The sequence below is a fragment of the Urtica dioica genome, chromosome 4 (genome assembly GCF_054948205.1).
Source record: "Urtica dioica subsp. dioica isolate 48M chromosome 4, U.dioica_male_clone48M_v1_H2, whole genome shotgun sequence".
NCBI classification, from domain to species: Eukaryota; Viridiplantae; Streptophyta; class Magnoliopsida; order Rosales; family Urticaceae; genus Urtica; species Urtica dioica.
The window spans coordinates 11,613,107-11,682,908 of record NC_142759.1 but is presented as its reverse complement, the minus strand read 5'-3'; the positions used below and the strand labels follow the sequence as shown (position 1 = coordinate 11,682,908).

The following is a 69,802-nucleotide window of genomic DNA, read 5'->3' as shown; positions in this document are numbered from 1 at the left end:
CTTTTAAGGGGGTGGAGATTGTAAAGGAAAACTTTTGAATCTCGCCGTTTGCAAAATTTACGAGCTTCCGTGTGTTACAAGTAAGTTCTTGAATGAATTATGGACGTATAAGTTTATCGAGTTAATTTAAATTATTTTAAGGTAATGAAAAATCTCGGAATAAATAAAAGATTTATCGAGTTCGTCTCGAGTAATAAATTATTTTCCGAGGAAATATTCCGGAATTTAATTTAAGAAATAAATTCTCAAGGACGAGAATTATTTCCGAGAAACCTTAAATATATTTAAATTAATCGAGAACGAATGAGAATTCTCTCGGGTTTTTTTTTTAAAAGGACAAGATTGAGAAATTTTATTTTGAAAGGACTAATGTGCAACAAATTGAAGGACGAAATTGAAAGAAAAAGTTGAAGAAGGGCTGTCTGGTGAGTGACGTGTCAAAAATGTGGTGGGCCACTTATTTTCCGTATGGCTAAGTGAGGAGCTGCCATGTGGCAATTTTCTTCCTCATCCTCTTGAATTCGGACACCTCACCATTTCTCTCTTCATTTCCTTCTTCCTGATCTTTCTACTTTCTTCTTCTTCATTTTGCACGATATTTCTTCTCTCTTCTTCTCCTCACCGCGCGCTCAACCTGCAAAGGATAACGAAAAAAAAAAAAAAATTGGACAGCAGCAACTGAGAGCTCTTCCTCCGGCCGCTCAACCCTCCAGCCCCACCCTTCCATCCCCTCTTCTTTTTCCTTGCGTGCGCTCGTAGAGTGCCTCATCACTGAGCCGTGCGCGCGCCATCCAGCCGATACCGAGCGACCGCCGCTGAGCCGCCGTGAAGCTTGAGCCGCCGCGAGCTAGAGTAGACGCCGGTGAAGAAAAAGGTGAACACCAAAGAGTGTAATTCCTCCAGAAACAAGGTTTTAGTTTCTCGACGCTTCAGGATGTGTAGAGTCTCGGGAAGCATGAAAAGCAAGGAAACTCAGGATGCTAGTTCTTTCGACGTTTCGACAAGAGTCAAGTGCCTCGAAGAACGTGTGAAGCAAGACATATTCGGGAATCGTCGAGCTTTCTGTCAAATAATTCCGGGTAAGTGTGGAGACATAAGTCAACTACTTACCAAGGGAATAACCCTGTTTGTTTGTGCATTTGTTTGCTAGTAAACAAGAGTGGGTGAAAGCCCTAAAATGAATGAACTTAAAAGTTAAGGCTTCGGCCACTCTTGCTTGAAAACTTAATTCGGGTACGCCCGTTGGGTTCAAACGCTAACTTGAACCAGCCACGTTTGCTATGTGTATAGTTAGACCTCTCTTCTAATTCTAGGAAGTAGGTTAGAATCGAGATGACGGAAGAGCAATAGACTCTCGAATTCAATCGGGAGTAGAGGGTTCGGAAGTCACATTTCGAACTTTCAGCTTAAAACACTTAACGAGCTTCAAAGAGAAACAGTAAGTTTTTCGGGGTTTATCCCGTTAAGCTCTTCCGTATATAAGTATAACGTGTACGCTGCTAGCCGCAGAGTACCCAAACTTTAATTAAACTCATGTCGGTGGTACCCACAAGTCAATGACTTGTGTTTGTGGCAGACCTAGGTGGTCTGTATGGCGCTGAGTACTCAAAACTGGGGAGAACCCAACGGTAACGGGCAGTCGCCATGAGCGAACCCGATGGTAAAGGGCAGTCGCCTCGAGCGAACCCAACGATAACGGGCAGTCGCCACGAGCGAACCCGATGGAAATGGGCAGTCGCCTAGAGTGAACCCATTCAGCAATGAGCAGTCGCCTCGAGTGAACTCATTGTCGTGCCAATGGGGCACACATGCGCCGACGTCAGATGAAGATGGTACCACTAGTGGATCCCAGACAATCTTAAAACACCCAAGCCGCCGTAAGACTCATGTCGGTGGTACCCACAAGTCAATGACTTGTGTTTGTGGCAGACCTAGGTGGTCTGTATGGCGCTGAGTACTCAAAACTGGGGAGAACCCAACGGTAACGGGCAGTCGCCATGAGCGAACCCGATGGTAAAGGGCAGTCGCCTCGAGCGAACCCAACGATAACGGGCAGTCGCCACGAGCGAACCCGATGGAAATGGGCAGTCGCCTAGAGTGAACCCATTCAGCAATGAGCAGTCGCCTCGAGTGAACTCATTGTCGTGCCAAGGGGGCACACATGCGCCGACGTCAGATGAAGATGGTACCACTAGTGGATCCCAGACAATCTTAAAACACCCAAGCCGCCGTAAGACTGCTGCTCGAGGTCTGAGGCTGGCTTATTGTCGTTGTGGAGATCGTAGCAGAAGAGGATGTACGATCTTGCAGAACGACAAGTGAATAGTTAGAGTGTGATATCACGCGTCAGTCATGCTCTAATGTTATGTTCTAGTTATATCTAGCAATCATTCTGCATTCTTGTGTATTTGTTTGCACGTCACATGGCATTAGTCGTTTTACTTTATAGATAGACTCCCACTTACTGAGTCAATCGACTCATAGTTTTATGACCCTTGGTAATGTAGATAAGGGAAAAGCTGGTAAGCGGGAAACGAGATTGAAGACCGAGACCGAGCGCGTATTGCCTTGACCTATGGGCTATGGGGTTTCTTGATTCGGGGGTTAGTGTCTTTTGTTAAAACGTTCCGGAACATATTTGTATAGGAGTCGCTATAAGACTCTAAGTTATAATAGCGAAAAATTTCCCCGAATTTTCGCAAACTATTTTATTATGTTTAATTTATGTGTTTATATTATGAGTTATGTACAGATTTGAGTTGATCAGTCGCGGTTCGTGGGCGAGCTATCGCTCGCGGGTCGTGACAGATTTTGTGGTATCAGAGCCCCAGGTTTAGCCGTTTCTGTAGACTTGGAATACGTGTTCTCGGTATAGGTCGCGAGTATGCCATGTGATAGTGTTGTGCTTAAAGTCGACCTGTCTAGAGATAGGTTCGACATGATGCAAGATGTGTTGCTAGGAGTTAGATCTCTCCTCCCCGATGAGATTCATATGTACCTCGATAGGGTTACGTGAATTCCTTCGACCGCAAGTACGTTCAGTGTCGTGAAAGGCACCATCACTTAGGGGCCGGTGAATCGGTCTGACTTGTGAGTGGATGAGTGTCATCTCGACGTTTCACTACTCAAGTACGAATATCACGATAACCCCTCCTTATTGGCCGACGATGACTCGTTTCACCTCTGACGGCATTATCAGCCGAGATTGTGAAATGTTCCGGAAGGTGATACTACACACGTTCGGGACCAGGAGAGAGGGACGAGTGAGAGGAGCAAGCTTACGGATTCTACCAGCTCAGGATTGAATCGGTTGTCCGATATGGAGACCGACTTGTCCAAGAAATTATGGACCGCTGTCTGATGTGCTCGAGGATAGACTCCAGCGAGGTATCGAGTATTGAGAGCTGTGTGTAGAGCTCCAATATCTGACGTTGGAATCTGATTGCCCCTCATTCATTGTCTTGCGAATGCAGACTGAGTTCCTCGTCGTGACGCGATGTGGTATATGAGTACCTTACCCCCGATGATTGCTTTTTCGGTGGTCGTTCCGCATGATGACGAGAAGGTTGACTGTGACGAGGAAGATTCCGAGAAGGATTCCGCTGAGCATTCGGACGACCCAGCTGCGTAGACGTTTGCTTGTCAATCACGAGAGTGGTTGCTTTGTGTGCGTAACGAGAGAACTAGCATTTTGCGCTTAAGTCTCGTTTGACTAGCTCTTGAGAGGCTAGTCCAGGTTGGTTATGCATTCTCGATGATGTGACTTGGATTTTATCCATGCCCTCTTCCATGAGTAGAATTGAGCGGGCATGGAGCCTAGACGAGACCCGTCTAATGCCGAGAATGTTACAGCGGTGGATCTCACGGAGATCAGACACGCGCTGGAGAGACAAGCTGTTGACGCGACCTAAAGAGATGAGATGAATCAGAGGCTCGCGCAGTAGCTAGATGAGCAGAACCACACGATCGCAGAACTCTTAACGACGCTGAACGCGCCGCCTCAACAGCACCCAGCGCCTCCAGTTCCAGGAGAACGACTAGAAAATCCACTGCAAGTGCCTATGGATCCTCCTGAGGAGTTCAACATCCAGATTCCTGACATCGTTCCTCCTATGAGCGAGCCGGTATACGAGTGGTTCTGTGAGCAGAGCCTCCGACATTGACGGCCATGTTGATCTAGATGCAGCTGAGAACTGGGTCAAGAAGATGCATCAAATCTTCAACTACATGCAGCTATCTGTTACTGAGAGAGTGGCTTGCGCTGTGAATGAACTGGAGGATGAGGCTAGGGGCTGGTGGGAAGTGATGACGTCATCTGAGGATGTCCACTCGATGACGTGGTTCCATTTCCTCAAACTGTTCCGTGGGAAGTATCTGAGTGAAGCTAACTTGTCGGACAAGTTCGTTATCGTGTTTATTGACAACATCCTGGTTTACTCGAAAATCAAGGCAGAACACCAGAAACCAGCAGGAATGCTGCAACCACTTGAGATTCCACAGTGGAAGTGGGAGCATATAACGATGGATTTCGTGTCAGTTCTGCCAAAAACCACAGCTGGTCACGACTCAATCGGGGTCATTGTCGACATATTGACCATATCAGCTCATTTCCTGCCCAACAAAACCACGCACACCGTGGATAAGCTCGCTGAACTCTACATAAAGGAGATTGTACGTCTTCATGGGGTTCCTAGCTCAATTGTTTCTGACCGTGATGCTCACTTCACATCCAGGTTCTGGAAGAGATTACAAGAGAACCTGGGAACTCGCCTGAAGTTTAGTACTGCTTTTCACCCGCAAACCGATGGTCGAAGCGAACGAACGATCCAAGTATTGGCGGATATGCTCTGAGCTTGTGTTTTAGACTTCCAGGGCTCGAGAAGTCGTTATCTTCCGCTAGCTAAATTTCTCATACAACAGCAGCTACCAAGCGACGATTGGCATGGTGCCGTATGAAGCTTTGTATGGACGGAAGTGTCGCTCTCCAATCCATTGGGATGAAGATGGTGAGAGCAAGTTTATCTGATATGCTTGAACAAACCATAGAAGTGGTTCAGAAGATCCAAGCTCGAATAAAAACGTCCTAGAGTCGTCAGAAAAACTACGCTGACAGGCGTAGGAGGCCTCTGGAGTTCGAAGCAGGAGAAAAAGTTTTTCTGAAGATCTCACCAATGCAAGGAGTTATGAGACCTTTGAGATCCTTAAGCATGTAGGCAAGACCGCTTATCGCTTGGCGTTACTGTCATCTATGTCCAACCTTCATGATGTGTTTCACGTGTCCATGTTATGGAAGTACGTGTCTGACCCTTCGCATGTTCTACAAGAGCAAGAGGTTGAGATCTCTCCTGAAATCTGATATGAAGAGCCAGCCGTTGCGATTCTTGATCGCAAAGATAAAGTCTTAAGGAACAAGACCATTCATTTGGTCAAGGTTTTGTGGAAGAGACATGTTGTAGAAGAAGCTACATGGGAGCTCGAGAGTGAGAAGCAAAAGAAGTACCCTGCTCTGTTTTAAGTTTCGAGGACGAAACTCTTTTAAGGGGGTGGAGATTGTAAAGGAAAACTTTTGAATCTCGCCGTTTGCAAAATTTACGAGCTTCCGTGTGTTACAAGTAAGTTCTTGAATGAATTATGGACGTATAAGTTTATCGAGTTAATTTAAATTATTTTAAGGTAATGAAAAATCTCGGAATAAATAAAAGAATTATCGAGTTCGTCTCGAGTAATAAATTATTTTCCGAGGAAATATTCCGGAATTTAATTTAAGAAATAAATTCTCAAGGACGAGAATTATTTCCGAGAAACCTTAAATATATTTAAATTAATCGAGAACGAATGAGAATTCTCTCGGGTTTTTTTTTTAAAAGGACAAGATTGAGAAATTTTATTTTGAAAGGACTAATGTGCAACAAATTGAAGGACGAGATTGAAAGAAAAAGTTGAAGAAGGGCTGTCTGGTGAGTGACGTGTCAAAAATGTGGTGGGCCACTTATTTTCCGTATGGCTAAGTGAGGAGCTGCCATGTGGCAATTTTCTTCCTCATCCTCTTGAATTCGGACACCTCACCATTTCTCTCTTCCTTTCCTTCTTCCTGATCTTTCTACTTTCTTCTTCTTCATTTTGCACGATATTTCTTCTCTCTTCTTCTCCTCACCGCGCGCTCAACCTGCAAAGGATAACGAAAAAAAAAAAAAAAATTGGACAGCAGCAACTGAGAGCTCTTCCTCCGGCCGCTCAACCCTCCAGCCCCATCCTTCCATCCCCTCTTCTTTTTTCCTTGCGTGCGCTCGTCGAGTGCCTCATCACTGAGCCGTGCGCGCGCCATCCAGCCGAGACCGAGCGACCGCCGCTGAGCCGCCGTGAAGCTTGAGCCGCCGCGAGCTAGAGTAGACGCCGGTGAAGAAAAAGGTGAACACCAAAGAGTGTAATTCCTCCAGAAACAAGGTTTTAGTTTCTCGACGCTTCAGGATGTGTAGAGTCTCGGGAAGCATGAAAAGCAAGGAAACTCAGGATGCTAGTTCTTTCGACGTTTCGACAAGAGTCAAGTGCCTCGAAGAACGTGTGAAGCAAGACATATTCGGGAATCGTCGAGCTTTCTGTCAAATAATTCCGGGTAAGTGTGGAAACATAAGTCAACTACTTACCAAGGGAATTACCCTGTTTGTTTGTGCATTTGTTTGCTAGTAAACAAGAGTGGGTGAAAGCCCTAAAATGAATGAACTTAAAAGTTAAGGCTTCGGCCACTCTTGCTTGAAAACTTAATTCGGGTACGCCCGTTAGGTTCAAACGCTAACTTGAACCAGCCACGTTTGCTATGTGTATAGTTAGACCTCTCTTCTAATTCTAGGAAGTAGGTTAGAATCGAGATGACGGAAGAGCAATAGACTCTCGAATTCAATCGGGAGTAGAGGGTTCGGAAGTCACATTTCGAACTTTCAGCTTAAAACACTTAACGAGCTTCAAAGAGAAACAGTAAGTTTTTCGAGGTTTATCCCGTTAAGCTCTTCCGTATATAAGTATAACGTGTACGCTGCTAGCCGCAGAGTACCCAAACTTTAATTAAACTCATGTCGGTGGTACCCACAAGTCAATGACTTGTGTTTGTGGCAGACCTAGGTGGTCTGTATGGCGCTGAGTACTCAAAACTGGGGAGAACCCAACGGTAACGGGCAGTCGCCATGAGCGAACCCGATGGTAAAGGGCAGTCGCCTCGAGCGAACCCAACGATAACGGGCAGTCGCCACGAGCGAACCCGATGGAAATGGGCAGTCGCCTAGAGTGAACCCATTCAGCAATGAGCAGTCGCCTCGAGTGAACTCATTGTCGTGCCAAGGGGGCACACATGCGCCGACGTCAGATGAAGATGGTACCACTAGTGGATCCCAGACAATCTTAAAACACCCAAGCCGCCGTAAGACTGCTGCTCGAGGTCTGAGGCTGGCTTATTGTCGTTGTGGAGATCGTAGCAGAAGAGGATGTACGATCTTGCAGAACGACAAGTGAATAGTTAGAGTGTGATATCACGCGTCAGTCATGCTCTAATGTTATGTTCTAGTTATATCTAGCAATCATTCTGCATTCTTGTGTATTTGTTTGCACGTCACATGGCATTAGTCGTTTTACTTTATAGATAGACTCCCACTTACTGAGTCAATCGACTCATAGTTTTATGACCCTTGGTAATGTAGATAAGGGAAAAGCTGGTAAGCGGGAAACGAGATTGAAGACCGAGACCGAGCGCGTATTGCCTTGACCTATGGGCTATGGGGTTTCTTGATTCGGGGGTTAGTGTCTTTTGTTAAAACGTTCCGGAACATATTTGTATAGGAGTCGCTATAAGACTCTAAGTTATAATAGCGAAAAATTTCCCCGAATTTTCGCAAACTATTTTATTATGTTTAATTTATGTGTTTATATTATGAGTTATGTACAGATTTGAGTTGATCAGTCGCGGTTCGTGGGCGAGCTATCGCTCGCGGGTCGTGACAGATTTTGTGGTATCAGAGCCCCAGGTTTAGCCGTTTCTGTAGACTTGGAATACGTGTTCTCGGTATAGGTCGCGAGTATGCCATGTGATAGTGTTGTGCTTAAAGTCGACCTGTCTAGAGATAGGTTCGACATGATGCAAGATGTGTTGCTAGGAGTTAGATCTCTCCTCCCCGATGAGATTCATATGTACCTCGATAGGGTTACGTGAATTCCTTCGACCGCAAGTACGTTCAGTGTCGTGAAAGGCACCATCACTTAGGGGCCGGTGAATCGGTCTGACTTGTGAGTGGATGAGTGTCATCTCGACGTTTCACTACTCAAGTACGAATATCACGATAACCCCTCCTTATTGGCCGACGATGACTCGTTTCACCTCTGACGGCATTATCAGCCGAGATTGTGAAATGTTCCGGAAGGTGATACTACACACGTTCGGGACCAGGAGAGAGGGACGAGTGAGAGGAGCAAGCTTACGGATTCTACCAGCTCAGGATTGAATCGGTTGTCCGATATGGAGACCGACTTGTCCAAGAAATTATGGACCGCTGTCTGATGTGCTCGAGGATAGACTCCAGCGAGGTATCGAGTATTGAGAGCTGTGTGTAGAGCTCCAATATCTGACGTTGGAATCTGATTGCCCCTCATTCATTGTCTTGCGAATGCAGACTGAGTTCCTCGTCGTGACGCGATGTGGTATATGAGTACCTTACCCCCGATGATTGCTTTTTCGGTGGTCGTTCCGCATGATGACGAGAAGGTTGACTGTGACGAGGAAGATTCCGAGAAGGATTCCGCTGAGCATTCGGACGACCCAGCTGCGTAGACGTTTGCTTGTCAATCACGAGAGTGGTTGCTTTGTGTGCGTAACGAGAGAACTAGCATTTTGCGCTTAAGTCTCGTTTGACTAGCTCTTGAGAGGCTAGTCCAGGTTGGTTATGCATTCTCGATTATGTGACTTGGATTTTATCCATGCCCTCTTCCATGAGTAGAATTGAGCGGGCATGGAGCCTAGACGAGACCCGTCTAATGCCGAGAATGTTACAGCGGTGGATCTCACGGAGATCAGACACGCGCTGGAGAGACAAGCTGTTGACGCGACCTAAAGAGATGAGATGAATCAGAGGCTCGCGCAGTAGCTAGATGAGCAGAACCACACGATCGCAGAACTCTTAACGACGCTGAACGCGCCGCCTCAACAGCACCCAGCGCCTCCAGTTCCAGGAGAACGACTAGAAAATCCACTGCAAGTGCCTATGGATCCTCCTGAGGAGTTCAACATCCAGATTCCTGACATCGTTCCTCCTATGAGCGAGCCGGTATACGAGTGGTTCTGTGAGCAGAGCCTCCGACATTGACGGCCATGTTGATCTAGATGCAGCTGAGAACTGGGTCAAGAAGATGCATCAAATCTTCAACTACATGCAGCTATCTGTTACTGAGAGAGTGGCTTGCGCTGTGAATGAACTGGAGGATGAGGCTAGGGGCTGGTGGGAAGTGATGACGTCATCTGAGGATGTCCACTCGATGACGTGGTTCCATTTCCTCAAACTGTTCCGTGGGAAGTATCTGAGTGAAGCTAACTTGTCGGACAAGTTCGTTATCGTGTTTATTGACAACATCCTGGTTTACTCGAAAATCAAGGCAGAACACCAGAAACCAGCAGGAATGCTGCAACCACTTGAGATTCCACAGTGGAAGTGGGAGCATATAACGATGGATTTCGTGTCAGTTCTGCCAAAAACCACAGCTGGTCACGACTCAATCTGGGTCATTGTCGACATATTGACCATATCAGCTCATTTCCTGCCCAACAAAACCACGCACACCGTGGATAAGCTCGCTGAACTCTACATAAAGGAGATTGTACGTCTTCATGGGGTTCCTAGCTCAATTGTTTCTGACCGTGATGCTCACTTCACATCCAGGTTCTGGAAGAGATTACAAGAGAACCTGGGAACTCGCCTGAAGTTTAGTACTGCTTTTCACCCGCAAACCGATGGTCGAAGCGAACGAACGATCCAAGTATTGGCGGATATGCTCTGAGCTTGTGTTTTAGACTTCCAGGGCTCGAGAAGTCGTTATCTTCCGCTAGCTAAATTTCTCATACAACAGCAGCTACCAAGCGACGATTGGCATGGTGCCGTATGAAGCTTTGTATGGACGGAAGTGTCGCTCTCCAATCCATTGGGATGAAGATGGTGAGAGCAAGTTTATCTGATATGCTTGAACAAACCATAGAAGTGGTTCAGAAGATCCAAGCTCGAATAAAAACGTCCTAGAGTCGTCAGAAAAACTACGCTGACAGGCGTAGGAGGCCTCTAGAGTTCGAAGCAGGAGAAAAAGTTTTTCTGAAGATCTCACCAATGCAAGGAGTTATGAGACCTTTGAGATCCTTAAGCATGTAGGCAAGACCGCTTATCGCTTGGCGTTACTGTCATCTATGTCCAACCTTCATGATGTGTTTCACGTGTCCATGTTATGGAAGTACGTGTCTGACCCTTCGCATGTTCTACAAGAGCAAGAGGTTGAGATCTCTCCTGAAATCTGATATGAAGAGCCAGCCGTTGCGATTCTTGATCGCAAAGATAAAGTCTTAAGGAACAAGACCATTCATTTGGTCAAGGTTTTGTGGAAGAGACATGTTGTAGAAGAAGCTACATGGGAGCTCGAGAGTGAGAAGCAAAAGAAGTACCCTGCTCTGTTTTAAGTTTCGAGGACGAAACTCTTTTAAGGGGGTGGAGATTGTAAAGGAAAACTTTTGAATCTCGCCGTTTGCAAAATTTACGAGCTTCCGTGTGTTACAAGTAAGTTCTTGAATGAATTATGGACGTATAAGTTTATCGAGTTAATTTAAATTATTTTAAGGTAATGAAAAATCTCGGAATAAATAAAAGATTTATCGAGTTCGTCTCGAGTAATAAATTATTTTCCGAGGAAATATTCCGGAATTTAATTTAAGAAATAAATTCTCAAGGACGAGAATTATTTCCGAGAAACCTTAAATATATTTAAATTAATCGAGAACGAATGAGAATTCTCTCGGGTTTTTTTTTTAAAAGGACAAGATTGAGAAATTTTATTTTGAAAGGACTAATGTGCAACAAATTGAAGGACGAGATTGAAAGAAAAAGTTGAAGAAGGGCTGTCTGGTGAGTGACGTGTCAAAAATGTGGTGGGCCACTTATTTTCCGTATGGCTAAGTGAGGAGCTGCCATGTGGCAATTTTCTTCCTCATCCTCTTGAATTCGGACACCTCACCATTTCTCTCTTCATTTCCTTCTTCCTGATCTTTCTACTTTCTTCTTCTTCATTTTGCACGATATTTCTTCTCTCTTCTTCTCCTCACCGCGCGCTCAACCTGCAAAGGATAACGAAAAAAAAAAAAAAATTGGACAGCAGCAACTGAGAGCTCTTCCTCCGGCCGCTCAACCCTCCAGCCCCACCCTTCCATCCCCTCTTCTTTTTCCTTGCGTGCGCTCGTCGAGTGCCTCATCACTGAGCCGTGCGCGCGCCATCCAGCCGAGACCGAGCGACCGCCGCTGAGCCGCCGTGAAGCTTGAGCCGCCGCGAGCTAGAGTAGACGCCGGTGAAGAAAAAGGTGAACACCAAAGAGTGTAATTCCTCCAGAAACAAGGTTTTAGTTTCTCGACGCTTCAGGATGTGTAGAGTCTCGGGAAGCATGAAAAGCAAGGAAACTCAGGATGCTAGTTCTTTCGACGTTTCGACAAGAGTCAAGTGCCTCGAAGAACGTGTGAAGCAAGACATATTCGGGAATCGTCGAGCTTTCTGTCAAATAATTCCGGGTAAGTGTGGAGACATAAGTCAACTACTTACCAAGGGAATAACCCTGTTTGTTTGTGCATTTGTTTGCTAGTAAACAAGAGTGGGTGAAAGCCCTAAAATGAATGAACTTAAAAGTTAAGGCTTCGGCCACTCTTGCTTGAAAACTTAATTCGGGTACGCCCGTTAGGTTCAAACGCTAACTTGAACCAGCCACGTTTGCTATGTGTATAGTTAGACCTCTCTTCTAATTCTAGGAAGTAGGTTAGAATCGAGATGACGGAAGAGCAATAGACTCTCGAATTCAATCGGGAGTAGAGGGTTCGGAAGTCACATTTCGAACTTTCAGCTTAAAACACTTAACGAGCTTCAAAGAGAAACAGTAAGTTTTTTGGGGTTTATCCCGTTAAGCTCTTCCGTATATAAGTATAACGTGTACGCTGCTAGCCGCAGAGTACCCAAACTTTAATTAAACTCATGTCGGTGGTACCCACAAGTCAATGACTTGTGTTTGTGGCAGACCTAGGTGGTCTGTATGGCGCTGAGTACTCAAAACTGGGGAGAACCCAACGGTAACGGGCAGTCGCCATGAGCGAACCCGATGGTAAAGGGCAGTCGCCTCGAGCGAACCCAACGATAACGGGCAGTCGCCACGAGCGAACCCGATGGAAATGGGCAGTCGCCTAGAGTGAACCCATTCAGCAATGAGCAGTCGCCTCGAGTGAACTCATTGTCGTGCCAAGGGGGCACACATGCGCCGACGTCAGATGAAGATGGTACCACTAGTGGATCCCAGACAATCTTAAAACACCCAAGCCGCCGTAAGACTCATGTCGGTGGTACCCACAAGTCAATGACTTGTGTTTGTGGCAGACCTAGGTGGTCTGTATGGCGCTGAGTACTCAAAACTGGGGAGAACCCAACGGTAACGGGCAGTCGCCATGAGCGAACCCGATGGTAAAGGGCAGTCGCCTCGAGCGAACCCAACGATAACGGGCAGTCGCCACGAGCGAACCCGATGGAAATGGGCAGTCGCCTAGAGTGAACCCATTCAGCAATGAGCAGTCGCCTCGAGTGAACTCATTGTCGTGCCAAGGGGGCACACATGCGCCGACGTCAGATGAAGATGGTACCACTAGTGGATCCCAGACAATCTTAAAACACCCAAGCCGCCGTAAGACTGCTGCTCGAGGTCTGAGGCTGGCTTATTGTCGTTGTGGAGATCGTAGCAGAAGAGGATGTACGATCTTGCAGAACGACAAGTGAATAGTTAGAGTGTGATATCACGCGTCAGTCATGCTCTAATGTTATGTTCTAGTTATATCTAGCAATCATTCTGCATTCTTGTGTATTTGTTTGCACGTCACATGGCATTAGTCGTTTTACTTTATAGATAGACTCCCACTTACTGAGTCAATCGACTCATAGTTTTATGACCCTTGGTAATGTAGATAAGGGAAAAGCTGGTAAGCGGGAAACGAGATTGAAGACCGAGACCGAGCGCGTATTGCCTTGACCTATGGGCTATGGGGTTTCTTGATTCGGGGGTTAGTGTCTTCTGTTAAAACGTTCCGGAACATATTTGTATAGGAGTCGCTATAAGACTCTAAGTTATAATAGCGAAAAATTTCCCCGAATTTTCGCAAACTATTTTATTATGTTTAATTTATGTGTTTATATTATGAGTTATGTACAGATTTGAGTTGATCAGTCGCGGTTCGTGGGCGAGCTATCCCTCGCGGGTCGTGACACTAATTCAGTCTTCTAAATGGTCGATTCATATTTATTAGTACTTTTATCGATTTTATTAGGATTCGAGGAGCGCGGATAAGGACGATGTTCTTCCCGACGGGTTTAAAGTAAAAAAAGGAGACGCGGTGAACTACTTGGCTTATGGCATGGGAAGAATGACCGACATTTGGGGAGACGATGCCCTGGATTTTCGTCCCGAAAGATGGCTCAAGGACGGGATTTTTCAACCCCAATCTCCGTTCAAATTCGTAGCCTTTCATGTCGGTAGTTTTATTCTAATTTTTCTTACCTTCTCTAGCAAGGCAACCTCTTTTTTTTTTAATATATATTTGACACTTGGTCGGGATGATCAATATTCAGGCTGGTCCTCGGATGTGTCTTGGGAAGGACTTTGCGTACCGGCAGATGAAGATTTTGTCGATCGTGCTGCTTTATTTCTTCCGTTTTAGACTGGCCGACGAGTCAAAGCCCGTGAAATATAAAATCATGTTCACTCTTCACATTGAGGGTTCTCTGTCTCTGCGGGCTGTTCCAAGGAGTGGCGTAAGAGAGAATCAATATGAAAAGAAAATTACTTGGTGATTATAATGTGTATATGCATTCAGACAAAAGTCTTTTCTTCTCAATATGTTGTCCCTTTCTTTTCTTTTTTTTAGGACAATATGTTGTCCCTTCCTTACACACTTATATTACACCAACTTATGTAACGAATCCATGGTTGGATATTGAGCAGAATATTTTCTCTCTTTTATTAACTTCAACTGGACATATCATAGAGGTTGATCAAACTCCTGTGTATTGAATGTGGACTTGACCATAGAATCACTCATAAATTGTAGTTGGACGAGCGTATAAGAATTTTTTAGGAGAGTCAAATATGATAAAATCATATAACTTTTAGATAAAAAAAAATTATTAAAAAAAAAAAAAAAAACCTCTGACAAATGGTGTGAAAGATTATTATTCATCATATTATATTCCAAATATTAAGGATTATGACTAGATGTGTTTTCCTAAACTCCAACCCATTTCCTATATTTAGTGTTAATTCAACACAACTTTTGTGTTGATTTAGCACCAAATTTTTTTCCAACTCCAACCACAACACCAAATTTCACACTAAAAATACTATTCACCATTATTATATTATTAAAATAAAACAATCTCTTTATTAATAAATATTTCAATAAACAAGTATAATAGTGATATTTTTTAATTAAGTGATTAAAATAATTTAGTACTTACCAATATTTAACAAAAATTAAGATAAATAAAAAAAGATAAATAAAAATAACATTACTAAAAATATTACATTTAAATAATTCAACATAAAAACATACATTTGAAAGATAGATTATTTTAATGTGTTTTTTTTTAGTCAATTTATGAGTTTTGGTGTTTTATAAATATTTGTAGGGTTATTTATATATATAAAATTGGTGTTTAAATGGGTTAATAAAAGATTTTAAAAAAAAAGAAAAAAAAAAAAAAAGAGATGCCGGCATTTATACCGTGGCATATAACGTGCGATTGGAGCAATATGGACGTTATATATAGTGTTATAACGTGCCATTGGAGTAGCCCACTATCATATATAATAAAAAAAGTCAAACCTCGAGATATGTAAGAAGTAAGATATGTCCAATACATAAACACGTCTCTAACTAACTGCTCAGATCTTTCCATTTCCGAACCCCCCAAAAAGAAAAAGAAAAGAAAAAAAAAATGGTCGTTCAAACTTTGCTATACACAGTCTTCAAATTAACATGCACATCATTCCTAGCGATCATCTTGGTAACCTTAACTTACTTGGCCGTTAAGATCTACACAGGAAAGTCAATCACCGACCCTTCATACCCTCCCGTCAAAGGCACGGTCTTCGGCCTCTTGTTCCACTACGGCCGTGTCTACGATCGCCAGGCCGACCTCGCCGCCGAGTCTCCGACGTTCCGGCTTCTGACGCCGGCGGCGAGCGAGGTGTTCACCGTCGACGCGCGCAACGTGGAACACGTGTTGAAAGGAAGCTTCGAGAGTTTCTCAAAGGGGGACAGAATCAAGGAGATGATCAGAGATCTGCTGGGACAAGGGATCTTGCTCGCCGACGGCCACAAGTGGAAGAGCCAGAGAAAGCTCGCTAGCTTCGAATTCTCAACTGGGTTTCTCAGGGACTTTAGCTGCGTCGTTTTTAGGGAAAACGCTGTTAAGCTCGCTAGGGTCGTTCGTGGACTCGCTCTTCAATACAAGGCTTTCGATGTCCAAGTGAGTTCAATTTTGCATTTTGTATTCATAAATATGAAATTTGTTATCTTCATCTTTCAAAATATTCCCAATTTAGACTTTCATTCCCCTCGTCGTTTTGTATGTTGTTTTATTTGGTGGCTGAAGGAATTGAAGATTTGGTGGGGGTAAATTTGAAAAACAAATTCAGGATGGGTAAATTTGAAAACAACATATATATGTATATATATATATATATATATATATATAAAAATTAAACTTTTAGGGTAAAAAGGTACAACTTTTAAAAGCTCAGGGGCATCAACTCACTACTTGTGTTGGAGTACGTCACTCATCACTACTCCTTCTCCTTTTCGTAATCAGCATTCTCAAACCAAATAATTAATATTAAATCAAAGAGCATTATGTTGAAAACTTAAGAAGTTCAATCACTAGCTCTGGCCCAGCACCTGTACTTGTATATTATCATTAACTAGCTATATAGTTACAAATTAAATGGAATATACAATTTATTATGTTATCTTTAATTACCTAATGATGAGCAAGCCATGACTGTGGTGTGTGGTTAATCTTCATTTTAAACATGTACATAATAAATGAATCTACCTTACCTGTGTGTGTGTGTGTGTGTAAATGATGATTTTCCTTTCATAACTGTAGGATTTGCTGATGAGGTGCACATTAGATTCCATATCCAAAGTTGGGTTCGGAGTAGAACTGAATTGCTTGGAAGGATCAAACAAGGAAGGGCTCGAATTTATGAAGGCCTTCGACGACTCCCACTTTTTAATTGCCTGGCGATACCTTGATCCGTTTTGGAAGCTGAAAAAGTTTCTCAACATCGGATCCGAAGCCATTTTGAAGAAAAAAATAGCACTCATCGATGAGTTCGTGGGGAAAATTATCCGGAAAAGAAGAAAAGTGTTGGATGATGGGCAACATTGGGTGAGTTCAACAAACCTTCATTTCTTTCTTGCACTCCAAGTATCCCAATAACGGTCTTCTTCTTCTACTACTACTACTTTGACATAGAATGACAAAGAAGATATACTTTCAAGGTTTCTTGTGGAGAGCAAGAAAAATCCGGAGGAAATGAACGACATATATCTGAGAGACATAATTTTAAACTTCGCTATCGCCGGCAAGGACTCGAGTGCGAACACATTGTCGTGGTTTCTCTACATGTTGTGCAAGAATCCCGTCGTACAAGAAAAAGTTGTGCAAGAAATACGTGAAGTTATCGGAGACAGAGACGAGGAAACCAACATCGAATCATTCGTGGAAGACATAACCGAGAAAGTACTCGGCCAAATGCAGTATCTTCATGCAGCGTTATCAGAGACTCTCAGGCTATACCCTGCGCTTCCTGTGGTAAATAATATTTTACAAACTTCAAGTTAATTTAATGCTTAGTCTAATCGAGTCTTGTAAAAAGTCGAGCTCTTACTTACTTTTCAAATTATTAACTTTAGGGTTCGAGGACCGCGGATAAGGACGATGTTCTTCCAGACGGGTTTAAAGTAAAAAAAGGAGACGCGGTGAACTATTTAGCCTATGCCATGGGAAGAAGAATCGACATTTGGGGAGACGATGCCGAGGATTTCCGCCCCGAAAGATGGCTCAAGGACGGGATTTTCCAACCCCAATCGCCGTTCAAATTCATAGCCTTTCATGTATGGTTTATTCGTTCTATATTAGCTTTTATAAAATAAAAATAAAAATAGAAATTCTCTAGCAAGAAACAACTTTTTTATTATTAGTTGACATGGGTTGAAATTAATTTTCCAGGCCGGTCCTCGGATTTGCCTTGGGAAGGACTTTGCGTACCGACAAATGAAGATTTTATCGATCACACTGCTTCGTTTCTTTCGCTTCAGATTAGCCGATGAATCGAAGCCCGTGAAATACAGAATCATGCTCACTCTTCACATTGAGGGTTCTCTGTCTCTCTGCGCTGTTCCAAGGAGCGGAACTAGAGTCTCATGAAAATTACTCTTATGAGAGTCTCGTATAGCTAGTGTGCTGTTTCACATGTGAAGTTGGGTGTTTTAATAAGCTCAAATTTTCCTATCATCTCTCTCTTACCAGTCACACAGACATTTTTTCAATATGAGAACTTCAGTTAGCAATTTTCTTTTGTAGTTCCATGTCCAATGAACTTTATTTTGAGCATCCATTTCTTTTTTGTATCATCTATATTTTAATATATTAATCATCATTGATTATACACACAATAATTTGTCATCATCGGAGGTGGATAGAACAGTCAACCGGTTAAACCATTTTAACAACTTGTTTCCTAATAGTTAGTTAACACTATTCAATCTTTTGAAGATTTCGTATGATCATTTGTATAATCTTCATACTTCTATATCTTCTCTCGTTCATAAACACTAAAATTTCCAGAATTACAAACTCAACCATATTTGATACCGACTTGGGCACAGACCTCTACTTTACTCTCATTAATTATAATTGGCCTTTTTGACAATTTCAACCACTTTTTGGCTATATCTCCGCCTCTTCATTGTACAAAACCTAGTAAATTATCTTAAAAGGCCAATTGATTAAATAATGTTTTCTTTTTTCTTTCTTTCCTGGATATAGACAACCGCTTATTTATTTATTTTTTAAAAAACCTCCATTGAGCAATAATCTATTCTATACATAGAAATTAACCTCTCCTTAGCCTTAGACCAGCTCAACTCTTTTACTTTTTTTTCTTTTCCGTGATTAGCAGACATGATTTTCATTTACACAATCTTCACCGTTCTCTCAGCCTCCGTAATCTTCCTCCTCCTGATCATTTCACTCCTGATGCTCAAAGTCTACGCCGGAAAGTCGGTCAACGACCCGAAATACCCGCCGGTGAAAGGCACGGTCTTCGAGCAGCTCTTCCACTTCAGCACGCTCTACGACTACCTCACCAACATCGCCGTCGACCACCCGACTTTCCGGCTCTTAGCGCCGGACCTGAGCGAGGTGTACACGGTGGACGAGAGGAACATCGAGCACGTTCTGAAGACCAGTTTCGACAGCTACTCCAAAGGAAAGTACAACCAAGACATCATCACCGATCTGTTCGGCGACGGGATATTCGCCGTCGACGGAGATAAGTGGAGGCAACAGAGAAAGCTCGCCGGCTTCGAGTTCTCCACCAGAGTTCTCAGAGACTTTAGTTGCTCCGTCTTCAGAACAAACGCTGCCAAATTAGTCCGAGTCGTTTCCGGGTTTTCCAACTCCGGTCGAGCTTTTGATATGCAAGTAAGTCCTCGTCATGTTTGATTACTATTGTTTTCTTGGTTTTTTTTATTTATTTATTTTTTAAATAAGAAAATGGAAATAATTATTTAGGAAAGTAGTTGATTGATTGGTAAAATAGTCAAATATTAAGTTTTTTTTTATTATTGAGTTGAGAGAGAGAAAGATAAAATGATACTACGAGTATTATACTAGGTCTAGCCGTCTAGGTGATATAGTAAGAGAAAATTAAAACCAACCATATTAATTAGTCATATTTCGGAGTTAGTAAGAACTTAGGTTATAATTTAATGACAGGTCAATATCAAGTTTGATTGGCCTCTTTACTAAGTTTGTGAGGAACAAACAAGGTAGTTATATAAGCCACATATTTCAAACAAAAAATTATATATGCGTCAGTGTAGCTGTCACATACAAATTTATTTATTTAATCTTGTTTTTACATTTACACATAAACTAATCCGTGTTCAGATTATACCTGGTCTTATTCTTACATATGATAACTCTTGAAAACGAAAGAAGGAGAAAATTATTGCTCGAAGAACTGATTGCTATAAGTAAGTTTTTGTATATAACTATTTAGAAGGATCAGTTTGCAATTAACTATAAGTACTTTAGTCACGTCGCTGTTTACATAATTACATGTGGGCACTATAAGAGTTATTATGTAATACATAGCTTATATTTTCAATTTTATCCAAGTCATCTTTTCAATTTTTTTAGAAAAAACAAATACATTTTTTTCAATCTTGTTTAGAAGATAGGATTTTTTAGGCAATTAAGCCCGCATCATTTCCATGTGATGTAGCTAATATTACCAAATCTAACATTGTATATGTTCTCGAGTCTAATGATGAAACAGTAAGATTTAATTTCGGAATAAAAAATATACTTTGACTAGTATTTCCTTTCATAATATGTAGGATTTGTTGATGAGATGTACTTTGGATTCCATATTCAAAGTTGGGTTTGGTGTAGAGTTGAATTGCTTGGACGGAACAAGCGAAGAAGGAACCAAATTCATGAAGGCCTTCGACGAGTCAAACGCTCTGACATATTGGCGCTTTGCTGACCCGACGTGGAAACTGAAAAGGCTCTTCAACATCGGTTGCGAAGCCAAACTGAAGAACAACATTCAAACGGTTCACGAGTTCGTGAACCAGCTCATTAGAAAGAAGAGGAAATCTTTCTCCGGTGAACAACGAGCAAACGAAAAGGAAGACATACTTTCTCGGTTCCTAAAGGAGAGCGAGAAAGATCCGGAGCGAATGAACGACAAATATTTGAGAGACATAATCCTGAATTTCATGTTCGCAGGAAAAGACTCGAGCGCAAACACGCTCTCGTGGTTCTTCTACATGCTTTGCAAGAACCCTCTCGTACAGGAAAAAGTCGTGCGAGAAATGAGAGACGTCGTTGAAGTTGGTCATGAAACCAATGGAATCGACGCGGATGGTTTTGTGGAATGCATAAATGACGTGTCACTCGAAAAAATGCACTATCTTCACGCGACATTGACCGAGACCTTGAGACTATACCCTGCTGTCCCTTTGGTAATTTAAGCTCCACTTAACCATTACATCGGTGGCCTAGAATTTGTTAGGTAGTTGCATTTTGCCCTTCAAATACTTTTTTTGGCATTCAGCCCCCCTGTTCTTTTTATTTTTGACATTTCATGCCTTTGGAAAGAAAAAAAAATCGTTCATATTTTCGATGGAAAAAATGCACATTTCGAACTCAACTAATCATTTTAGTAAACAAAAAAGTACCGAGTAAAAATCTAGTTAAAAAAAATACTTTTAGTAGTTATGATATGAAATAATTATTGATATTGCTAAAATACACATTTTAAATAGTAATAAGCATAAAACAAGTTTTTCTTTTTTTTAATGTCTTAAAAAAAAATTTGTAGAGGAGCTTGAAAACCCAAAATAAAAGTCTACGGTGGTGAACAACAAAGAGGCGTTTAAGAACCAAAGTGCGATAAATCGAGAAGCAGAAGTGCATAAAAGCTTTTAAGCTCATGAAATTAAATTTATTGCAAATAATCTCACTATACTTGATCATATAATTTGTGTTGCTTTTTTTGTTTTTTTTTTTGGTAAGGATGGAAGGTCTGCAGAGATTGATGACATTCTTCCCGATGGGTTTAGGGTAAGAAAAGGCGATGGTGTGTACTACATGGCCTATGCCATGGGCAGAATGACCTCTATTTGGGGTGAAGATGCATTGGATTTCCGCCCCGAGCGATGGCTTCACAATGGAATCTTCAAACCCGAGTCTCCATTCAAATTCGTCGCGTTTCATGTAAGCGTTCGTGCTGATATAGAACACTTCGAATTAAAAACAAAAAATATATTTTACAGGCTCTGAACTAATGAGTAACATATGATATTATAAATCTTGTCAAAAAAAAAAAAAATTGTATTTTTTATGTGTGATTCTTTGCATTTCCCATTAAGATGATGACAACTTTTTTTTATCTCATCATAGCTACACTATAAAAATAATTGGAAAAAAAAAAAGGTGACTTGTTATCTTGTAAACATTATTGCTAACCTAGTGAGAATTATTTTATTTTTTTCACAGGCGGGACCGCGGATCTGCCTAGGGAAGGACTTTGCTTATCGGCAGATGAAGATAGTTTCGATTGCGCTCCTTCGCTTCTTTCGCTTCAAACTAGCCGATGAATCTCAAAATGTGACATACAGAACAATGTTCACTCTTCACATTGATGGCCAGCTCTCTCTCTGTGCACTTCCAAGAACAGCCACATAAACAATATTTTTGTCAAAAAAAAAAAAAAAAAAAAAAAAACATAATATCTCCGTTTGTAATAATACTCTTTCAAACGAAAATCAACTGAATTTTGATGGCCTGTTTGGTAATAGTTTACTTAATACTGTGATAAACAGAGTCGTTTGAATAATGCGTCTTGAACTAGACATGTGGTCTTTGTCAAGGATCAATCTGTGAAATAGTTTAAGGTACAGAATTCTCGTACCTTGAAATAGTCATAAATGCATAATCACGCAAATACTTTTTAAACGTGATTCTCAATAAATAAATATGATTTGAGTGTTTTGGTAGATAATTTATGGGGTAGGGAAAGTATTGAAAAATACGAAAACAAAACTATAACCACATGAAAGTGCATGAATATTAAGATATTATACTTGGGACCCAAATTTTAATATAATTTGACATTCAAGCAGCATCACATTTACAGAATTCTTGTAGCATAAAATAATCATAAATGCATAATCACGCAAATATTTTTTAAACGTGATTCTCAAGAAATAAATATGATTTGAGTTTTTCGGTAGATAATTTATGGGGTAGGGAAAGTATTGAAAATATGCGAAAACAAAACTATAACCACGTGAAAGTGCATGATTATTAAGATATTATACTTGGGACCCAAATTTTAATATAATTTGACATTCAAGCAGCATCACATTTACAGAATTCTTGTAGCATAAAATAATCATAAATGCATAATCACGCAAATATTTTTTAAACGTGATTCTCAAGAAATAAATATGATTTGAGTTTTTCAGTAGATAATTTATGGGGTAGGGAAAGTATTGAAAATATGCGAAAACAAAACTATAACCACATGAAAGTACATGAATACAAAGTGTTGCTATTTGAATTAGTTGTTTTTTTTATATTGGCAAAATTGTTTCATGATGTTCTCTGAGGTGTTATAACATCATGCTGGGATATGCACTGTTTGGCAAAGATAATGTCTTTCGATTTTGTGGATATTATGCGCAAATCTTTATTTGTTGATTCGCTTCCGATTTTCTCTCCACCGAATCAGAATTTGACGATCATATTGGAAAATCCTAGCAAGGCGTCAATTGCTAGGTTTCAATATCTATAAAAGAAAAAAGCATACATTTTAGGAGTCGGATCTGCATTGGGAAAGAGTTCAATTGTCGACAGATGAAGATAGTCGTTTTAATCACGCTTCTTTCGCTTCAAACTAGCTGATGTATCTAACAATGTGACGTACAGAATATGTTCACTCTTCACATTGATGGCTCTCTCTCTCTCTCTCTCTCTCTCTCTCTCTCTCTCTCTCTCTCTCTCTCTCTTCTCTCTCTCTCTCTCAAGGACAGCCACATAAACATAATTTGTTTTGCCAAAAATTAAAAAAAAAAATTAAAAAAAAAACATAATATCTCCCTTTGTAATAGTACTCTTTTCAACAAGTGAAGTTTGATGGGCCGTTTGGTTATAATTTACTTAAGGGAAAATAACACATTTATACCTTGTGTTTTAGTGAAATGTCGAGTTTAACCCTCGGTTTTCAAAAATGTCGAGTTCATACCCTCTGTTTAACTAAAATGACGAAATTATACCATCTGTTTAACTAAAATGACGAAATTATACCCTGAAATGAATAACAACCTCACAAATCTCCCTTTTATTGATATTAACTCTTATATAAGAAAAACCGAATCAAATCTAAATCAGTACCCTAACTTTCAAATTCTCAATTTTGAAATAAAAATAGCCTTAAATTGAAATTAAATAATAAAACTCATACCTCATAAGAAATGACTTCATTCCGTGTTCAAATTGTAACTCTAAATCCTGGATTCTCTGTTCGAATATGCGATTTTGATGACTATCAACTATCGATGTTTACCACTTTGCTTCTTTCTGTATTTTTCACGATTAAGAGACTGTTGTTTATTTTTTAGTTTTTAAATAAATTACATATATGGCGCGAATGAATAAAGATAATTGGTGTTTATATATAAATATTATAGTCAACGTCAATGAAAAGTCAATAAAAAGAATATTCGTGACACTGTTGTCTATTTCAGGGTATAATTTCGTCATTTTAGTTCAACAGATGGTATAATCTCGTCATTTTAGTTAAACAGAGGGTATGAACTCGACATTTTTGAAAACCGAGGGTTAAACTCGATATTTCACTAAAACACAGGGTATAAATGTGTTATTTTCCCTTTACTTAATACTGTGATAAACAGAGTCGTGCAGTGGCGGATCCAGACTCGGAAGGCGGGGGGGGCGGCGGGGGGGTCCAGGCCTCTTGGGCCTTCAACGTGGGTCCGCCACTGGAGTCGTGTGTATAATGTGTCTTAGACTAGACAAATGGATATGGTCTCTTTTTTTTATCGGAATGGATATGGTCTTGGTTTAGGATCAATCTGTGAATTTATTTATATATATATATATATATATATATATATATATATATAATTATTTACAGAATTCTTGCAACTCAAAATAATCATAATGCATTATCACTTGTAATTTTTACTTAAAAGTGATTCTCAAGAAATAAATATGATCGAGTTTGCTGGTAGATAACTTTTGGGGTTGCCGTTGGGAAAGTATGGAAGGATAAATAAAGCATTTCTGATAAATATAACTATGAAGTGCAAGAATACTAAAGATATTATACTTGGGAGTTGGGACCCAACTTTTAATAAAATTTGACGTTCAACCAGTATCAGATTTGATTCGATGATCATTCAGAACTATTTTCATGCATTGACTTCGTCAGAGAGGCTCAAGGGCAAAGGTGTAATTTTCCGTACCGGATAGATCGAGGTGGCCCAGAAGGAAAGAGATTATGTCGAAATAAAAGCAAAACAGGTTCCTGAACAAAAAAACAAAAAGCAAAACATGTTCAAGACAGTAGTCACTTTCTCCGATCTCTTCGTACTCTCGGATTCGATGAAGCCCATGGAGTTTCTGACGAACCCATTTTTCTTGACATGTATGTCCTTGATTCTGTCTCTTCTAAGCTTCCGAATCTTGGCCAAGAGACTGAACAGAAACAAGCCGCAAAAGAAGTACGCACCTATTGCTGGGACAGTGTTTCATCAGCTAATGAACTTCGAGAGACTACACGACTACATGACCGATCTCGCCACCAAAAACAAGACTTACAGAATTCTCAACTTCTTCAGGAGCGAGATTTACACTTCTGACCCTGCCAATGTTGAGTACATACTCAAAACAAACTTCAACAATTATGGCAAGGTATAAATATATACCATTTATACCTTTTGTTCTGAGTATGTATTCAACATTGGCAAGGTATGAACAAACTGCCAATGTTGAGTACATACTCAGAACATAATCCCTTTTTTGTAGAACGGCCACACTATAGTTACAAAAATTTTGAAGTTTTAGTTTTTTTTTTTTTTTTTTGTTCTTGTTTAGGGTTCATACAACTACGACATTCTAAAGGATCTTCTAGGAGATGGGATTTTCGCCGTGGACGGAGAGAAATGGCGTCAACAGAGGAAAATTTCCAGCCACGAATTCTCAACAAAGATGTTGAGGGACTTCAGCTCTGTGATCTTCCGCAAAAATTCTGCGAAAGTCGCTGATATATTATCCAAAACCGCAAAAAGCAATCAGGCAATCGAAATTCAAGTAGGTTTATTTTTAGTTGCAATTGGCATTCAAGGTTTCCACAGGTCTTGATACCATCCTGAGTCCTGACCCATGGCCATCGATTCTTGAAGGATCTGTTCATGAAAGCGTCACTGGATTCAGTATTTCAAGTCGCTTTCGGCGCTGAATTAGACACCATGTGTGGCTCAAGCCAAGAAGGGAAAGAATTCAGCGACGCTTTCGACGATGCGAGCTCGATGACAGTCTGGCGCTATGTCGACGTCTTCTGGAAGGTCAAGAAGTTCTTGAATATCGGCACTGAGGCCAATATGAAGAGGACAACCAAAATCGTACACGATTTCGCCTTTAAGCTCATCCATAAAAAGATCGAGCAAATGAAGAGCTCGGAGAAGGAAAAATCCCCAGTAAGCGAAGAATACATCAGCGAGACTTTATAGTGTAACTTCGCTGATGTCTTTTTTTTTTGTGCAGATGGAGAGAGAAGACATTCTATCGAGGTTTCTGCAAGTAAATGAAAACGACCCGACTTACCTCTGCGACGTGATTCTCAACATTGTCATCGCAGCCAAGGACACAACAGCCACCACGCTTGCCTGGTTCGTCTACATGCTCTGCAAGAATCCCGATGCACAAAACAAAGTTGCAAAAGAACTAAAGGAAGTGACAGGATCGGAAGAGATCACAAACTTCACGGACTTTGCCGGAAGTTTGAGTGAGGAAAAGCTCGAGAACTTGCACTACCTCCACGCATCAATCACCGAAACCCTCAGGCTTTGCCCCGCAGTTCCAGTGGTAATAACCGAAACCTGGATCGAATATTAAGCTTTGCATTTACTTACATAGCATTCAGCTTTGGGGTAATCTTGAATTCTTTTTTTGACGCAGGATGCGAAATTTTGCTTCTCTGATGATACTTTGCCGGATGGGAATTCTGTGGCGAAAGGAGATATGATTGCATATCAACCGTACGCAATGGGTCGGATGAAATTCTTGTGGGGCGATGATGCTGAAGAGTTCAGACCCGAGCGGTGGCTGAGCGAGGACGGTGTTTTCAAGCCAGAGAGTCCTTTCAAGTTCACGGCCTTTCAGGTGTTGTTCTGTACTCAACCGGGGAAGTTTCTACGTTTTGTGTTTACTCAACTCCGTTGAGGGTGTCACAAACAGGTTTTATGTTGAAGAATGTGTAAACAATTTTTATTTTTATTGATTCTCAGGCTGGACCGCGGATTTGTCTCGGGAGGGAGTTTGCTTACCGGCAAATGAAGATCTTCGCAGCTGTTTTGCTGAGCTTCTTCGAGTTCAAAATGACCGACGACAACAAGGTTGTTCGATACAGGACAATGCTCAATCTTCGCATCGATGGAGGCCTCGATGTTCGTGTATTCGAAAGGAATTGAAAATTAGCTTAATATGTTGTTGTATTGTATTGTATTGCAGAATAAAAATTAATAAAAGCCTCATTTCCTTGCAAGAATCACAGTGATTGAATTTAACAAAATTTTGTGATGACGAATCATATTTCTCATGTCTCTACTTTTATCATGATAAATTACACCGACGGTGCAGTTACAGAAGTTGGGAGATGTAATCCCGGCCTTGAAGTCCATCCCTTGCGTTTCCTATAGTCTTCCACAGCCTTTAACCTCACTCGCTCCTGCGAAGCACTGTATTTTCTGGTCTTCGAAGCCTACACACAGACACGCAAATGGTCATTTAAACAATAACAAACCGAGCAAAAGTCAAAATTCACATTTCGACCTCTTTGCTCACCTTTGGAACTTGGACCAATTTCGGCGGAGCTTGGACTATCTCCCCAAACTCGACCTTGTCACGGGGGAAATCTAGCGTGCTCTCAGTCTTGCCTTTCTTTAGTTTGTTCTTTTTCGCTTCCAAGTATCTGCACCCAACATAAATTCACATGGTTTATTATCCGCATTTAATAGTGTTATTCATTGAATTTCCAATCTCTAATTTTTTTACTAACAAAGCCGAATCAAGGTCCTTATTATCCGCCGGAAAAAAAAACTACAAAAAAAAGGCTTACTTTTTCTTTTTCTCGCGTTTTTTGGAGCCATAGGCCGTGTCTTTCAAGGACTCTGCAAAGCGAAGGTCTTCCACTTGACCTCTCTTTCTCTTCTTCCTCTTCTTCTTGTGTTCATTCTCACTGCTCTTCGCATTGTTGTCTGCGTCGTCTCCAAATTGAGACATCTCCCAATTCAAATCTTCAACCCCAGAAGCCTGTCTCGTCGAATCTTTAACCGCGGGATTATCAATGGCAGCTTCGTCCTTGGGACGGGATTTCTATCAGGAAACAAGTCATTACTTGATTCATATGACTAAGTTCGTCATTATAAACAGCGATAAACAAAGTTTTGAACTAAACAATTAAAGATAGAAAGGGAAGAAAAAAAAAACTCAATAATGCATTCAGAATTACTTTGATAGCTGTTCATAGTATAAACATGGTTTTGTTGTAAAGCTCCCCAAAATAAAACGCACACGAAAACCTAATCCTACATCGAAAATCGAACTAGACAATTCAGTGATGAGAAAGCTCACCGGCTCGGAAGCATCATCGGCTCCGACATTCGTTTTCTTCTTGACGTCCTTTGAATCCTTTGCATGGTCTGAGATACAAATAAAAAAAATCAAATAAAATTCGGAAGTGAATATATAGTCGCAGATATACATATAGGTATAGTGAGAAATCGACCTTGAGAAGGAATCGGAGAAGTGAGAGAGATGAGCTTGCGAAGAGAAGAAGGCAAAGCGTCGACCTTTGAAGGGTCCGGCGGCGGGGGAAGCCGGTTCAACCTCCCGCCGTGAGCTTCTTTGTAGTTTTTCTGTCTCCTTCGCAACCCCTTTCCTCCCATTTTCTCTCTCTCTCTCTCTCTAAACCCTACTGATTGGGTATTTCTCGTTAAACTACGTGTCGTATTCTTCAGTCTATTTTTGTTATTTTACTATCAGTCCATTTGCTTTGCAACAATTTATCTTTTTTAACTGAGATTTGTTTTTTATATATTAAAAAAAAAAGTAACATATTGAAAATTCAATTTGTATAGATGGATTTGATAGAGGAGATGACAAACTACCTGTACTTTTGTTCGTCTATATTTAGTTTTTTAGATTTTTATAAAATTAGGAGAGGCGGATAGAGAATTAATTTTTTCTACAAAAATATCATTTTGTGACTATTTTATTATTTTGTGACGGATCTATCACCAAATTTTAAAGGGCATTACGAAATTTTTCGTTGATTTTGATAAGTAACATTAATTTAATGAGATTTGTATCAAAATTCCTTAATTCTTTCGGTTAAAATATTGAATATTATTATTCAGTTTCACATTTACTATTTATCATGTTATATTAGGACCGAATTACACGTGTAGCAATTCGATAGTGCAAACTTGAGATTTTGTTAATATTAACTGAAACAATTTTTCAATTTGCTAATGTAATTCTGAGTTTTGGATTTCTATCGATTCACTAATCAATTAATTTGTACAACCCATGAACCACCGTCATCGACAAATTGCGTAGATTTTAGTATCGGTCAAAATCTGTCTCAATCAGTCATATCGGTCTAGCCACGAAAACCAAATCGTGCAAATTTAGTATTGTCGATCCCTGCCCAAATTTTGTCGGCATCGGTCATGTTGGTCCCAATGCGTTTCTCGTATCGGAGTCGGCGGTAAAAAAAAATATTCGGAGATTAAAGAAGGTGGTTGTGAGGAGTACGAGCTTCATCGTCGACGTGTATTTTAGTCCCTTAAAAAAAAGAATGAGTACTAAAGTACATCATTTTTTTTTTTTTTTTTTTGCATTTATGCTATTTGATATGAAAAATCATATGTTAAAAAACCCATTAATTTTTTTTCATTTTTCAGACAAAAGTACTCGTCACCTCATAAAACTCAATTTTTTATTTACTCTGCAAAATCCATGCTTATTTTGCAGCCGATGATTATAAATGGTCGCTGATAATCAACTTTTCCATTGAAAGTGTACCGTGATACTTCTATATAATGAAGAAAGACGATAAATTATCTATATGAGAAAAAAAAATAGATTAATTTAATTTTAAACAAGGATGGTGCATATCATTTAATAAAAATGCAATTCTTATGTACATATCTTTTTAAATCTACACTAAAGTTAAAGCTTAAGTTGAACCCTATTAGTTATCTTTTTAAATTTACATTAAAATTAAAGCTCAAACAATTGACCCCTCCTGAATTGGTGGTTGGCTCTTCTATATGCCTTGTACTCATTAATTTTGCAATTCATCCAAAAGAACTCCATACAAACATGTTGCAAGAGTCTCAACTAAAGGTAGGCGATCACTAAAGGTAAGCTTACTATCGACTTCTTTCTTTTTGTCCAAATGACAATTTTTATTGAATTTATAACTAATTACGTCACTTAAAACGTTATAATTTTATTATAGCCAACGTTGTAGAAAATTTAACAAAATAGCTAAATTGGTTATGTGGCATATTTTTGTCCAAAGGATGTTTTTATTTTTATATTCTTTATAAAACGAGTTAAGTTCATAATTGTTAATATCTGTTAATTATTGTTAATATCTGTTAATAACTAACTGGGCTTACATGTTTTCGACTTTTTGCATTGTTAATAGTTGTTAATTGATATTAACTTCAAATTTTCTAATTTGTGGTTTAGGGTAGTGTTGAAAGAGAGAAAAATGGGTTATGCGATTTTGGTGAAAAAAAATCTTTATGAACATCACATGTATAGGGTTTTTTTTTTTTTGGTAAGTTTTTATTTCGTTTATTTTCTTTCTTTTTAATAAAAAAAATTGAAAATATACAAAACAACTAGGTGGCAACAGTTTTGAGGGTAGTAACGTAATAGGCATACATTTAAGTTAGAGATTTATAAGTAACTAAGCCACTTTAAACATGTGATTTTGGATCTAGTCTATGTTTGACAATTTTTAGGGATATAGCCAAATGGCTTATGTGGCAATGATTAAGGTCTGATTTACCCTTATTTATTAACAAATTCGTCACTTTCTCTTTCTTATTTTTTTTCAAATAATTTTTTTTGCATCAAAAATTCGTATCTTTCTCATACGATCTCGAAATTGAGTGATTTCAAATCCTACAAATTCGTGGCGTCGAGATCTTCAAAAATAGACCCATTGTGTGTGATGAAAAATTATGTTTAATGTATTATATTTACATTTCCATTTATTTTTTTGATAAATTTCAATTATTTCCATATTTAAGATAGTAACATGATTTTTCTACATCCATGGTATTAAAAATGATTTTTCATCAAACACAATGGATCTATTTTTGAAGATCTTGGCGTCACGAATCCGTAGGATTTGGAATCACTCAATTTCGAGTTCGTATGAGAAAGATATGAATTTTTGAAGTTTTGATGAAAAAAAAATTATTTGAAAAAAAATAAGAGAGAGAAAGTGACGAATTTGTTAATAAATAAGGGCAAATCAGACCTTAATTATTGACACATAAGCCATTTGGCTATATCCATAAAAATTGTCAAACATAGGCTAGATCCAAATTTCATAGTTTCATTTTGGCTATTTTGCTACAGTGCCCTTTAAGTTATTGAAAGTAATTATTAGCAAAAATCATATTTACACTTTTAAATTGCTATTTAGTCAACCTTTAAAAAATATTTGGTAAATAGTCACGTCTACGTATTTACATCCTTAAATTTACTAAAATATCTCATTTTATTTTCCGCCCAATGTGTAAATAAAATGGAGTATTATAATCAATTTACGGGTGTAAACACGTGGACATGACTATTTACCAAATATTTACTCATGGTTAAATAGCAATTTAAAAGTGTAAATATGGTTATATATCTAATAGACCCTTTATTTTTCAAAAATTAAAATGTAAACATTGGCTAAACTAAAATTACAAACTTTCAATTAGGCTAGTTGCTACACTCCCCATTTTTATTTCAGCACTCTCCAATTGAGGCACGAATATACTTCTTTGATAATTTATGCTAACGTCAAGCTGAGGGGCAAGCCGACGATCAGCCATATCTCATAGCCGGACTCTGTTTTCCTTCATGTGTCTCGATATACGTCCCTCTAATTAAATAAGAGTTTTATAAGCAACTAGGCCACCTAAAACGTTAGGTTTGAGATCTAGCCTATGTTTGGAGTTTTTTAGGGAAATAGCCAAACGTAATAGGTGGCAAATTATGTTTTACTTTTTTGTCCTCAGTTTTTTAATTAGCATATTTTTTTTTCTTTTTTTTGTGCGTTAATTGTTCCTGATACGTAGGAGGCAGTTATTTTGCTTTTGAATCATTATCCACGTTCTCTCTCTCTCTCTCACTCTCTCTCTCCAGCCACTCCACAAATCGGATCTGGGCGTTTTCTCTCTCTCTCTCTATCTCTCTCTCTCCAACTCGAGCGTGGCTGCGCCCGGCGAGATCGGCACCGGGTGGCGTCGGCCTAGGAGCGCCGGGGAGAGCCGAGTCGACCGGCGTGGAGGCGTGCTCGGCGAGGCGGGCCCGGGCGAAGGTGCGCCGGCCCTCGTCGGCGCTGTCTGCGCCGGAAGCATCGCCAGAGGAGACCCAGGCGGCTCTGGGGGCGCGCGCGGCCTGGGTGGAGTCGCGCAGGTCGAGCCGGGCGCTGGGATGGGGGCGCGCGCGGCCTGGGTGGAGTCGCGCAGGTCGAGCCGGGCGCTGGGATGGTCGTGTCGGCCCTGGGCGGCGACGCCGGGACTGTTTGGCAGGCGAGCGGCGACGATGGAGGCCCGGGCAGCCTGGGCCCGGCCTTCCCCGATGGGAGGCGCACCTTACAATTAAGCTTCTGTAGTATATTATTTACAATTATTTCCATTTATTTCGAAACTAGATCTGGGTTTTTTTTTAACCCAGATCTCAGATCTGGTTTTTAAAAAAATAGTACAGACTGTGTTGTTACAGATGATTTATTTACAGTTATTTCCATTTATTTCCATTCAAGAATGAGATAATTTCCAGTAATTTACGTTTATTATCTGTGTTGACAGGTTCTCAACAGTAACGCCAATCTTGGTGAGCCGTTATAGATTAGCGTGCCACGTATAACAATTTTGAAATTTTCTGTTATTTTATATTATTATTGCCTATTATTTAATATAAATATATTCATTATTTCCATTTGATTAAGTAAAAGGGCAAATTAGTCTATTAATTATTGACACCTAAGCACGTTGGATATTTCCCTAAAAGTTATGAAACATAGGCTAAAAACAAAATCTATAGTTTCAAAGTGGCTATTTTGCTACAATGCCCATTAAATAAGTCACTTAATCACATTTTAACTCATTTTAATTTAAGCAGAAAAAGTTTAATAGTTGACTAAAGTCATTTCGTGACTTATCGAATAAATCCATTATCCTCCCCGATCGACGCACCAAAATACTCATATGACCCTACGCTGATGATATCAATTCTCTCCAAGACTATAAGGGACCATTCCATGGTTTTAGAAAGAAGACCAAAAAAATTATATATTCCGCTTTCAAATTTAATTAGCAAACATTTTGTTGAGATTCCACACAACCATACCTCATAATTTACGCCACCCCCGTGTGAAAACTTCATTTGCAACATCAATTCTCTCTTTGAATTATATATACTAGACTAGTTATATGGCGCAATAGTTTTGACCAATATTGGCATAGATACATAAATTTTCCAACCTTCACACAATCACAATTCGACACACCTTCATCACAAAATTAATGCATTTGTAACGACGTAAAGCTCCCATTGTCACAACTTAAAACGTGAGAGAAAAGTCAGCATTAAGCAGCTCCAATCAAAATAATGGCCCTAGGACACGTGTCTCATACATAATAGATATTAGCTCTCAACACTACATAACAAACTAATTAAACACACCAACATTTCTCTCCGTTACTCCGTATATACCTCTCAAAGTCTCAAGTACCATGGGAGAGAAAGAGCAAGTCCGGCCTCTAGCCCCGCAATCCATACACGCCATCAGCGACGGCGATGACGTGGCATCCACGCTGCAAAAGCGAAAAAACCTCCGCCGCCGAAAACTCCTGAAATGCTGCGGCTTCGCGGCGGCGATTCTGGTAGTCTTAGCCATCGTAATTATAATCCTTGCCTTCACGGTGTTCAGAGTGAAAGAGCCGATCATCAAAATGAACGGAATATTCGTGACGCACTTGGAGCTGGTCAGCGGGAAGACCCCCAAACCGGGGACGAACGTCTCGTTGACCGCTGACGTGTCGGTCAAGAACCCGAACGTGGCGTCGTTCGTGTACAGCAACACGACGACGTCGCTTCTGTTCCACGGCGCGGTGGTCGGCGAGGCGCGAGGACCGCCGGGGCGGTCGGCGGCGAGGAGGACGGTGAGGATGAACATAAGCGTGGACATCATAACGGATCGGGTCTTGGATAGCCCGAATCTCCTCGGCGATATCGGGTCGGGTCTTCTGAGAATGAGCAGCTACTCGAGGGTTCCGGGTCGGGTTAATATCTTGGGGCTTGTGAAACGACATGTCGTTGTGAAGATGAATTGCACCATGGCGCTGAATATCTCGTCGCAGGCGATTCAGGAGCAGAAATGCAAGAGGAAGGTCGATCTCTAGGGTATGTATAGGTTCTTAGCTATGTTGTTTGTTTATATATGCCATACATTCAGGCCATATTTATCGTGAGAGTTAGAGATTTAGATTAGTTGCGTGGCTTTTTTCTATTATTTACACATAGATATTCACTGTATTATGTAGTTGAGTAAATAAATAATTTTACTTTTCCCGGGCAATGGTGATCAATTATTATGCTTGGTGAGAGAGATAGATGTAAATTATTACTGCGTGGTTTTTTTTCTTTTCTTCTTCGAGTTTACGTACTAACTTTTTTTTTTTTTATCGTTGAATGTTTGTTTCCGATAGTTGGTCAATGCCACTATAAATCGTCTACTTTTTTATTTATTTGAATATAGATCATCTGCTTTATAAATTATTTAATCATACAACAAATAGTCAATCCATTTAGGTCAATGGTCGTTTTCCTTTTTATGTTCTTTTTAATTTAATTTAATTTCAAAGGCTGAGAATAAGACCCGACTTAAATCCCTTTCTTCTTTTACAAACAGTCAACACCCTAATACTTGTAAGTTGTATCCATGGGCGGTGGAGCCAGAAAATAAATTTAGAGAGGGAGTGTTAATAAAATTTTGGGATATAAAAAATGAAATATGAAATTTAAGAGAAAGAAAAATGAAAAATTGTACAAAATAACTATTTGAACTTTGACGATTTTACTAGTAACTCCCGGAACTATAAAAATTGCATTTTCCCCACTTCATGTTAGAGCCAAAAAAAAATGTTTAGCCTTTTTGTTAGAATTTCGTCAAAATCTTAGTTAAATTGTCATATGGCTGCCACGTGATGGCTAAATTGATGGAAATTACCACAATATCCTCTCTTAATTATACAGCCTATTTTCTAATAATTTTTATTTCTTTTTTGGGCTTTAAAAAAAACTTGAAAAAAATTATCTCTCTCGTGTGGTGTTGAGAAATGTGTTGGTGTTGATGAGACATGTGAGATATTAATTCACTTCCCCGTCACTCTTTTTCATCTCATTACAAAGCCGAGAGAATGGTCTTTAGGTTTAGGAACCCTTTTCAGGGCCGGCTTAACGAAATTGGAGGCCTAAAACGAAGATCCAAAATTGGACCCTTTTTAACACACGCAAAATAAATTTTACATATGATAATTTTAAGAGTCAAGCTCTAGTAAAACAATATCAAAAATAAAAATGCACACTTTGACACACAAACACAATAACTAATTCAATACACACTCACAGTAAAGGAAAATAAAGTTTGGATAGATAAAACCTTGAATTTAATCTTTTTTTCCTTCTTCACGTGGGTAATGTAATGATATTGTTGATGTCCTCCATCATCAGCAGCTTCTTGTATATGAATATGCTGTTGAAAATTGGTCAGGAAGATGAACAGACTGTTTGCTCTCCCACTTCTTTTTTTTTTCAAAAGTCGCTCTATTATTTTACTGATTCACGAATCATTGAATAAATAGGCTGTTTGGTATATGCATAAATGGCTTTCAGGCTTCCAGGCTCCAGGTGATGTCAATATAATAGATGGGCCGGTTTAAAAAAAAAATTGTATATAGACCTTGTGTGGCAAGTGGGCCAAAGACTAAGCTGATTTAATTTTTTTTCTTGTGTGTTGTACATATTTCAAAGGGACGGTGGAGAGTATATATATATATAATTTTTTTGTGGGCCTTTTGGGAAAGGAGGCCTAAAGCCTTAGCTTTACTTCCCTTGCAGGTGGGCCGGGCCTGACCCTTTTATAGATTGAATCTGAATGAAGACAAGAATTGGGGGTTTTGTGTTCAATATATGTCAACTTAAGAGGTGATTACCAAATCATTATATGAATCAGGGTTTAAAATATCGTCGGTATCTCATGAGATATCGACGATATTACGCTACCGCCGCCTCCTCGGTAAAAACATATCGATGATATAATGCTATTGAGGCCTCCTTGGTAAAAAAAAAAAAAAATATATATATATATATATATATATATATATATATATTTATAAAAAATCGTTAAAATATCGACTACATCGACGATATGACTAAAATATCACGATATTTTGATTTAAAAAGTAAAAACTCGAAAATTATCGAGAAAATATCATAAAAAAAAAAAAAAAAAAAAAAAAAAAAATTTAACGGATTACACAGGCCTGCAACAAATTGATAGTTAGCATGCCCAAAAGCCAATGAAAGACTATTGTTGACTGAAAGATAAATCCTTCTTTGTACCCCATTATGATGAACTTCTTCTTGACTAAGCAATGGGGAATTTTTAAAACTCCAATGCTAAACTTATCGTACAATTGTTTTTTTTTTTAAATGTTTTCTGCACATAATCTATTACACGCATACATACATACATATATATATTATTTACAATTGTTTTTATCAAAATGTTTTCTACATATAATTGTTAACATATATGTTATATATACATATAATGGTAATATATATATATATATATATATATATATATATATATATATATTAAACGTACAGAAGTTAACATATGTTGTATATACATTTAACTGTAATATATATATATATATATCAATATATATAGATATGTATATATCCATTTAAAATATAATTGTTAAAGATATGTATATATAAATAATTTAATTACCAAAAAAAAATTATCATACTTTTAAGTTGTAATAATTATTAAAAAAATATATAATATTAAAATGTTCAAATTTTTATTGAAAATAAATTCTATATTCGTTTAGTTAATGCATATATATATATATATTAAATTTTTTAATATTATTTTGTTATAAGAATTTTGTCGATATATCCGTCGGTAATCGATATATCATCGGTATTATCGGTAATCGGTATTGTAAATGTTATAGGATACCAATCGATATATCAGTCGGTAGCCGATATATCAGTAACATCAAAATCTCGGTATTGATATTTGTATCAATATTTGAAATATTGGTTTGAACTTTAAATTGCTTTGGATAAATACAAAAAATAAATTACACGGACTAAGTTACGTGAAACGTTGTAATTGTTAAATAGTCAACGTTTCAATTTTTTTGTTTAAATAGTCAATTTTGATGATGTGGCAAATAAATCAAATATTTACTTTTGATTTTACGCTTTCTGTTTAAACTTTAAATGTTTATTTGAATAATTATACTTATTTTTTAATAATTGATGAAAAATCATGTTTGATTGTTCATTAAAACGTTTCTCTCTGTCTCTCTCTGCGCAAATTACTTATCATCATGGATATTATTATGAGTTAATGTATTAATATGCTTTGTTTTTCTTACTTGGAATCAAGAATTAACATTAGAAATATATATATAAAACTAAATTTTATACATCTATGTATTTATTGGAGAGACGTAGGGATATATAAAATAAGTAAATAATTATGCAAGCATGGTTGTGTTTATTCGTTAAATCATTTGTCTTCGATATGGTTCCTTGTAGATCTCAAAATACAAGACTATGTAATAGACAGTGATATAAAATAATAAACAGCATACTTGACGGTCAAAAACCTGCATAAACCTCCAATTTCAATCAATTTTGTCAGTTTCAATTTGTTTTCACATGTACAAATTCCTCTCATAAATCACTTTCCCACTATTCAAATAAGAAATACATTAACTTCACTCCAGTTTTTCAGTTATCATAATCTTGACGAGGTACACGGTATAGAGTCAAATTGTTTTTATGTCTCGGCCTTCGATACTTGGACTTAAAATAGCGGCTAATATTCAAGGACGCGAGTTATAATATAATCTTTTTATTCTTAAGACCACGTACATAGATCAAGATATAAATATTTGAGTTTGTTTCCAGATGACCAATTATATAAATTTGAACTTAATCACTCTAACTCATGACACACAAAATGTTACTGACGATATCGTCTCTAAATATACACGAATCTTATTATACAAAATAAATTGTATATGATGTTTTGTTGTGGACGAAATTCGAAACAACCAAACTACTTTTTTGAGGTTGGAATGTCCATAATACTTTGATCACTAACAGTATAAACGGAACAAATGTGAATTAGGATATCTAATTATATTGATCACTAAACAAAACAAAAAAGGCCAAACAAGCATATAATTGAACATGAATAAAAAAAAAACACAAAAACATTTTCCGAAGTCACTGATAATTCGGCATCTATATTGATTTGCTATAAAGAAATTCGTCCACTTATATCAATTCAGCTACACCACCTTCCTCACCAGCTCAACTATCACTACTAATACAATAATAAAACTCACACATACATGGACTACAAAAAATTCACAATGCTCTCATAATATCGAGAACCACAATACAACCCCATCCAAATTCACTTATTTCTCTCTCAATTTGACTTGTTTACTTTCAATTCTTTTTTCATACTTTCAATGCTCAAACAAATATGTTTTGTTACTTCAAACTTTAAAAAATATGAACTCCCCACACAACACCCTCTACCCTTCAGTTTCTTGATCTCAACCTCGACAAAATTCACCACTCGTCCAAAATTGATGTTATCCAAAGAATCGGTTAACTTTAACTCAACCCAAACACTGATCTGACTCTACAGCCTCAATTTAAGCATCCGCCTCTAATTTTTCAAGCTTTATTTGCTTATATACATTTGATTAGTGAAATTTCACCTGCCGTCCGAATTTTACTCCCATATGTTTAATTTTCAACACAATACTATTTTCCACAAATTTCACTTCAATACAAGGATCCCAAAAATAATAGAGATCAAGAAGACGAAGACGACGTAACTCAATCTCCATTCCACCACGAAGATGCGGAGGAAGAAGTGGCGCAAGAGAAGAAACAAAAGACTTTGATTAAAATGACCAAAATTTTACGATTGTATCCTCAACGTGGCTAAAAAATGTGAACATGTGTCTACTTCATATTTATTATGTAATAAAAATTTGAAATTATTTGTATTATCTCTAAGTTTTTATTGATGTTCAATTATTTGTAGTCTTTTATCATATTTATTTTAATTTTTTATAATTTAATTTATTTACTGTTTTTCATTACTTTATAAATTGGTTCAAAATTTCAAAAAAAAAAATCAAAAAATCTATGGCTATTTTATTTATATTTTTTTAATTAATTTTGTTTATAATATTGACAGAGAATCATGTTCATTAAAAGAGGATTCTACAAAGTGCGCTACTGCAAAAATCAAATGGAACCGTTTACAACGCAAAATGTGATATTCACACGGACATTCGACATAAATTTCATCTAAAATTGCAAGATTGCTATGTTTAATTGTCTATGATCTGGTGTTAATTTTATCAAAAAAATTAAATGTCATATTCAAGGTTTAAAATACGATGTGGGGGAGGGGTATACAGCTTTTCGCACCCCATGGGAGTGATTTGAACTTCTAATGCGTTATGCTCTAAAAGTAGGGATGGCAATTTGACCCGTTACCCGCGTTCCGGCCCGTTATCCGATTTATTCGGGTCGGGTAATACCCGTTCTTTTTGGGTAAACGGGTAATACCCGTTAAGGTGTTAACGGGTCCGGGTACGGGTAACGGAATAGTCATCCCGTACCCGGTTACCCGGGACCCGACCCGTTAACTTTTAAATATTTAAAAAGATAATAAATTTTTATATGTTGCAATGAAGATGATCAAATTTACAATGAAGATGATCAATTTGCAATGAAGACTTCTTTTGTATTTTTTATTTATTTATTTTGAATTTTAATGTTCTTTATATTGTAGTAGCACTTTGATATTTTTCACATAAATTTTATTATTTTTAAACTTTATATTGTTGATAGATTTTGATTTTATAAACGGTTAAACGGGTAAGCGGGTCTACCCGACCCGCTACCCTTTTTTTAAACCGGGTAAACGGGTAACGGGTCCAATATTTTTAACCCGTTTACCCGGCGGGTATCCCCGTTACCCGGCCCGTCTCAAAATCCGGGTAAACGGGTCCGGGTAACGGGTAAAAAATTATAGCGGGTACGGGTAACGGAATAGGTTAACCCGGCTTTACCCGTACCCGTTGCCATCCCTATCTAAAAGCTGCACAAATAGCACAGACTTACCGCAAATACCTTAACTTACAAGGTATTTGCCGCAAATCTCACAGATTTACCTCGGATACCTAAAATACAACGATTAATTAGTGTTTTATTAAAAAAAAAGATTAGTTAGTGTTTTTATTTTACTCATAAATCCTTTATATTTATTACCATTCTAATAGACTTTATTGTAATAAATTAAATATCATTCATATGTAAATTTAATATTTTAGAATTATTCTTACTTTAATTTAATTGTTTCTAAAATATTACCTCTTGATATTAGTTAAATATTATATTGACGGTACCGGAGATGCAACATGATGATAACAATAAGCGCGGTATTTGAATCCTTAGTCATACCAATCTTAACCAAATTTTTGTTACTTTTTTAAATCGAAACTTAGCATCCGTAAGCTAGTGGGATTATCAATATGGTTTCTCAATTATCTATCACACGTAAAAATTTCAGGAGTACACATTGGAGCAAGTCCACCGTTTGGCGGCTAACTTTTGGTGGGGAAGCAATGAAAAAAAGAGAGGATACATTAGGGGACTTTGGAGAAGCTTCGTCAGCGGAAAGCAGAGGGAGACTTGGGTTTTTGAACTTTGAATGGTTCAACAAAGTCCTCCTTGCGAAGATCATGTGGTGATTCCTCCACTTCCATACACCCTCGCCTCAAGAGTCCTCAAATGGAGTTACTTCCCTGACTCTTGCATCCTTATGTCCAATTGGGCCAACAAAGCATCTAGTATTTGGAATGGTATTCTTTGGGGTCATAAGGTCATTTTGGAGAGCTCTAGATGGCGAAGCGGTTTGGGGAGCTTGATGGATGTTCGACGAGACCATTGGATTCCGCGAGATTGGGGCTTCTATGTGCGAGACACTTCTCGAATCCCCGAAGGCATGAGGGTCTCGGAGCTCAAGGGTGACAATGGGGATTGGAATGTGCCTCTTCTCCGACGGGTGCTTTGTGAAGACGATCTGGAAGGAGTTTTGAGAATCTCGAGGTCTCTGTCTACCACACAAGATGAGATCATTTGGCACTTTAGCACCGATGAGACATACTCGGTGCGGAACGAGTATCGATTGATGTGCGAATCTCGATGTGTAGCGGCTACCTCATCTCCCCGGCGATTGGAGGCATGGTGGGAACACTTATGAAAGCTATGGGTGCCACTGAAAGTTCATTTGTTCTTATGAAAAGCGACAAAGGATTGAATTTTGAATTCCGAAAATCTTGCTAGACGGGGTTAAAGGTATTTTTTGGAACTCTATGGGAATTGTCCTTCTCTCTTATAGAAGTACTCCTTTTGCCCAAAATTTTACCCCGTTGATCACAGAGGCTATGGCTATTCGTCGAGGTTTGCATTAAGCCCACACCCGGGACTTTACGAAGTTGGTGGGGCAATCGGATTGTGAAGTGGTGGTCAAGCTCATCAACTCTAAGGTGATCCCGGCCACCGATGTTGGTCTTATCTTATCGGATATTTTGAGCATGGTTGCTTGTTTTTGTCCATGTGAGTTTACTTTTATCTCTAGAATATGTAATATTTTAGCTCACAACTTTGCCAAAAAGCTCTTTCTTTTGTTACTGATGTATGTTGGAACTCTTTATCCTCTCTTGATTTACAAGAGAGGGCTATGGCGGAAATACCCAATGAATGTTAGGGGTTTGGACACCAGTAAGAGTAAATAAGTGACTGATTCCACATTACTATTTTTTTTTTCAAATTAGACAGATTTAGGAGCGTTTAGTTACAGATTAGTAACTAAAAGTATTAATTTTGACATTTTAGTTACTTATTTATAACTAAACACTCTTAAATCTATTTAATTTTTTTTTTAAAAAGTAATAACTTATTTACTCTTATCCATGTATAATTCTAATGAAGGTCAAGGTCGGAGACCGTTTTCTCAAAAAGAAAAAAAAAACATTGGAGCAACCAAGTAGCCCACATACACACATCGTTCGCAAGACATTCGTACCTATGTTCTTTAGAAATGGCCCAAACACCATCATCATGATTTCTTGTCTAAAAACACACCACATCGTTAATAAACTCACCGTAAAACCAACTGCCCAAGTAAGCGCACTTCATCACTTTGCTTGGCTTCAAAACAAAAGATACATAAATCACAAACACCCAAACCAACCAACTTCGCAATTCACACAGCCCTCCAAGTTCCTTAAATCTACCTTCCTCAAATACACACCAAGGACAAACTTGGCAAGTAAGTAACTTTGATACAAAAAAAAAAACAAATTCCCTCTCTCATAATAAAAATAAATATCGTCCCTCCCCCAATTTAATGGCACCATCCCCTCTACTCTTCTATTTGTTTCCAAACCCCAGAATTAAATGCTGCAGCTGGAGCACCCACCCACCTTCCAAAACTCTCTCTCTCTCTCTCTCTCTCTCCCTCAAACACAAACCCCTTCTCTCTCTCTCTCTTCTTTCCCAAACACCCAATAACAAATGGGTAAACTAAACAAAACCCCTCTCTCTCTCTCTCCCTTCCCCTCCTTCTCTCTCCACTCTTCCCAATGTCATCATCATCATCTCTCCTCTCTCCTCCGCCGCCGCTCCCCGCCGGAGGAAATCCGACAAGCTACTTCACAAACCTCGGGCTGGGCTACCCGATCGCCGTAGCCCTAGCCTTCCTCGTCCTCCTCTCAATCCTCCTCCTCGCCTCCTACATCTGCTGCCGCGCCTCCTCCTCCCCCTCCGCCGCCGGATCTCGCCGCCGGCGATCCTCCGGCGCGGCGCCGTCGTCGGCGCTGGACGGCGTGATCGTGCCGCGGATCATCTTCGTGGCGGAGGACGAGGAGGACGGAGACGGAAACGACGGCGATATGGCGGCGGCGGGGCTGGAACAGGCGGTGATAAACTCGTACCCTAAGTTCCCGTACGAGAAGGCGAAGGTGACGTGGAAGGAGGACGCGACGTGCTCGATTTGCCTGTGCGAGTACAGAGAGGCGGAGATGGTGAGGATGATGCCGGAGTGCCGCCACTGGTTTCACCTCTGCTGCCTCGACGCCTGGCTTCGTCTCAACGGCTCTTGTCCCGTCTGCCGGAATTCTCCTCTTCCCACGCCGCTCTCAACTCCGCTTCAGGAGGTCGTTCCTCTCTCTCTCTACTCCGCCGATCGCCATCGCCGATCCTGATCCTCCTCGTCTTCTTCTTCCTGTACATTTTTTTTTTCTTTCTCACCTTTGTCTGTTTGTTTCGTCCTTTACTGTCTAATTGATGATTATGAAAGCAAAACAAAAAAAAAAAGAATGCGTCAATTGGAATTTTTCTTGATAGTTAGCTGTTTTTTTAGCGAGTTTATGATCCATGAAAGGTGTTTGGATTTTGGAGAAGTAGAGAGGGGTGAGAGAGTAGAGAAGGAAAGGGTGTTTTTGACATTTTTCATCTTTTTTTTTTCTTTTAATTACATTAATTGATCAACGACTCTTTTTGGTGGAAGATATTAATGTAGAGCTTCTGATTTGGTGGCCGTATTGAATACACATAATTACGTTAATTTATTGATTAGAGAGGGATTTCTTCGAAGGGGAATATTATTATCTGCTGGCGTTTAGTTACTTGGTTTTACACTGTTCACGTACCGGCGATTTCCATTGTTGATAATAATATAGAGATAAAGGAATTATATGGTGATATTTATTTATGACTGTTACTGTCACTACAGTTGTGTTTTTTTGTGCGTGTGTGTGTGAAATGTGAATTAAAGACTAGTCTCTCATACATTTTGTGTGCAATGGATTTTCAATATGTGTGTCCCTTTAAAAAGCGATTTTTAATTTCCGCTTACCATTTGTCGTGTGGCAAGTTATATTCTGAGGTTTGATACCCATTTCCACATGAATCGTGAACGGTGTGAATGTGATAGTGGAACTGTTTTTTTTATTTAAAATATAAATTAAATTAAATTTTTGTTTTGTACTATTACATATGATAGTGATACTGATATGATACATATAAAATTAGATATGAACGATGGTTTTTTTAATGCGATCCTTCTCTGTAGCCAATCTCAAATTTAGTTCACTAGCCAATTTCAAATTTAATTTTAAAGAAATAATTAAAATTTTAGTTTATTTTGTAATTTAGTTATTTATCAAAATTTACATATAAAAGTTATCCAAATTATCCTTACGTAGCTAAATCACAAAAACCAATCACTAACCCATGTTTCAAGATTATGTAATTAATAATCAACGAAATCAATTAAGTAATTACATAGACCACGTTTGACAATTTAAAAATAAATAAAAAATCATTATTAAATAAAATAAAATGAAAGATAATAAATATTTCTCATAACATATTGAAATCCTCTACACACGTGACACGCCTCATTAAGGAACTTGACAAACATATATATAAAATAAATCTAAATCAATATTAATGTTAATTTTGATAAATAACTGTTAATTTTGGTAAATTATAATTAATTTTGATAAATAATTAATTATACTTCATTCGAAAATCATTTAATAAATCACAAAAATGAATTCGAAACATCAATTCCTCTCATTAAAAAGTTGGCACACGTTAGTGGTATAGAAAGTCAACATCACTCAAATTCACATAGCAAATAAATGTCATAAATAAATAAATAAGGAAAACTAATTTTGTGAAATAAATGAGTATAAATGTATTAAACATTGGTAATTTAGTTGCCTTAAAACGTTGATTATAGGTATTTTCTACCGATATTTAAACAATGTATAATAATATAATTTGCAATATAAAAATCAAGTTACGTAATCAAATGTGGCTATATTTTAAATTTAATTAAAACGGTAATTTAAATTGCAATTATTCTAATATTTCAAATAGCTTAGTACTTGTCAATTTTTTTTATATATAGTTTTTTGGAAGTCAACCTTGAGTGCAAAGACTAGCACATGTTTAGGATTGATTGACTCTCTATTCCTTTATTATAAAATAAATAAATAAACAAAAACAAAAAACAAACAAAACAAAACAAAAAAAAACATGTTTTTTTAAAAGCGCCATTTACATCATCAACACCAACTAAGCAAGTGCGCAAAAAAGTATAATATATATATATATATATATATATATATATATATATATATATGCACACATATATATAATATATTGAAAGGTCCACGTAGGAGTGTAACTAATCACCAAAAACTGACATATTGACTCATCGAGTTTATGCTATACATATCATACAAACCAATGATGATTATAAATATTTAACATGTTCATCAGTTCCGTTTTCAGAAGAACAGAACACTACGTTACAGAAAAATGAAACCAAATGGTCTATTCCATTCAAACTTGATTTATTGTTACACAATTGTATTTAAAATATAATAAACATGCATTAAATAATACAGCTAGTTTTGTGCAGAATGTGCATGGAACGTGGGACACTGTGTACACCCTTAATTACTGGGAGACGATCTCCGATTTTCTTTTTTTAACTTCATAACACAGCAAACCGAAAATTCAGTAGGCAAACTATTAAAAAAAAGTATTAAATCTCATAAATAATTAACTATTACTAAAATTTAAATTATAATATATACATATATATATATATATATAACTTCTCAATAGACTCCGATCTCTATAATGTTTCCAATCTCCAATGCTTGTTTTATTGATAAATGTGACACAGCACATTTGTGAAAAAGTCGTGAATCTCGATCACAGTAAGTTGACCCACAATTTCGAGCCCAAGAAAAAAAAAAAAAAAAAAAAAAGTTCTACCCATATTTTCAGTCTCATGTTTGTCAATCCCATTGAATTTTCTTGGACGTACGTGATTCGTTTTTTCAAAGGTCCATAATCAATTCAAGACTATGAAGAAAAGTCCAATCATTGGAAATGATAGCTAAACCAAGAGCTCAACAGATCTTGATCATGAGAAAAATGGCATCGAAGCTAGGCCTAGGAGGAGTATCATGGAGATCCGTAGGGATTCAAAAGCCGCTCTCAGTGCTGGGAATTCTCTGCGTCGTAATTCTGGTCGCGACTTTCTCAAAAGTCAACTCTTTCAGATCACTCCTCGTCGCCAATTCCTCATACGACGAAGAAAAGAACTCCTTGGCCAAAAAGACCCTCCAAATGGTCATCCACAAAGTCCAGTCCCGCGTAGACCAAATCACGAAAAACAACTCATCCCAATCCCAACTATCCTTCTTGGCAGATATCTTAGGCCTCATAGAATCAGTCCACGAATCTCTCCCTGACGCGGGAAAAGAAGAACAAGAAAACGACAACGACAACAGCGACAAGAAAACGACACCGCTCTCCCGGGACGACCCCGAAGAGCACTTCTTGGTGGAGGAGCTCCGAAAGTACGTGAAGCCCAAGCCCAACCGGCTCGGGAAGCCCAACTTCATGGGCTCGAACGGCACGTACACGAGCATCGGACACGCTTGCTTCTCGGCCGCCATTAGAGCCGACCTCGAAAAGTACATGACCTACGACGTCGGAGACTTCTGCGACGACGACTGGCCCGCGGCCCAACGACTCATGCTCCGCGGCTGCGACCCGCTCCCGCGCCGCCGATGCCTCTCGCGGGCCCCACGCCTCTACTCCGGGCCCGCCCCGGGCCCATCTGGGGCCTGGGCCGCCCCGGACGACAGAAACATCCGTTGGAGCCACTACAAGTGCAAGACCTTCGCTTGCTTGGCGGGAAAGCAAGAGAATCGAACCGCTCGCCGAGGATTCTCGAAGTGCGCGGAGTGCTTTGACTTCGCGGCCCACGAGCGGGCCCGGTGGGTGGTCCCGGGGAACGAGTCGGATTTCTTGGCCCGGGACGTGATTGCCGTGAAGCCGCCCGGGGAGATTAGGATCGGGTTGGACTTTGGGGTCGGGACGGGGACGTTCGCGGCGAGGATGAGTGAGCTCAATGTCACGGTGGTCACGGCGGTGATAAACCTCGGAGCGCCTTTCAGTGAGGTCGTGGCGCTCCGGGGGTTCGTCCCGTTGTATCTTACTGTGAACCAGCGGCTACCGTTCTTCGACAACACGCTCGACTTGGTCCACACGTCGGGGTTTTTGGACGGGTGGGTTGACCTTGTGGTGCTTGACTTTGTGCTCTATGATTGGGACCGGGTGATTAGGCCCGGCGGGCTTTTGTGGGTGGACGGGTTTTTTTGCCTCGGCGAGGATTTGGAGGGCTATTTGGAGTTGTTCAAAGGGTTGAGGTACAAGAGGCACAAGTGGGTTGTGGCTCCTAAGCTTGATAGGAATGACAATGAGGTCTTCTTCTCTGCTCTCCTAGAGAAGCCTCCTAGGCCATTCAGATGAGACTTTTTTTTTTCTTTTCTTTTTAATATGTATTGAATTTGTTGATAGTGTAATAATCATCATATTGTTGGCAATCAAATCAAAAGTTTCATATGGTCCTGTGAGATTTTCAATAAGCCTATTTGAATGCCTACGTGCATGACTGCATGTAGATGTATATTAGGCTTTTTTTTTCTTTTCATTTGTTTTAATATATATATATATATATATATATATATATATATATATATATATATTAGGAGAGATAAGGGTTATTGAAAGAAGGTATAATTCCAAATAATGCAGATTATTAAAAAAAATGAAAAAGAAAAGCTTCTTTTCTTTTCTTTGTTTTAATATTTTTACGAGGACTTGAGCTAATTCTTTTTCTTTTCTACTTACTTTATGTGTAAAATTATAATTCCAAATAATGCAGAAAGTAATTGTAACAACTCTCCGAAAAATGGACATGAATGACTTTGGTTTTTTTTTTTTTTTTTTTTTTTTCTTCTTTCTCAAATGAATAGTGTTTTATGACAAGAATATTGTCTAATATACAATGTTTCCACGTTTTGCTATAACAAACATTGAGTATAGTATTATTTATGTCAAATTCTCTAATTCTTGCTCGATGGTGATTAGTCCGTCTGAATGTCGGAATAGGTGACGAAACCCAATAGGGGTTCAATCAAGGTCCATGATACAAAGTAGGCACGGAGCCTTTGTAGATGTAACATTCAAGTCCCCTCAAATATCATTTCTTTAAGGTATGATCTTGGAAGTCGAGAACACCTCGAAAGAACGAGACCCCGATTCCTTGATGAAAGAACACGGTTCTTTGAAGTCGCTCTATAATCGAGCGTCGTCTAAATCATTTTTTTTACGAAAAACTGGAATCGACTAAGTCGCTTTTAAACGTGTTTGCTTCTAATTATTAGAAGTGAATTTTCAGAAAAAATGACTTTTATAGTATATAATGTCACTATTAAAGAGTTTTTAAAAGCGGTTTTAGGGGGCCTTTAAAAGCAACTTTAGGCGCCGTTCCTAAATGCCTATTTTCTTCTCCTGCACGTATCAAGAACGTCCCCAAAAGGTAAGATATAGAAATTCTTTAAAAATTACTTCATCTTCATCTCATTTGGATATAAGAACCACGGGGTTGATGCTTAACTGCTCGAAATCGACTCCGATATAGGCCTTCGAGTCCTCGAACATTAGAGGATCATTCACGTGTCGGTCAACAACATGTATGTATGATCGAAGATCATCTAAACCTTGGTCACATGAGATCAATTCTTTACTTAAGCTAGCCCTATAAAATAAATAAAAATAAAAAAATAAAAAAAAACAAGGTCATAACGAGTAAACTAAAGACGTGTATGATCAAGTTCATATCTGCGGCCTACTATTTTCGGTACCATCAATTTCATTTCTATTTAAACTCTTGAAATGAAATCAGTGTTCTCTAATCAAAATTAGGGAGAGAATGAGAAAGTGTATTTGAGACTTTGAACTGAGATCTTTCTCATTGATTTAAACTGTTAGTACATCAGGGTGATTATATACAGTTTTTGACTCTAACCGACTCACCATCATTCAGTTATAACAACCTGAATGATGACGTCATAATTAATGCATAAATGCTACACTGAGATACTCTAATATCCCCCCGCAAGCTAAACCGGTGGAAACATGTGAAGCTTGGAGCACAAGTAAACAAAACGTGGAATTGCCAACGGTTTTGTAAAAATATATGCAACTTGTTCTTCGGTGGGGACATAGCGGACTTCAAGCAGCTTAGAAGCAATCTTCTCTCGAATGAAATGGACGTCGACTTCTATATGTTTGGTGCGAGCATGAAACACGAGATTTGACGCTAAAGAGCTTGCTCCCATGTTGTCACACCAAACAACAGATGGCTGAGGATCAAGGGCCACGCCAAGTTCTTTGAAGAGAGAGTGAAGCCAGATAATCTCAGCAGCCACATTTGAGAGTGCCTTGTATTCAGATTCGGTACTGCTTCGTGACACCACGTCTTGCTTCTTAGAGGACCAGGTGATGAGACTTGAGCCAAGAAAGACACAGTAACCCGATGTTGACCTGCGATCGTCAAGGCTGCTCGCATAGTCTGCGTCAGCGTAGGCCGAGAGGCTTAACACTGAAGCTGGTGTGAACGTGATACCCTGAGTAGGCGTACCAACGAGATACCGAAGCACTCTTTTGCACGCGTTCCAGTGACAAACTGAGGGAACCTGAAGAAATTTACTGAGTTTATTTACTGCAAACGCAATATCGGGACGTGTCATTGTGAGATATTGTAGCGAACCCACGATGCTTCTGTATAGCGACGGGTCTTCAAAAGCTTGACTGTCATTTCGGTGCAGTTTAGTGCTAGGACACATGGGCGTTGGACTGGACTTTGAGGCTGCCATGTTTGACTTGGCAAGTAGATCCCGGATGAACTTTTGTTGAGTTACGCAGATGCCAGACTCGTCCCTGGTGACCTCAAAGCCGAGAAAAAAATTCACTGATCCAAGGCATTTGAGAGTGAACGCTTGATTAAGGACGGAGATAGCATTGGATATGAACTTCTGATTGTTTCCCGTGACCAATATATCGTCAACGTAGACAAGTAAGTAGGCACAGATTTTGTCACGGTTGTAGATGAACAGAGAAGAATCCGCGGATGAGCTAATAAACCCAAATTCCAGGAGAGCTTTGCGTAGTTGATCATACCACGCTCTTGGAGCCTGTCGAAGACCGTAAAGAGCCTTCTTGAAATGACAGACATGTGTTGGTTTGTTTGGGTCTATGTAGCCCTCGGGCTGTGTCATAAACACCGTCTCTTGAAGTTCGCCGTTCAGAAAAGCATTGTTGATGTCGACTTGTTGGATATCCCACCCAAACGTGACAGCGAGCGTGAAGATTACTTTGATTGTTGATGGCTTGACGACCGGACTGAACGTTTCGAAGTAATCCACGCCAGCTGTTTGTTGAAATCCCCGAGCAACGAGCCTCGCCTTGAATCTCTCTACTGACCCATCAGCCTTGTATTTGATACGATAGACCCACTTGTTTGTCACCACGTTCATGCTTGAACACTAGGACAAAATACGTTATCCGGTGCGACGAATGTCGCACTCAATGCTTCAAATGTCGCACCTAAAAGTTTATTAGGTGCGACATTAGGTGCGACAGAGTCGCACCGGATAACCCGTCGCAGAAGGTATTGGGTGCGACATGTCGCACCTAATAAGTCCCCCTTTAGGTGCGACACTTTCAGGTGCGACATGTTGCACCTAATGCCCAAGTTATTTTCCTGCCAAATTTTATAGAATTGACGGGTAAATGCATATCGGGTGCGACATGTCGCACCGAATATGTTCGCGCCATTGTATTCGGTGCGACAATGTCGCACCGAATATGTTTTTTCAATTAAAAAAAATTAAAAAAGTAAATTAACAAAATAAAAATGAATTACATCATTCTAAATGAAATAAAAATTCAAATAATATTAATTAAACAAAATTCTAAATGAATTAGAAATAATATTCTTAAAATAGAATTCTTAATTAAAAATACAAATTCTTTCCAAAAAAAGCGAAAAAAATGAATTCCTATTTTTTTTTCTTATAAAACTTATCGATAGTAGAATTTCCTCTACCGAATAAGTTGCCAGAACTTCGATAACCGCTTCCGCGTCCTCGTCCACCGCTGCCTGACGCGCTGCCGCTCGTTCCGCCGCTTCCGTAAGGACGGTCTCGCAAGTAATCCATAGAACCAGGCGTAGAACCCGGCGTGGAACCTGGCGTCTGCTGATCCGTCCCACCTGGTTGCGATGCAGGCGGAGGTTGAGGAGTCGTGGGAGGCTGGTTGTGCTGCTGGCTGAGGAAGGCGATCTGTTGCCGCATCACTTGCAGCTCGGCTTGTTGGGCATCCATCTGAGCTCGCATCTCGGCAACCAATGGATCGGTCTGAGATGACGAACTTGACGAGCCTCCATCTAGCGTTTGGGCAACACCCAACGATGACCTTGGGATCGAAGGCCCTAAACCGACTTCCCAGTCTCTGCGCACTCCCAAAACATCGCGCATCGCGTACATCTCCGCATCTTCTTGGGAGATCACGATGTTTTGCTCCTCCGCTTGCCGCAAAATATCTATCGTCTGGGCGGTGACTTGATCCTTCAAAATAAAACCACAAAAAACTTATCAGATAAGAAGAAATAAAGTAATTAAATATAGTAAATAAAAAAAAATTAACTTACGTATTGCGTCTTCGCGAAGTCCGTCGTCCACGATCCCTTAGCGTCCTGGTGTTTTTCTAGCCATATCGCTAAAGCCGAGCCTATACTCCCATCTTCTCTTCGCTGTAATTTTTCAACATTAAAATATGAATCACATATATATTACATATTAATTTTAAGAGACTTACGTTCCTCGAGCGATGACCAAAAAAACTAAGCGAGCCTTGCCTCGCCTTCGTCTTCTTCATCTTCGAATTTTCCCGGTTGCGGAGAGATTTCGCCTGCAAGACATAAATACGTGAAGTTTAATTTTAAGAAATTTGAATAATCATCGGAAGTTCAACTCATACCTTATGCTCCGGCGAGTCGAGCGTCTCTATTGCTTTCAACCAGGCTTCCTGGTTGTAGCCATCGGGAGTTTCATTTTTAGCGAGATCCTTACTCCCGCAAAATGTCTTGAAGAAGAGCTGCGACAACCTCGACTTCTGGCCACGGCGCATCCTTTTCGCATAGCGAATGATAGCCATATCAATCTCGTTGCGAATAGGATCTGCAGGCACAAGCTCGCCACTCTCGGGATGTTCATAAACGAAGTTATACTCGTTATGAATCGAGTTCATAAGAGCCGCCACACTCTGCGCAGGCACATGATTCCAGTCTGGGAGCTCGACTGGAATGGTACTCTTGATCAGGTTTCCTAATCGGTTTTGGAACGTCGAGGAGGAGCGCGCCTCATCATACCCTACAGGGGAATCGGCGATTCGAGGCAAATTTGACTGTTCCGGAGTTGACTTGTCGATCTCCCTTTCACTCGCCAGCTTCAGAGGCTTGAGGAAGCGATTCCGCATTCCGATATCCGTTTCGTTACTGCGACCGTTACCCGACGACATTCCGACTCGTCCGTGAAGGGGATACACCGCTATTCACGAGGCGAGTCTCCGCGGAGGGTTACGGCAACCTTTCCAACCCGTGATCCAGGATCTTTTGGTTCGACTGAACGTCCACGCATCGCAGATGTCTCCATCTTTTTATCGGGTAGTGGCGGCGTGCCACATGATGCTTCACCGAGCGAAGGGTCGGGCAGTGACGGCCGATGACATTAGGAACCTTGTGTCCGTCTACGACGTCCCCGGGAAGCCTGGCTTCTACGAGGTTCAACATCGCAAGCGATTTCCCATACTCACCAAGCTATCTCGATCAACGGATTTTGCTCCCTGACGTCTTGGTAGAACGTCTGCGCATTCTGATCGTAGCGAACTGTGTTCGCTCCAGGGGTCCCAACACGAGCTCTCGCAGAAACGACGCCAGTCGTTGGTCCCCGCTTCTTCCTCGGCATCTGCGGGGGGTCACGCTCTCCTCCTGATGGGTCCTGACCTGAAGTAGACATCCTGTAAAATGAATTGTAGTTAGTATTTTTAATTACTATGTAATTACTATTCGACGACTACGGTTATTACATGGTGTTAGTCATTCATCGTTGTCACTCGATGTAATGTTAGTATCGACATCAACATCGTCTCCCTCAAAAACGGCAAGCGCCTCATCTTCTTCATCCAATTCTTCATCATCTTCAACGACATTAACAAGCTCGGCCGTAGCAGTTTCGTGTCGATGATTAAGACGGTCGATATTTGACAATTCTATTGTCAATGGAATCGATGCTGAAGTGGTCGGATCAACTTCAGGAATGTCTCATATCCCACGTTGATTGCATTCCTGAACGATTTCCCATTCGCGACCCTTAACGAGATCTTGGATGTAAAACACTTGTTTCGCTTGAGTCGCGAGTATAAACGGCTCTTCTGTAAACCACTCTTTGGCGGTATACGAACTCGTTGCTCCGGTGGTCTTATCAACGTGCACTATACGTCCTGCATTGTACTTGTCACCATACCATATGCATTTGAACAGTACGACACGACAATTATGTGTATAGTTCAGCACGATTACGTTTTCCATTCGACCGTAAAAGTTGAAGTCGTTCAGGGGCACACAAACACCGCTATTCTGGGTGATTCGTTGGTTATCACGACGACGAGTGATGAACTTCACGCCATTCACAAAGCAACTCGGATACTGATGAGCAATTTGCATAGATCCCGTAGACAATGCGTAAAGTTCTCCAGACACGTCGGAACCACTAACTTTCATGTCATAAATCTGGAATATACAAATTAAGATGATGTCATTAGCAATTTTAGTAGCAATTTTAGTATGCTTTCAGCAAATGAATCCTTTCGGTTTACCTTTTTCGCAAACCAAATTTTGAATTCTTTTCTGTGCATTGCTTCGAGATCAGAATCTGCAGTTCCCGCTTCAGAGTTATTTTGTATAAGTTCCAAATGCTCACTGTTAACATTACGTAATTAGATGTAAATCAATGCGCTAGATTATGTACATATTTAAATGAAAGATTCCCTTACATCAAATACGGATCGATTTCTGGACAATTGGTAAAAATGTACCACTCCGCCTTCTCTTTTTGGTCGTCGTCTAAAACTATCGGCTTCATCATCTCGTAAGGCACACAGTTTTCAGATCGAAAAACACTAAGTTCCCGCACTTGAACTTCATCGACAGTTTTCTTATCTTCGAGATACCTTGCAACAAATGTCAATGCCTCTTCTACAACGTACGCTTCCGCAATGGAGCCTTCGGGTCTAGCTCTATTTCTGACAAATTGTTTTAACGTTCCAAGGTATCTCTCAATTGGGTACATCCATCGCATATGCACCGGACCGCCACACAACGCTTCATCTGGTAGATGAATTGTCACGTGAACCATGATCGTGAAAAAAGCTGGCGGAAATATCATCTCAAGCTTGCACAATATCTCAATGATTGAATCTTGCGTTTTTTCGAGATCGTCCACTCTCAGGGTTCTAGAACTGATCAACTTGAAAAAGTTGCAGAGCTCTGAGATCGTCTCTTGTATCGGTTTTGGCACAAAAGGGCGAATACCATCAGCCAACAGCCTCTGCATGATCACGTGACAATCGTGCGACTTCAAACTTGTGAGCTTCTCGTCAGCAGTTACATTTTTCTTCAAATTTCCAGCGAGCCCGTCTGGGAATTTAACAGATTGGAGGAACTCGGTAAACCGATGTCTCTGCTCAAGCGTTAACGTGTACGCTGCTGGTGGTTTGTACCACCCATTCCTTTATTGTCTCAAGTGCAGAGAAGACTTGATTTTCAAGTCCATCAAGTCAAATTTCGACTTCTCCGTATCGTAGTTCTTCTTTTCCAAGCTGAGCATCGTCCCGAGAAGATTCTCGCACACGTTCTTCTCTATATGCATGACGTCCATGTTGTGCTTCAACTCCAATTCTGACCAGTAAGACAACTTATAAAAGATGCTCTTTTTGGTCCAATTCAATTCGCACTCAGCACGTTTTCGTTTACCGATATGCTTGCCGGTTGTCGTGGAAGACACACTAGTCAACTGATCGAGTATGTCTTGCGCAGTCAACTTGACAGGTTTCAGGCGCTTCTCGTGACGATTTACGTAGTGATCAGTGCTTTTCCTCAATCGGTGAGGCGTAGGCAAGAATCGACGATGGTCATAGTAGACAATCCTGTTTCTAATTTTCTTAGATGGCGTCTCAATGTTGCACGTGGGGCAAGCAAGATACCCTTGGCCACTCCATCCCGACAAATACGATCGAGCCGGAAAGTCGTTTATCGTCCATAGAAGCGCGGCACGCAACCGAAACACTTCATCGTTCGCCCCGTCTCGCACTTGGAATCCATTATCCCACAATTCTTTCAGCTCTTCAACTAGTGGTTCTAAAAACACGTCCATGTCTTTTCCAGGTGAGCTCGGTCCAGGTATCAAAAGCGTTAGCATCAAGTACTCTTTTTTCATGCACAACCAAGGTGGCAAGTTGTACGCAGTTAGTACCACGGGCCACATACTATACGCTAGACTCATTTCCCCAAACGGGTTGAACCCATCAGAAGCTAGTCCCAGACGTACGTTACGAGGCTCTGCAGCGAAATTTGGGTGTCTCTCATCTAGATTCTTCCACGTCGAACGATCTGCAGGATGTCGCAAAACGCCTTCTTCTTTGACGCGATCTCGTTCATGCCACTGCATCTCAAGCGACGTGTGTCGAGAAGCGTACAATCGCTTCAATCGATCTTTCAAGGGAAAGTATCGTAATATCTTTTGTGATACATTCTTCCCGGTTGGCTTCCATCTGCTCTCATTGCAAATTGGGCACACTTCAGCTTTCTCGAGATCTTTTCGAAATAACACATAATTGTTGATGCACGCGTCAATCATATCGTATCCCATGCCGAAACGCTTCAGCTTCGCCTTTGCCTCGTAGTGTTTTTCCGGAATTCGATTACCAATTGGGTGAGACTTCCTCAAGAGCTGCAACAATTCTGTAAACGACTTGTTCGTCCAATGGTTCGTGACTTTGATGTGCATCAACGAAACCAAGAACGACAAAGACGAAAACTCTTTGCACCCAGGGTACAATTCTGCTTCCAACTCAGCGAACAAATCTTCCACTTGCTCATCTGCACGCACTTCACTCGGAGTCGGATCCGTAAAATCGTCGAAGTCCTCGTGATCCATTATATCATGGAGAGCATCGTGCAATCCACCGACTCCTCTTTGGTTAGTCTCGCTGGCATCTTCTACCATTCGACGTTCGCCGTGATGATACCATTCGGTGTATCCCGGAGTAAACCCCTTGTTCAAAAGGTGATTCTTTACGACCCCGATGTCCAGACATCTCACGTTATTGCAAGACTTACAAGGACAACGATAATGACCGTTTTCGTTCGGGAGTCTGCTTGCAACGCGGATAAACTCGTTAACCCCTGTTTTATATTGCAAACTCAACCGATTGTTCTCGGTAATCCAGTCCCTACTTGGATTTGACATTCTTCTGAATGAGACGGGAAATTGGGAGATAAAACTGAATCGTTAGAATTCATTTTGTAAGAATGAATTATTATGAAATTGAGAGGTAAAATTGAGAGTGAATCGTTAATATTTGAAATTTAGAGTGAATTATTATGAAATTGAGAGTGATGAATTGTTAGGAAATTGATAGTGGATCGTTAATATTTGAAAGATTCGAGAGCGAATTTGTAAGAATGAAAGAGAAATTGTGATTGACATGTATTAATTTTGAAAAGTGGTTAGAATTCGTTAATATATACAAATTCACTACTGATTTCATTAACGAGTTAACCAATTTCGACAAATTAGTTAATTCGTTAAAATATATTATCAAAAGAGTTAATTTTCTTGACAAATACGTTTTATTCTACCGAAAATTCGGCAGAGTTTCCCCTAAAATATTGACTAACCAAAATCTGCAATTAAAAAAAAACACATATATAACCAACCAAGACTATCTTATTAACATACTAAATACTAAATTGAACCTCCGTAGCTCCATTGCAATAAATTTTCAATAAGTTTAAATTAAATTTAACATGTTACTAATTCATTTTAAAATATATTCATATATATTACTAATTAATCTAACTAAAAAAGTATTAAATTAATTAATTAACCAAATTTTCAATAAATTGCAATCAACTTAAACAAATCATGTTACAATTACATTAAATTACACTAAACACGTTACTAATTAATTTAATATATTACTTTTAACTTAATTAATCTAATCTAACATGTTACACATTATTAAAAAAAATTGACTATTACTATATGCTACTATTTTATCAAAGTTATATTATCATTTAATCTAACATGTTACTATTTTCATATATATTACTAATTAATCTAACTAAACATGTTACTAATTAATTAATTAATTAAACGTGTTAACATCTAATCAAAGTTATATTTTCATATATATTACTAATTAATCTATATGAAATAATCTAAAAATATTAAATAATCTATAAATATTAATAATTACAAATAACTAACATTTTTCCGAGGCGACGACGAGGCACTGAGACGACGGGGCTGCGGCGACGGGGCTGCGGCGACGGGTGGGCCGAGGGCTGTTGTGCGTGAGCGAGGGCTGAGGCCGTTCGAGGGCTGTTGTGCGGCTGGGCCGAGGGTGGGTCGGGCCTGGTCGGAGAGAGACAGAGTGAGATTAACGGAGAGAGAGTGAGACAGAGAGAGAGAGTGAGGCGTACCTGGAGGACGGCGAGCTTCACGGCGTGGCGGGCTGGAGGCGGGGCTGGTCGCGCCGGGGACGAGCGTCGGAGAGAGAGAGTCGGGTCTGGTCGGAGAGAGACAGAGTGAGATTGACGGAGAGAGAGTGAGACAGAGAGAGAGAGAGTGTGTGTGAGGCGTACCTGGAGGACGGCGAGCTTCACGGCGTGGCGGGCTGGAGGCGGGGCTGGTGGCACCGGGGACGAGCGTCGGAGAGAGAGAGAGAGAGAGTTAGAGAGAGAAGAGAGAGTTATAGAGTGAGAGAGTGAGTTTGGGCGAAGAAGAAGACGCTCGGGTATAAAACATACCCTAAAACTATTAGGTGCGACACTGTCGCACCTAATAGTCATATATGTCGCACCTAATATGACTATTAGGTGCGACACTGTCGCACCCAATGTGAAATTCCAGAACCCAAAATATTCGGGGGGAATTTCTGACCGTTTTAAATTTTTAAACCCATTAGGTGCGACACTAGTCGCACCTGATAGTATTAGGTGCGACAAAAGTCGCACCCAATAGTATTAGGTGCGACAATATCATATCGGGTGCGACAAAGTCGCACCGGATAGCACTAATCATCAGCGAAATTTTTAGTCGCTTGGAAGACTATCTGGTGCGACATGTCGCACCTAATATGTGCTTAGGTGCGACATTTAGGTGCGACATGTCGCACCTAATACCCTTCCGCACCTAATATGTTAATTTGTAGTAGTGGAATCATATGGCACTAGCTCCCACGCACCATTCTTGATCAAAGCACCATGTTCAAGATCCATTGCATTCTTCCACTTCGGATCTGCTAAGGCATGAGAGACATTAACATGTTCTATTGCTAAGCTACACATTAGAGCAACAACATTAAAAGCCTTTGGTTTATGGATGCCTAATTTGGATCTAGTTATCATAGGGTGGTCGTTTGTGGTGATTTGGATTTCAGGATTGAGGTTTGGGTTTGGGTTTGGGTTTGAGTAAGGTACAATGGCAATTATGGTGTTTGTGATTTCGGGCTCAGACATGGATTGGTCACTTGGTTCATTTGTGGTTATTTGGCTGCTGTTGGGATTTGGGAAGAATGCAATGGATCTTGAACATGGTGCTCTGATACCAAATCAAAATTAGGGAGAGAATGAGAAAGTGTATTTGAGACTTTGAACTGAGATCTTTCTCATTGATTTAAACTGTTAGTACATCAGGGTGATTATATACAGTTTTTGACTCTAACCGACTCATCATCATTTAGTTATAACAACCTGAATGATGACGTCATAATTAATGCATAAATGCTACACTGAGATACTCTAATATCTCTAGACTCATATTTTCACTAAATCCATTTGTGCATATCCAAGTTATCCGGAGCTCTTTAGTGTTGTCATTTTTCAGCTACAAAATTCTCATGTTCGTGAAATACTGTAGTATTGGTGAGGGTGTAAGACTCGTCCTGGAGAACTTGAAAATCTGTCAAATGATTTATTTATTTTTTAATCTTTTAAGACCTTCGAATATCATTGGGCTTCCCAACAAACAAACTAAAACAATTCCAGTGGGCCTCGTAAAACCGATAATGGTTTATGATTTTCAGACGTGGGTCTCATATCAATATCTTGCGCCAGTAAGCTATCTGACAAAGGTGTACGTTAAAAAACGTAAATTACATTCCTCGCCACCTTTTCGTTAAATTTGTGAGTGTGACACACGAATATGTCCCACTTTGTCGTTACAGTCGCTTTCTATTATTTATTTAATTGAGCTGACAGATTCTTTTTTTGTTGGGTCATCCCATCTTTATTATATCTCAAGATAGACCTCCTCCACTAAGATTCCGTATGTGCATTATTAAAAGATAGTATTTAGTTCATTTAAAACAAATAAATGAGATGTCTGATAAAAATTTGCATCCTCTTTGTTTGTTTGTTTTTTTTTTTTTTTTTTTTTTGGGCAAGTTAATGGAGTACCACTATCAAGGATATCATTAAATATTTAGCATATATCCTGAGTTCATTAGGCTTTGTATATCATTAGATATTCGTTTCGAGTTATAATTTTTAGTAAAATTTCATCTGGTGGTTTTAGACGGGATGAAACTCAAATTTGAGTTTTTTTTATCCACAAAAGAAAAATATGAAATCCAACAAAAATTGTCATATCGTATATTAATGAAAAAAGATATAACTGAAAAACTTATTTTATAATTTTATGTACTATTATTCATTACTTATAAATAAATTAATAAATCCAATAGATTAGATATATAACCATGTTTATATATATGATTTTCTATTTAACTAATGATAAATATTTGATAAATAATCAATTTTTGTGTAATCAATTGTAAATAATAGTGTAAATAATTGTAATCATAATAAAAGTTGACTATTTACCAAATATTAGCTAAATACCAATCTAAAAGTGTAAATATGACTAATTTGATAATTATTTGTAAGTAAAATGAGGTATATATTTCAGCCGTCTATAATAGGTTTTACTAAATAAAAAATTATGTAAGAAAAATCATGAAACGAGGCTAGCAAATTTTAATGAATCACGGACATATGACCAACTTGAATGATAATTTAATCTATGACTTTAATTAACCTATCTATACACATTGGTCAAAATTAATCTAGTTAACTCTTATTTTGTAATTCTAGTTTTGTTGGAAATTTTGTAACTCCTTGAGTTATAAACCTCCTCGGATAAAAGTTACTCTCAAGTCTTGAAAATCAAAATCATACTTAGCTTATACATCTCTCGAATCTTGAGTACTTATGAACAATTGTATTACGAAAGGTAAACTAATTTGTTCATAGATTTGCAGAATTTGAACAAGAAACAATGTCAAAATTTGATCACGGTTAAATTGTGCAAACGCTAAGCGGTTGTTAATAACACAAGAAAAATGGAGTCGTGTCCACGAGGAGGCAAAAATTGAGAATGAAAACTTAAACAAACGTTATGTGATAAATGAAAATTAAAAATTAAATAGATGATTTTGTTGAGATTAAAAGTAATAAATATTATGAAAATCAATGAGAGAAAACACAAGGCGTCGGGTTACTGAATTGCTTCGTTTACCAATTAAAACATACACTTCCACACTTTATAACTCAATTACAAGTTTCACGTGCCAAACAAGTAATTGAAAAATCAACGTTAAGATTAATCATGAAACTCATGTATTTATTTATGACAAACTCTCTGAATTAAAACCATGAATAAATTCGTTAGCTAAACTAAAACGACGATATATCAAAATGAATAGAACACGGTAAAAAATTAGTTTAAAGAAATTATATCTTTTTACGAATTTTATAAGCAATTCCTAAACTTACAAGACATCTAATCAACAATATCGTAATGAAAGTAAACCCACAAAATACAGAATGACTAAATTCATATGAAAAATAAAATAATATCATTTTATGAGAAGAGAAAAATAGTTTGATTCGATAATAAAATATATCATTAAAGCACATCAAGTGCAACCATAATCGGACACGTAAACTTACGCGATTGCAATTGAGATCTCTCTTAGCGTTTTTAGGAACTTAGCCAAGAATACAACTCATTTTTTATAAGATTATAGAGAAAATATGAGAGAATAAAATGATATGATTTAGCGATGAATTAAAATATGGTTAAACATTGAAATAAATGAACTTCACTGCCATAGAAGAAAAACTTATAATAATATTTATTGTCTTCAAACCAATATTGACATTATGGAACACTCGACTCTGCTTCTGCTTTGGCGTTCTCTCGTCTCCAACATAGACAATCTAAAAATATTCCAAAAAAACTTTCATAATATTATCTCAATTGTGTTAGCCATATTGCTAATATTAAGCTGAAAAATAATAGACAGATTGCATAAAAATTAAGTTAAACAATTAAAGCGGATATCTTTAAGAAACCGGTATAGAAAACAAAAAAGAGAACACGTCGAGGTTTGTTCGACAATTTTCTTAAAGCGTTATTACTCTCCCACCGAGTGCTGAAATAACATGAGTAACCGCCTCCCAAGATACAATGACGTACGAGTTAAACAAAGTACCACCGTGTTCCACTCTGTCGAACTTAAACCTGTACCAAAACCTAGAGAATTTGAGAGGAAAATTTAGAGAGAAAATATGTTTTTCTTATGTTTGAATGAGAGATGCATCTAGCCTTATATAAGCTCCTCAAAAACATTTTATAATGTTCATCATTAATGCTCGAAACACCATAAGTGTATTATGAATTCCGATGGTTACAAACATCGAGAAAACGTTCCATCATAAGTGCACGGTTATTACCATCTCATTAGTGGACTTTACAACCATTAAAAAGGAAAATGGTTTTGTAATATACTAAAATTAACGAATGAATTCAGCCCAAAAAAATAGACTTCAACCAAGCTAAGTTCGGCTCGCTCGCTTGCCCAACCGACCAGACGGATGGCGGCGGCGACGCGCGCGGGTGTGTGTGGTGGACTTGGGTTTGTGATGCAGGGCAAACTGTGCTATAGTTTCAAAAATGTTGAGATCACCGAAATGAACAAAAGAGTAGTGTTTTCTGAGTGGAATCGACCTAGTAAACAAGACCCACAAAATGGGGTCTCGGGATTTAAGCCGAATTCTGCAGTTTACGCTTTCAAAATGACGTTTTGTGTTCTTCTCGATTAATTTAATTATAGCTTTTATTATTGTGTTTAAGTAGATTTAATTTATGCATTAATATTCAGTTTTGGATTATGAAAAGTCTCTTGATGAATCTATAAATCATGAGCACCTATTTTGTAATGGATAGATTATGAATGAACATTTCTGAAAACACTTTTGTGAGAAAATACTCTCTAAATTCTTAGGTTCTAAATCGTTGAACTTATCAAGGCAAATAACTTTGTGGCGTTCTTCGAGTTCTAGACTTATCAATAGTTTCATTCCATAGACTATTGTGGCGTCTTTCATTCCCCCCTCAATCTTATCAATAGTTCAAATTGCAAACTATTGTGGCGATTATCACTCCACCCAAAACACCAAACCGACCCTTCCTTTCAGCCTATCCAAAAACCACCAAAAATTCCCTACAACAACAAAACAACAAACCTTCATCCAAATTGAAGCAAAGACTTATTGAGGCAACCCACGTAATTCCGCAACGATTTGAGCTTCGTTCATCGCAAAGGCAGCGAGGTTCTCATCAGTTTGACTAAGCCCCAATTGTATTACACATGTAAGCATAGCAATATCCACATATCTAGTCCATGTGAGACTCTTGTATGTGCACACTCATTCACAACGCACTTAAATTTATTTCACAATTTTTTTTTAATGTTTTTCAACACATTTTGAGGATCAATTTCTCATTCATCTTAGCTCAGATTTAGGCAAATAAATAACTGATCTTATACCTCTCGCAACGAGGAATAAGAATCAGTTATAAAATTTCAACTTCGATGAGTGGATCCCACTCGAATATTTTCCACAAATCAGCCAGTACAATGATATTAAATCTTACTTTAATATCATGAATTACACATATAATGATATTAAATACTCTTTAATATCATGAATAACACATTTGATTCCAACAAATTGTCCAAAAACTACCATTAACATGTGCATCTTTGACTCTAATTCATCACCTAGGTTATCCATATTTCTCAATGGTTCGGATCTGTTGCCGCCATTGCTCGGTGATGGATTGCAACTGCTCACTTATGCTTGGCGTTGATCGCTATTATATGAGGATCTATCGCCCCACGTATTATAAAGAAAAATCGACGACAATAATATCATTTGTTTGACACTTATAAAAAATTACTCAAAACTCAAATATTAACTCATCTAATACCAAATTGGTCACGAATTGTTTAATTACGTGACATATTTGATCACGAAATATGTGTCAATATTTTGATTTTGATGATTTTTGATAAATGACAAACAATTAGTATTGTTACTGTCAATTTTCCTATTAAAAACTTTATTTTCTCTAATATGTTTTTATGTTCATGGGATGATTTAATTATGTTATAGTTTTTGTATTTTTTTTTCCAAAGCCTTGCGATTTGTGCGTTGTGAACCGAATTAAACATCCAAAATCACGGTTACATGCCATAAAGTGATAAAACTCTCAAAATAAGCTAACAGCGTACAAATATACGTGAAAGTTTCACACTTATCATGTATATATAAAATAAATTTGAGATTTTAGTTTGCAAAAATCATAATTTTCTGTTAGTACTACGATCGTGTCGAATGGCCGTTTGTGGACAGAGTTTTACAAGCAGCAGGGTTTAGCAACCATTTCAGGACTCTTATTAGTTCATGTTTGTCCACAACGACACTGTCGGTCTTACTAAATGGAAGCCCTCTCCCTGCTTTGAAACCGGAGCGCGGATTACGTCAGGGAGACCCGATTTCCCCATATTTGTTCCTCTTCTGTGGAGAGGTGCTCTCAAGACTTCTCTGCAGGGCAGAAAGGAACAAAAAACTGCACGGCATCACGGCGGCTCGCGCGTGCCCTCCGGTCTCGCACCTCATGTTCGCAGATGACACGTTTTTATTTGCAAGGGCTACTCCGAACCAGGCACGAACGCTGCTGGAGTGCCTAGAGAAATTCTCGAGATGGTCGGGCCAGGTTATCAATTTTCAGAAGTCAGGAGTCATTTTTTCTGAAAATATGGGGCAGCAGGATAAAGATCGCATCTTGGGTATCTTCAAGATGAAAACCTTGCAGAGAACGGAGAAGTATCTCGGGAATCCTCTTTTCTTTTCAAGAAGTTATGCTCGGGACTTTGCCTTCCTAAAGGAGAAGATTCATAACAAATTGGCTAGCTGGAAAAGTAAACTTCTCTCACAGGCAGGGCGTACGACTCTCGTGGCGTCAGTCCTCCAAAGTGTGCCACTATACTCGATGTCGACGTTTTAGATCCCGGCCTCCGTCTGCGAGGATATAGACCGGACGATGAGACGCTTTTGGTGGGTTTTAAGTTCAGATAAGACGCGATTTTTGGCGAGTACGAGTTGGGACCAGATTTGCAAGCCGAAACGGTGTGGAGGCTTGGGGATCCGAAAAGCCAAGGAAGTTAATTTAGCGCTTCTGTCAAAGCTAGCCTGGAAAATTGCTTCCGGTGATAATGCCCTTTGGTGTAGAGTGCTCCGAGCGAAATACGACATCACGGGGGAGGACAGATTCCCTCGAGGTAAAGCCAATTGTTCGATGGTTTGGAGAGGCATTGTTGCTGCCACAGACTTAGCACATAAGGGCGCCCAGATGATCATTGGAAGTGGGACGGAAGCAGACATTTGGTTCTCAAGGTGGATCCCGAATATGGATTTCGCTTTGAACGGGGCTCCATTCAATCCATTGAAAGGTCTTCACTTCGTCAGCGGAAAAGTTCAAAATCTGTTTTTACCTGGGACTAGGCGGTGGGACGAGGAGCAGGTGAGGCAGATCTTTGTTCCGGAAGTTGCAGAGAAGATCGTGAAGATAAGGCCGCTAGCGAGTCCGAGGGGTGATCGGTTGGTGTGGCATGCCTCTAAAACGGGTGCGTTCTCAGTCAAGAGTGCTTATTGGCTCTTGGGTAAGGAGAGATTTGGGGACGAATGCTCTCTGGCAAAGATGATATGGGGGTCGAAAATCCACGCTCGATGGAAGCTGTTTTTATGGAAAATAGCTAATAACATCTTGTTGACGGGGGAGATTTTTGAACGAGTAGGAAATTCTCTTCGCTTAGGGTGTTTGTTGTGCAAAGAGGAGTGCTTGGAGACGACCGACCACTTGTTCCGATCTTGTTCCTTCACGAGAGCCATTTGGTTTGCATCGCGTTGGGGGATCAGACTGGAGGAGGTTCCAGGGAGAAGTGCCAAGGATCTGTACAAGTGGCTGCTTGAGAAGGGAAGCTATAAGAAAGGAAAGCAAGACGACAAGAAGGAGTTGGTGGCTTTCAGCGCTATCACGGCGGAACAAATCTGGGAACAGAGAGATAAACTCTTTCATGGAGACGAGGGCCTTCAAGTTCATGAGTTTCTAAACAAGGTGGAGAGCCGATGCAAGGAATTCATGAAGGTGACGGGATCAGCGGTGGAGGACGAACCAATGGGTGAAACTCGGAATGCAACCAGATATGGCCCGCCCGGGAATGATTGGGTTTGGATCTCAGTAGATGCTAGCTGGAAACAAACAGGTGGAGCTTGTGCGGCTGTGGCTATGGAGGCCGATGGAACGATCAGGGCGGTTAGAATGGCTTCGACGACAGCCACGACGGCTATGGAGGCAGAGCTCGAGGCAGTCCTGGGAGCTTGCAGGTGGGCTCGCGAGGTGGGTTGGCAGAACATATGGATGAACTCAGATGCTTTAGCCATTGTTCTGGCTTGCTCGGATCCGTCCAAATGTCCGGACTGGACTTTGATAGGTGCTCTTGATGAATGCATTAATCTTATTTCTTGTTTTAGTAGTTTTAATTTGTCTTGGGTCTCTAGAATCTCTAATGAAGCGGCTCACTTGGCTTGTAAGTGGGCAGCAAAGACTGGTTGTTTTGGCACCATCTCAGCGCAGGAGTTCACTGTGATTAGTGAGATGGCTTAGTGTCTATGAAGCTTTCTTTTCGATAAAAAAAAAAAACACAAATTGGGCCCACACTAAGGTATATTTAGTTTTTATTTTATTTTATGCGGAGCTATATTTAATTTAAGATCCTAAATATTCCGAAATATTTCCCACTATAAATTAAGTTGTGAGTGTGACATATCACGCATTTGTGATATCATGAAACACACATAGAAACAACCACACCAGATAGCTAGTTGAAAAAAAAAAAAAAAAAAAAAAACCAGCACCAGAAAGCCTGACATTGAGCCCACAACTTAGTGGGGTCCACAAACCGAACAGAGAAACAACATTTAGCATTTTCCATTTGTTCACAACCAGTCGCCACGTGTCTTATCACCTTACACACAGCTCGGCGACGCTCCGTAATCTCCACCGCCCAATCTCCTCACACCCACAAAACGCCGTTTAACGTAACGGCGTTACCGCATAACCAAATTTCGAATTAACGGTTCGGACACCGAACCTCAGGTTTGAGTACGCTATAAAAGATCAACGGTCCAGATCTTCTCTCGCACTCTCCGCACCTCTTTTTATATAAACCAGAATCATTTCTTCCATGTTTATCACTCGCTCTCGTTCTCTCGTTCATCTTTTAAAACCCTACCTAAAAATCAGTACTCTTTGATTTAGCTCTCGCGAATTCTCAGGACTCTTAGCAGATCGGATCGGATCAGATCGGGGAGACCATGTCGGAACCAACGGAGACTAAGGATTCTGGTCACTCTGGGGAATCGCTGATGGAGAAGATTAGCGAGAAGATCCACGCTCACGATTCATCGTCGTCTTCATCAGAGTCTGATTCGGAACCTGAAGTTGTGAAGAAGCCAGAGTCTGAATCTTCGACTAAGGAGAAGATCTTCAGGATCTTTGGCAGGGAGAGACCAGTTCATCAGGTTTTTGGCGGTGGAAAGCGTAAGCAATTTTTATAATTTTTTTCCTGTTGATGTTTTGGTTCATCTATAGGTTAAAATCAGAGACAATAACTGTACTGAGTTTTTGTTTTGAGATTTTGACGAAAAGAATTCAAATCTGATGCTAATTGAGATATAATTACCTGTGCATGTAAAAGTTAAGGAAATGCCAAGGATTTGTTATTATTGTGATTGTCGTAGTTTGATAAACGATAGTGATTTATGATGTTATATGGAATAATCATGTGTATTTTTTGTGGTTTATCATTAGCCTGGCATAAAATGAGTGGATCCATTTATAAGATTATTTATACATGTCTTTAGTTAATTACACTTTGCCTGGAACCTCAACTATGTTTATGTGCTTATGAATAAGCGTCATGTTAAATAGCATGTGTAATTTGGTATTTGTTACTGTCTAAGTGGATTTAATAAATGAAGATTGCAACTCGTTGAATGAATTAATGATGGGAAAATGGTTTCTAGGCTTTGGTACAAATTCATTTCTGTGCATTTTGTGTTTTATGCCGTTATGTTAATATGCTGATGTACTTAGTAATATACGTCGTGTCAAATACCATGTTTAACCAGGAATCTGTAACTGCCTAGTGGATTAAATGTGCGAAGTTAGGAATTCATTGAATGAATTACAATTGGGGGGATGGTTTGGAACGAAATCTAACCTTGTTCGATTAGTTTTTTTTTTTTTTTTTTTTAAATGTGTTGATAAGGAAAATTATTATAATACAGTCTTAATTAGTTTTTTTTTTTTTTTTTTTTTTAATTATTTGTCATCTTAATATGTGTGTTAATTTGGTGCAGCTGCCGATGTGCTCTTGTGGAGAAACAAGAAGCTTTCAGCGGGTTTTCTTGGTGGAGTCACTGGTGCTTGGGTCTTTTTTGAATTGCTCGAGTATCATTTACTAACTCTCATCTGCCACGTCTTGATCGTCGCTCTTGCAATCTTGTTCTTGTATTCCAATGCTCACACTTTCCTCCACAAGTAAGATTCTTCAGAGAGTTACCTTCAGATGGGTGTTACTGCTATCTATTTCTCGTATACTGGATTATTCTAATTGTTTATTTCTTATCATATTCTAGGAAAGAGCCTAAGGTGCCAGAAGTTAAAATTCCCGAAGGCCCATTCATTCAGGTTGTTTCTGCACTTACCACCGAAGTTAACCGTGCTCTTGCAGTGCTGCGCAGTATTGCATCTGGAAGAGACTTGAAGAAGTTTCTCATCGTATGTACTCTCAATTTACTTATACAATCTAGGCTGAATGTTGAATATTGAAGCGTCGTTTGTGGATGATTCTAAATTCTGAGGTTTTCTTCTTCATGCTGATACAGATCATTGCTGGCTTGTGGGTTTTTTCAATCGTGGGTAGCTGGTGCAACTTCTTGACAATGTTCTATATAAGTATGTCGATATTTTTTTTACCATAGTTTTTGTAATTTTTTTTAATATACATTAACGTGACTCAAACTGAGCTATCATCTCATGACTTGTATCTTTCTTTGCAAAACAGCTGTGGTTTTGCTGCACTCAGTCCCTGTTCTATACGAGAAGTACGAAGACAAGATTGACCCTGTTGCTGAGAAGGGTGTGGTTGAGTTCAAAAAGCAATATGCAGTTTTCGATGAGAAGGTTGTGAGCAAGGTTTTGAGTAAGATCCCGAAAGGTCTGAAAGACAAGAAGGCTGCTTAGAGAGAGAGAAGACAGGCACTCTTGAAAATCTGGCCAATAATTTGGTTTTGTAGCTTTACGATGTTCTTCTGTTTTGGTTGTTTTTCTTAGGTTGCATTGCCTTCTTGTTTTATGGGAAGCTTGCCTCTCACTCTCAAATGCTTAGTTTGCCTTTGCCTTTGCCTTTGCCTTTGGTTTCTGTTTTCGGGTTTAGTTTTACTTTCTGGTTTCTTGCTGTAGATTTTATTTATGAATGGTAGCTTTTAGAAAGCAAGCACTACAAGCATATATTATCCGTTAAAAGTTTATAAGTGGATATTTATGGTGGCTTGTACATGGTTGTCACTTATATGTCATAAACGGTGATGGTTTTCAAGCTTTTATTTATTTATTTTTATTTTTTATTTTTGCGTGTATTTGCGTCAAAGAGGAACTAAAGAGAAAAGTAATTTTGTTCTCATATTTTACAGGTTCGAATCAATTGGAGTCTTGCGTTTGTTAGATTTCTCTCTCTTTCTTTTTTTTTTTTTTTTACTTGGGGTTATATGTTAATATATAGTTTCCGAAAGTGTGTTAAGTATAGAAAGTCAAATTATATCCTCGGTTCAGTCCGAGGATAAACCACCACATACCTGCCAATTTTTCACAAGTCTCCGACCCCAATAGTATGTTAGGATTCGACACACAAATCCGACCTAAAATCAAAGAACGAAATTCGTGAAGAACAAAAAAAAAAAAAAAAAAACACACATTTATAGTGGTTCAATTTCAAGACGAAAGTTACGTCCACTTTGCAGTTGCAGATTCTC

General features: G+C 39.2%; 9 protein-coding genes across 9 annotated transcripts; 7 read left to right on the top strand and 2 right to left on the bottom strand.

Annotated features, from left to right (window-relative positions):
- Positions 1–15,199: 15,199 nt before the first annotated feature.
- On the top strand, positions 15,200–17,935 carry LOC149400442 (cytochrome P450 704C1-like). The gene is made up of 5 exons (XM_089613873.1): positions 15,200–15,780; positions 16,420–16,704; positions 16,792–17,130; positions 17,232–17,432; positions 17,548–17,935. The coding sequence occupies exons 1-5, from the start codon at positions 15,247–15,249 to the stop codon at positions 17,743–17,745; spliced, it is 1,557 nt and encodes a 518-aa protein (XP_089469999.1). The 5' UTR covers positions 15,200–15,246; the 3' UTR covers positions 17,746–17,935.
- Positions 17,936–18,418: 483 nt separating this feature from the next.
- LOC149400441 (cytochrome P450 704C1-like) lies at positions 18,419–22,114 on the top strand. The gene is made up of 4 exons (XM_089612245.1): positions 18,419–19,023; positions 19,944–20,573; positions 21,127–21,327; positions 21,610–22,114. Exons 1-4 carry the CDS (start codon positions 18,502–18,504, stop codon positions 21,796–21,798), a joined length of 1,542 nt encoding a protein of 513 aa, XP_089468371.1. The 5' UTR covers positions 18,419–18,501; the 3' UTR covers positions 21,799–22,114.
- A 2,487-nt stretch (positions 22,115–24,601) lies between these two features.
- On the top strand, positions 24,602–26,888 carry LOC149400440 (cytochrome P450 704C1-like). Its single transcript, XM_089612794.1, has 6 exons — positions 24,602–25,050; positions 25,234–25,449; positions 25,542–25,835; positions 25,903–26,223; positions 26,317–26,520; positions 26,646–26,888. The coding sequence occupies exons 1-6, from the start codon at positions 24,691–24,693 to the stop codon at positions 26,826–26,828; spliced, it is 1,578 nt and encodes a 525-aa protein (XP_089468920.1). The 5' UTR covers positions 24,602–24,690; the 3' UTR covers positions 26,829–26,888.
- Position 26,889: 1 nt separating this feature from the next.
- Positions 26,890–28,387, bottom strand: LOC149400439 (coiled-coil protein). Its single transcript, XM_089612795.1, has 5 exons — positions 28,145–28,387; positions 27,991–28,058; positions 27,476–27,732; positions 27,202–27,328; positions 26,890–27,118 (listed from the first exon to the last, which is right to left on the bottom strand). Exons 1-5 carry the CDS (start codon positions 28,302–28,304, stop codon positions 26,981–26,983), a joined length of 750 nt encoding a protein of 249 aa, XP_089468921.1. The 5' UTR covers positions 28,305–28,387; the 3' UTR covers positions 26,890–26,980.
- A 4,965-nt stretch (positions 28,388–33,352) lies between these two features.
- Positions 33,353–34,268, top strand: LOC149400438 (Late embryogenesis abundant (LEA) hydroxyproline-rich glycoprotein family). The gene has a single exon (XM_089612938.1). The coding sequence runs from the start codon at positions 33,396–33,398 to the stop codon at positions 34,062–34,064; it is 669 nt and encodes a 222-aa protein (XP_089469064.1). The 5' UTR covers positions 33,353–33,395; the 3' UTR covers positions 34,065–34,268.
- Positions 34,269–42,077: 7,809 nt separating this feature from the next.
- LOC149400437 (RING/U-box superfamily protein) lies at positions 42,078–43,883 on the top strand. The gene has a single exon (XM_089610930.1). It carries the CDS (start codon positions 42,654–42,656, stop codon positions 43,272–43,274), a length of 621 nt encoding a protein of 206 aa, XP_089467056.1. The 5' UTR covers positions 42,078–42,653; the 3' UTR covers positions 43,275–43,883.
- A 2,056-nt stretch (positions 43,884–45,939) lies between these two features.
- Positions 45,940–47,462, top strand: LOC149400436 (putative methyltransferase At1g29790). The gene has a single exon (XM_089613288.1). The coding sequence runs from the start codon at positions 45,985–45,987 to the stop codon at positions 47,413–47,415; it is 1,431 nt and encodes a 476-aa protein (XP_089469414.1). The 5' UTR covers positions 45,940–45,984; the 3' UTR covers positions 47,416–47,462.
- A 3,243-nt stretch (positions 47,463–50,705) lies between these two features.
- On the bottom strand, positions 50,706–52,488 carry LOC149400435 (uncharacterized). Its single transcript, XM_089610433.1, has 5 exons — positions 52,387–52,488; positions 51,829–51,921; positions 51,662–51,763; positions 51,059–51,578; positions 50,706–50,713 (listed from the first exon to the last, which is right to left on the bottom strand). Exons 1-5 carry the CDS (start codon positions 52,486–52,488, stop codon positions 50,706–50,708), a joined length of 825 nt encoding a protein of 274 aa, XP_089466559.1.
- Positions 52,489–66,922: 14,434 nt separating this feature from the next.
- LOC149400434 (reticulon-like protein B4) lies at positions 66,923–69,397 on the top strand. The gene is made up of 5 exons (XM_089611794.1): positions 66,923–67,307; positions 68,129–68,309; positions 68,408–68,549; positions 68,657–68,726; positions 68,836–69,397. Exons 1-5 carry the CDS (start codon positions 67,082–67,084, stop codon positions 69,012–69,014), a joined length of 798 nt encoding a protein of 265 aa, XP_089467920.1. The 5' UTR covers positions 66,923–67,081; the 3' UTR covers positions 69,015–69,397.
- The last annotated feature ends 405 nt before the right edge of the window (positions 69,398–69,802 follow it).

What these genes read in the sequence shown, in the direction of transcription:
- LOC149400442 (XM_089613873.1), top strand. Translation starts at nt 15,247, where the DNA reads ATGGTCGTTCAAACTTTGCTATACACAGTCTTCAAATTAACATGCACA. An exon ending in ACAAGGCTTTCGATGTCCAA is followed by an intron (nt 15,781 to 16,419) that starts GTGAGTTCAATT and finishes TCATAACTGTAG; the next exon opens with GATTTGCTGATGAGGTGCAC. An exon ending in TGGATGATGGGCAACATTGG is followed by an intron (nt 16,705 to 16,791) that starts GTGAGTTCAACA and finishes ACTTTGACATAG; the next exon opens with AATGACAAAGAAGATATACT.
- LOC149400441 (XM_089612245.1), top strand. Translation starts at nt 18,502, where the DNA reads ATGATTTTCATTTACACAATCTTCACCGTTCTCTCAGCCTCCGTAATC. An exon ending in TATACCCTGCTGTCCCTTTG is followed by an intron (nt 20,574 to 21,126) that starts GTAATTTAAGCT and finishes TTTTTTGGTAAG; the next exon opens with GATGGAAGGTCTGCAGAGAT. An exon ending in TCAAATTCGTCGCGTTTCAT is followed by an intron (nt 21,328 to 21,609) that starts GTAAGCGTTCGT and finishes TTTTTTTCACAG; the next exon opens with GCGGGACCGCGGATCTGCCT.
- LOC149400440 (XM_089612794.1), top strand. Translation starts at nt 24,691, where the DNA reads ATGTTCAAGACAGTAGTCACTTTCTCCGATCTCTTCGTACTCTCGGAT. An exon ending in CGGAGAAGGAAAAATCCCCA is followed by an intron (nt 25,836 to 25,902) that starts GTAAGCGAAGAA and finishes TTTTTTGTGCAG; the next exon opens with ATGGAGAGAGAAGACATTCT. An exon ending in TTTGCCCCGCAGTTCCAGTG is followed by an intron (nt 26,224 to 26,316) that starts GTAATAACCGAA and finishes TTTTTGACGCAG; the next exon opens with GATGCGAAATTTTGCTTCTC.
- LOC149400439 (XM_089612795.1), bottom strand. Translation starts at nt 28,304, where the DNA reads ATGGGAGGAAAGGGGTTGCGAAGGAGACAGAAAAACTACAAAGAAGCT. An exon ending in TTCTCCGATTCCTTCTCAAG is followed by an intron (nt 28,059 to 28,144) that starts GTCGATTTCTCA and finishes TTTGTATCTCAG; the next exon opens with ACCATGCAAAGGATTCAAAG. An exon ending in CCGATGATGCTTCCGAGCCG is followed by an intron (nt 27,733 to 27,990) that starts GTGAGCTTTCTC and finishes GTTTCCTGATAG; the next exon opens with AAATCCCGTCCCAAGGACGA.
- LOC149400438 (XM_089612938.1), top strand. Translation starts at nt 33,396, where the DNA reads ATGGGAGAGAAAGAGCAAGTCCGGCCTCTAGCCCCGCAATCCATACAC.
- LOC149400437 (XM_089610930.1), top strand. Translation starts at nt 42,654, where the DNA reads ATGTCATCATCATCATCTCTCCTCTCTCCTCCGCCGCCGCTCCCCGCC.
- LOC149400436 (XM_089613288.1), top strand. Translation starts at nt 45,985, where the DNA reads ATGATAGCTAAACCAAGAGCTCAACAGATCTTGATCATGAGAAAAATG.
- LOC149400435 (XM_089610433.1), bottom strand. Translation starts at nt 52,488, where the DNA reads ATGCGGAATCGCTTCCTCAAGCCTCTGAAGCTGGCGAGTGAAAGGGAG. An exon ending in CTCGAATCGCCGATTCCCCT is followed by an intron (nt 51,922 to 52,386) that starts GTAGGGTATGAT and finishes TATGTCTTGCAG; the next exon opens with GCGAAATCTCTCCGCAACCG. An exon ending in TTGGTCATCGCTCGAGGAAC is followed by an intron (nt 51,764 to 51,828) that starts GTAAGTCTCTTA and finishes GAAAAATTACAG; the next exon opens with CGAAGAGAAGATGGGAGTAT.
- LOC149400434 (XM_089611794.1), top strand. Translation starts at nt 67,082, where the DNA reads ATGTCGGAACCAACGGAGACTAAGGATTCTGGTCACTCTGGGGAATCG. An exon ending in ACTTGAAGAAGTTTCTCATC is followed by an intron (nt 68,550 to 68,656) that starts GTATGTACTCTC and finishes ATGCTGATACAG; the next exon opens with ATCATTGCTGGCTTGTGGGT. An exon ending in CTTGACAATGTTCTATATAA is followed by an intron (nt 68,727 to 68,835) that starts GTATGTCGATAT and finishes TTTGCAAAACAG; the next exon opens with CTGTGGTTTTGCTGCACTCA.